The sequence below is a fragment of the Triticum aestivum genome, chromosome 2B (assembly GCF_018294505.1).
Source record: "Triticum aestivum cultivar Chinese Spring chromosome 2B, IWGSC CS RefSeq v2.1, whole genome shotgun sequence".
NCBI lineage: Eukaryota > Viridiplantae > Streptophyta > Magnoliopsida > Poales > Poaceae > Triticum > Triticum aestivum.
Window position 1 is genome coordinate 33,309,110 of NC_057798.1, and position 72,089 is coordinate 33,381,198.

The 72,089-nt window shown below is 46.2% G+C and overlaps 1 protein-coding gene, 1 long non-coding RNA gene and 5 pseudogenes across 2 annotated transcripts; all 7 read right to left on the reverse strand.

The window, feature by feature from the left end:
- Positions 1–17,163: 17,163 nt before the first annotated feature.
- LOC123040195 (cytosolic sulfotransferase 5-like) lies at positions 17,164–17,692 on the reverse strand (annotated as a pseudogene).
- Positions 17,693–18,123: 431 nt separating this feature from the next.
- On the reverse strand, positions 18,124–19,342 carry LOC123040193 (cytosolic sulfotransferase 5-like; annotated as a pseudogene).
- Positions 19,343–20,704: 1,362 nt separating this feature from the next.
- Positions 20,705–21,795, reverse strand: LOC123038862 (cytosolic sulfotransferase 5-like; annotated as a pseudogene).
- An 8,573-nt stretch (positions 21,796–30,368) lies between these two features.
- On the reverse strand, positions 30,369–31,599 carry LOC123043313 (cytosolic sulfotransferase 5-like; annotated as a pseudogene).
- Positions 31,600–41,261: 9,662 nt separating this feature from the next.
- LOC123043315 (uncharacterized) lies at positions 41,262–43,680 on the reverse strand. Its single transcript, XM_044465732.1, has 6 exons — positions 43,390–43,680; positions 42,877–43,257; positions 42,677–42,804; positions 42,304–42,576; positions 42,131–42,211; positions 41,262–41,617 (listed from the first exon to the last, which is right to left on the reverse strand). The coding sequence occupies exons 1-4, from the start codon at positions 43,402–43,404 to the stop codon at positions 42,555–42,557; spliced, it is 546 nt and encodes a 181-aa protein (XP_044321667.1). The 5' UTR covers positions 43,405–43,680; the 3' UTR covers positions 41,262–41,617; positions 42,131–42,211; positions 42,304–42,554.
- Positions 43,681–44,041: 361 nt separating this feature from the next.
- On the reverse strand, positions 44,042–45,282 carry LOC123043316 (uncharacterized). The gene is made up of 3 exons (XR_006419139.1): positions 44,708–45,282; positions 44,377–44,459; positions 44,042–44,153 (listed from the first exon to the last, which is right to left on the reverse strand). It is a non-coding gene; the product is annotated as an uncharacterized lncRNA (long non-coding RNA).
- Positions 45,283–46,180: 898 nt separating this feature from the next.
- Positions 46,181–53,620, reverse strand: LOC123043314 (diphosphomevalonate decarboxylase MVD2, peroxisomal-like; annotated as a pseudogene).
- Positions 53,621–72,089: the final 18,469 nt, after the last annotated feature.

Here is a 72,089-nt window from a genome sequence, read left to right on the forward strand (position 1 = left end):
CCACAAGCGTGTTATTTAGTAGCTGCAGTGGCGTTCTTGGCGGCTCGAATCAACGGCGATCTTATTGGATCTCATATTCATTATACGTGACAAGGAAGGGGCCATATCATTCGACGGCCTTACTTATGTAATAACGCATCTCATCTTCATCTATCTTATTGCATCTAAAAGAAGGGAGGTCGAACAAATGTCCTCTCGGAAGCGATGCCGAGTAATTCATGTGTTGTTGTTTTCTTCACCTTGGTCGCATTCCACAAAATCCTAGAGGCTTGTCATCAATATCGTAGTGCAGAACACACCCATAAAGCTCGATCAGCAACTCATGCTCGTTGAGCAGTAGCAATCACTCTTAGACGTCTCACCTTCAAATCAAGCTGGTGACACCTTCGATGTCTACAAATCATTTCAAGACCTTAAGGCACAAACCTTTGCCTCGTAATCATACATCACAAAAGCATCTACAAAATGATGCCATAAGAACTGCCACACGCCACAAGCGTGTTAATTAGTATCTGCAGTGGCGTCGGGGCGGCTCGAATCGACGACGATCTTATTGCATCTCATCTTCACGAGACGTGACAAGGGAGTGACGAAATAATTCGACGGCCTTAATTATGGAATAACACATCTCATCTTGATCAATTTTATTGCATTTAAAAGCTCAGAGGTCCAACAAATGTCCTCTCGGAAGCGATGCCGAGTAATTCACGTGTTGTTGTTGTCTTCGGCTTGGTCGCATTCCACAAAATCCTAGAGGCTTGTCACAAATATCGTAATGCAAAACACGCCCACAAAGCTCGATCAGCAACTCAAGCTCGTTGAGCAATAGCAATCACTCTTAGAGTTCTCACCTTTAAATCAAGGCTGGTGACTCCTTCGATGTCAAAAAATCAATTCAAGACCTTAAGGCACAAGCCTTTGCCTCATAATCCTACATCACAAAAGCATCTACAAAATGATGCCATAAGAACTGCCAAACGCCACAAGCGTGTTAATTAGTAGCTGCAGTGGTGGTCGGGGCGGCTCGAATCAATGGCTATCTTATTGCATCTCATCTTCAGGATACGTGACAAGGGGGGGGGGCATATCATTCGACGGCCTTGCTTGTGGAATAACTTATCTCATCTTCATCAATCTTATTCCATCTGAAAGAACGGAGGTCGAACAAATGCCCTCTGTGATGCCGAGTAATTCATGTGTTGTTGTTGTCTTCGCCTTGGTCGCATTCCACAAAATCCTAGAGGCTTTTCATCAATATCGTAGTGCAGAACTCGCCCAAAAAGCTCGATCAGCAATGCATGCTCGTTGAGCAATAGCAACCACTCTTAGACGTCTCACCATTAAATCAGGCTGGTGACACCTTCGATGTCTACAAATCAATTCAAGACCTTAAGGCACAAACCTTTGCCTCGTAATCCTACATCACAAAAGCATCTACAAAATGATGCCATAAGAACTGCCACACGCCACAAGCGTGTTAATTAGTATCTGCAGTGGCATCGGGGCGGCTCGAATTGACGACGATCTTATTGCATCTCATCTTCAGGAGACGTGACAAGGGAGTGACCAAATAACTCGACGGCCTTGCTTATGGAATAACACATCTCATCTTCATCAATCTTATTGCATCTAAAAGCTCAGAGGTCCAACAAATGTCCTCTCGGAAGCGATATCGAGTAATTCATGTGTTGTTGTTGTCTTCGGGTTGGTCGCATTCCACAAAATCCTAGAGGCTTGTCACAAATATCGTAATGCAAAAACACGCCCATAAAGCTCGATCAACAACTCACGCTCGTTGAGCAATAGCAATCACTCTTTGACGTCTCACCTTTAAATCAAGTTGGTGACACCTCCGATGTCTACATATCAATTCAAGACCTTAAGGCACAAACCTTTGCCTCGTAATCGTACATCACAAATGCATCTACAAAATGATGCCATAAGAACCGCCACACGCCACAAGCGTGTTAATTAGTAACTGCAGTGCTGGTCAGGGCGGCTCGAATCGACGGCGATCTTAGTGCATCTCATCTTCAGGATACGTGACAAGGGAGGGACCATACCATTCGACGGCCTTGCTTATGGAATATCGCATGTCATATTCATCAATCTTATTGCATCTAAAAGAATGGAGGTCGAACAAATGTCCTCTCGGAACTGATGCCGAGTAATTCACGTGTTGTTATTGTCTTGGCCCTGGCCGCATTCCGCAAAATTCTAGAGGCTTGTCATCAATATCGTAGTGCAGAACACGCCCATAAAGTTCGATCAGCAACTCATGCTTGTTGAGAAATAGCAATCACTCTTAGAAGTCTTACCTTTAAATCAAGCTGGTGATACCTACGATGTCTAAAATCAAGTCAAGACCTTAAGGCACAAACATTTGCCTCGAAATCCTACATCACAAAGCATCTACAAAATGATGCCATAAGAACCGCCACATGCCATAAGCATGCTAACTAGTAGCTGTAGTGGCGGTCGGGGCGGCTCGAATCAACGGCGATCTTATTGTATCTCATCTTCAGGATATGTGACAAAGGATGGACCATATCATTCGACGGCCTTGCTTATGGAATAACGCATATCATCTTCATCAATCTTATTGCATCTAAAAGAACGGAGGTCGAACAAATGTCCTCTGCGATGCCGAGAATTTCACGTGTTGTTGTTGTCTTCGCCTTGGTCGCATTCCACAAAATCCTAAAGGCTTGTCATCAATATCGTAGGGCAGAACTCGCCCATAAAGCTCGATCAACAACTCATGCTCGCTGAGCAATAGCAATCACTCTTAGACGTCTCACCTTTAATTCAAGCTGGTGACACATACGATGTCGACAAATAAATTCAAGTCCTTAAGGCACAAACCTTTGCCTCGTAATCCTACATCACAAAAGCATCTACAAAATGATGCCATAAGAACCACCGCACGCCACAAGCGTGTTAATTAGTAGCTGCAGTGGCGGTCGGGGCGGCTTGAATCGACGGTGATCTTATTGCATCTTATCTTCAGGATACGTGACAAGGGAGAGACCATATCATTCGACGACCTTGGTTATGGGATAACACATATCATCTTCATCAATCTTATTGCATCTAAAAGAACGGAGGTCGAATAAATGTCCTCTCGAAAGCGATGCCGAGTAATTCACCTGTTTTTGTTGTCTTCGCCTTGGCCGCATTCCACAAAATCCAAGAGGCTTGTCATCCATATCGTAGTGCAGAACATGCCAATAAAGCTCGATCAGCAACTCATGGGCATTGAGCAATAGCAATCACTCTTAGACGCCTCACCTTTAAATCAGGCCGGTGACACCTGCGATGTCTACAAATCAATTCAAGACCTTAAGGCACAAACCTTTGCCTCGCAATCCTACATCACAAAAGCATCTACATAATGATGCCATAAGAACCGCCACATGCCACAAGCGTATTAATTAGTAGCTGCAGTGGCGGTCAGGGCGGCTCGAATCGATGGTGATCTTATTGCATCTCATCTTTAGGATACGTGACAAGGGATGGACCATATCATTCGACGGCCTTGCTTATGGAATAACACATCTCATCTTCATCAATCTTATTGCATCTCAATGAATGGAGGTCGAACAAATGTCCTCTCGGAAGCGATGCCGAGTAATTCACGTGTCTTTATTGTCTTTGCCTTGGTTGTATTCCACAAAATCCTAGAGGGCTTTCATCAATATCGTAGTGCTAGAACACGCCCATAAAGCTCGATCAGCAACTCATGCTGGTTGAGCAATAGCAATCACTCATAGACGTCTCACCTTTAAATCAAGGTGGTGACACCTCTGATGCCTACAAAACAATTCAAGACCTTAAGGCACAAACATTTGCCTCCTAATCCTACATGACAAAAGCATCTACAAAATGATGCCATAAGAACCACCACATGCCACGAGCGTGTTAATTAGTAGCTGCAATGGCAGTTGGGTGGCTCGAATCGACGGTGATCTTAATGCGTATCATCTTCAGGATACGTGACAAGGGAGGGACCATATCATTAGACGGCCTTGCTTATGGAATAACGCATCTCATCTTCATCAATCCTATTGCCTCTAAAAGAACGGAGGTCGAACAAATGTCCTCTCGGAAGCGATGCTGAGTAGTTCACGTGTTGTTGTTGTCTTCGCCTTGGTCACATACCACAAAATCCTAGAGGCTTGTCATCAATATCGTAGTGCAGAACACGCCCATAAAGCTTGATAAGCAACTCATGCTCGTTGAGCAATAGCAATCACTCTTTGAAGTCTCACCTTTAAATTAAGTTGGTGACACCCCCGATGTCTGAAAATTAATTCAAGACCTTAAGGTACAAACCTTTGCCTCGTAATCCTACATCACAAAAGCATCTTCAAAATGATGCCATAAGAATCGCCACACGCCACAAGCGTGTTAATTAGTAGCTGGAGTGGCGGACGGGGCGGCTCAAATCGACGGCGATCTTATTGCATCTCATCTTCAGGAGACGTGACAAGGGAGGGACCATATCATTCGACGGCCGTGCTTATGGAATAATGCATCTCATCTTCATCAATCTTATTGTATCTAAAAGAACGGAGGTCGAACAAATGTCGTCTCGGAAGCGATGCCGTGTAATTCACGTTTTATTGTTGTCTTCGCCTTGGTCGCATTCCACAAAATCCTAGAGGCTTGTCATCAATATCGTAGTGCAGAACACGCCCATAAAGCTCGATCAGCAACTCATGCTCGTTGAGCAATAGCAATCACTCTTAGACGGCTCACCTTTAAATCAAGCTGATGACACCTCCGATGTTTACGAATCAATTCAAGACCTTAAGGCACAAACCTTTGCCTCGTAATCCTACATCACAAAAGCATCTACAAAATGATGCCATAAGAACCGCCACACGCCACAAGCATGTTAATTAGTAGCTGCAGTGGCGGTCGGGGCGGCTCGAATCGATGGCGATCTTATTGCATCTCATCTTCAGGATATGTGACAAGGGAGGGACCATATCATTCGATGGCCCTGCCTGTGGAATAACGCATCTCATCTTCATCAATCTTATTGCATCTAAAAGAACGGAGGTCGAACAAATGTCCTCTCGGAAGCGATGCCGAGTAATTCACGTGTTGTTGTTGTCTTCGCCTTGTTCGCATTCCACAAAATCCTAGAGGCTTGTCATCAATATCATAGTGCAGAACACGCCTATAAAGCTCGATCAACAACTCATGCTCGTTGAGCAGGGTTCAACTCCTCTGCAGTCCAGTAATTACTGTATGGGTACTATAGCTGTGAAAATCCGCCGTCCGCTAAAATCCCACGGCTCTCATTCCTTTCCTCACCCTTTGCAGCAGTGGAAGGCTCCTAAAGACAGTGACCACGGCGGCCGGCGGAAGTGCACTGGTAATAAAGTGGCCGCCGGTTGAAATAATTCGGTTGATCATGTGTTGTTTGCACGAACGGTTTGGATGGCTAGTGCGCGCATCAATACAGCAGAGTCTCCGGTGATCGGGTCCGGTCTGCTGCACTATGGGATGTCAACGCCGGAGTACAACCACCCTGCACCATCCTGTCCGGCCTGCGCGGCGCCGCCAAGGGCTTCAGGCAGCTCCAGAGCGTGGCGAGCAGCGCATCGTGCCATTGGTAGGAGCCGTCAAGGATCATGCCTTTGTTGTCTGAGGGCGAGGGCCTGTTTGCTGCCGTCGTCGACGGCGGATTTCGACGGCGTTTAGGTGCTTGGCGAGGAAAACCTTTCTTCATACACCGACACATGAAAACGTTGCCTGAGTACGGGACGCCGACACCGGACTACCCTCCTGATATGTCGGAGTACATGCGGACGCCCGCGCTCATGTACTTCACACCCATTGTGCCCGTGTACGGGACGCCGACGATCGTGTATGTCCGCCCATGGACCATGGTCTATGTTCCGACCGATCATGGTGATGCTCTTCGCCAACATCATCTTTCTTTACATCCGTGCTTGTCTCAAACTGCTACCCATCCGGCAACCCGAGCCATGGCAAGCGCAACAACGCAAATACACCAGCTAGTAAGGCTATGTGGCAGTCGCTTCTTATCGGTGCGCTTCCGCCGTCCGCCGTGGTCGCATTCTTTAGGAGACTCCACTGCTGCAAAGGGTGAGGGGAGGAAGCAAAGCCATCGGATTGAAACGGGCGGTGGGTCTTGACAGCTACAATACCCGTACAGAGGAGCCAAACCCCGTTGAGCAATAGCAATTACTCTTAGACGTCTCACCTTTAAATCAAGCTGGTGACACCTCCGATGTCTACAAATCAATTCAAGACCTTAAGGTACAAACCTTTGCCTCGCAATCCTACATCACAAAAGCATCTACAAAATGATGCCATAAGAACCGCCACACGCCACAAGCGTGTTATCCATCACCACCAGTGATGTCTGAAGATAAAGTAGGGTTGGACAACACATCCATCACAATGAGGAGGCTATCCCACACATCATGGATCATGGAGTTGTGTTTGTCAGGGTCGGGGTCAGGATACCAAAGGACGGGCCAACACAAAAGCTTCTGATGGGCACCACAATTGCAAAGGACAAATAGATGGCGGTTACAGACTTGGACGTGATGCTTTATTAGGTAGATGACTGGGACTATGGGTTCAAAACGGTGTTGTGCAAGTATGAACCCACGGGTTGATGTGGCACACAGTGGCGGCGCCGGGGCCTAGTTTTGAAGTCGGTGAGTAGAGGACCTCTAGTTTCAGATACTTAGTCCTTACGATGCACCCTCTCTGCTACAGTGCTTATATTCGATAATTAGTCCTATATCCGGATGTCTTAATGTACGCAGTAATGTTCACTTGCTACATGCATGTTGTGTTAGAGTGAGAAGGTGGTAGTCGTATACTCCATAAGTGCACAAGTTCTCTCTGGTGGTTGTTTGTCTGACTGACTCCTGCGGCCCTGCTGCACCAGTTTGATTTATCAGTAAAGGAAGTTCAGACTATCTCTGGCCGATGGTAGCCGCTTTGCTTCTTTTGATGTTTAGGCAGCTTTCTTGCCGGTTCTTGAAATTTTTTTTAGGTGAAACAGTTTGGAGCACATACAATTTTGGATTTTCAGTTTTGTCAGACTATATGAATTTAGTTTTGGATTCTTTCATATAATTGCTAATGGAAAGCATCGTAAGAAGAAAAAATTTCAATTAGAACAAGACGAAGGGACAATAGTTGGTCAGGAAAACCTGAAAGTTTACATTACCAACTATTATAAGCAGTTGTTTGGACCTCCGGAAGAGAATTTTGTGTCTTTGGATGAGTCAAGGGTTGAGGATATTCCTCAACTTGAGACGGACGAGAATGAGATTTTGACTGCTCCCTTTACGGACAAAGAGGTGTTTGAGGCCATTGCACAAATGAAAAACAATAAGGCTCTAGGACCGGATGGGTTTCCGGCGGAGTTTTACAAAAAATGCTGGCACTTCATTAAGGGGGACCTGATGCCGATGTTTCATGAGTTTTTCAACGGTCAACTTCATTTGTTCAAGCTGAATTTTGGAACGATAACTCTTCTTCCTAAGAAGACAGAGGCTATTCACATTGAGCAGTTCAGACCGATATGTCTGCTTAATGTCAGTTTCAAAATTTTCACCAAGGTTGGGACGAACAGACCTTCGCAAATTGCGCATTCAGTTGTGCAACCATCCCAGACTGCTTTCATGCCAGATAGAAATATCCTTGAAGGGGTGGTCGTCTTGCATGAAACGCTCCATGAGATTCACTCAAAAAAACTAGATGGTGTGGTTTTTAAAGTGGATCTTGAAAAAGCATACGATAAAGTTAAGTGGCCTTTCCTTCAACAAGCTTTGCGTATGAAAGGATTTGACACGGCCTGGAGAAACCAGATTGAGTCCTTTACGCAAAAAGGGAGTGTAGGGATTAAAGTGAATGATGATATAGGTCACTATTTCCAGACACACAAAGGGTTAAGGCAAGGAGATCTCATGTCACCGATTCTATTCAACATAGTGGTTGATATGCTAACTATTTTAATAGGACGGGCTAAGGATGTGGGGCAGGTAGGTGGCCTGGTTCCGCACCTAGTTGATGGCGGTATTTCCATATTATAGTATGCTGATGATACTATCATCTTTATGGAGCATGACTTGGCGAAAGCGAGAAACATGAAGCTTGTGTTATACTTATTTGAACAATTGTCCGGGCTCAAAATTAACTTCCACAAGAGTGAATTGTTCTGTTTTGGAAGAGCTAATGATGACCAGGAGGCGTATAAGCAATTGTTCGGATGTGAATCGGGTTCGTTACCGTTCACGTACTTAGGTATACCCATTCATCATTGTAAGCTGACTAACAAGGAGTGGAAGTGCATCGAGGATCGTTTTGAAAAGAAACTGAGCTGTTGGAAAGGGAAGCTCATGTCATATGGAGGGCGATTAATTTTGATTAATTCGGTCCTCACCAGTATGTCTATGTTTATCCTATCCTTTTTTGAGGTCCCGGTGGGGGTCAGGAAGAGGTTAGACTTTTATCGATCTCGATTCTTTTGGCAGAATGATGAGCTTAAATGAAAGTATAGGCTTGCAAAATGGGACATCATTTGTAGGCCGAAGGACCAAGGGGGTCTAGGCATTGAAAATCTGGATGTCAAGAATAGATGTCTCCTCAGCAAGTGGCTATTCAAACTTTCGTCCGAGACGGAGGCTACGTGGGCTTCGATTTTGTGAAATAAGTATCTTCAGTCTAAAACCTTGGCACAAGTGACAGTCAGACCGACTGACTCACCATTTTGGAAAGGGTTGATGAGAGTCAAGCCACTCTTTTACAACAGGACAAGGTTCTTAGTCGGAAATGGAGCTAATACGAGGTTCTGGGAGGATACGTGGCTTGGGGAGACGCCCCTTGCACTTCAATATCCTACTCTGTACAATGTTGTTCAACGTCGAGAAGCTTACATTGCAAAAGTTTTACAATCCACTCCCCTCAATATTAGTTTTCGGAGGACGCTAGTTGGCAATCGTTGGGAGGCCTGCCTTCATCTTGTAAGACGGTTGATGGATGTCCAGTTGTCTCAGCAGCCAGATCGGTTGTATTGAAAACTGACTAAGAATGGCGTGTTCTCGGTCAAATCCATGTATCTGGATGTCATAAACTCTAGTGTCATTCCCTCCTAGAAGCACGTTTGGAAAGTAAAGGTACCTTTGCGAATCAAAGTGTTTATGTGGTTCGTCCATAAACAAGTCATTTTGACAAAGGATAATCTGGCAAAACGCAATTGAATGGGTTCTGCTAGGTGTAGTTTTTGTGACCATAACGAAACTATCAAACACCTCTTTCTAGATTGTCTGTTGGCTAAGATTCTTTGGCGTTCGATTCATATTGCTTTTAATATTACTCTGCCCACCTCCATCAACATGTTATTTTGAACGTGGCTTGATGGGGTTGACTCAGATATAGCGAGGCAAATTCGTGTTGGAGTTTGTGCCTTATTATGGGCAGTCTGGAACTGCAGAAATGATTTGGTTTTTAACAGATCAACGAACATTCACTTTTTGCAGGTTATCTTCAGGGCCACAACATTGATCCGTATGTGGTTGCTACTCACTCCGACGGAGGCCAGGGGGCGTTTGGCTACTGCGTCTACCCGATGGGAGATGGTAGCTCGGGTTATTTTCAACCGGTTTGAATGGCGGTCATGTAATAGGATAGGCATGTAGTGCTCCTATTTTATTTGCCAGCCGGTTGTGGTTTTTCGATTAGGCTCTTATGAGCGTCTTGTTTTATTTCTTACTTCGAGATTTTGCTGGATTCTTATTAATAGTATGAGCCGTATGCATCTTTCTGATGCAGAGGCTGGGGTAACACCCCTTTTCGGAAAATATATATATATGAATTTAGTTCAACAAGTGTATTAGTCCATCACAAAACATCACCAGAAGAATATATACCTTGCCGCTGCCACTAGTAATTCAATTTACTATATGGGCAGTGGCCTTTCTCTTCTATGTTTTTCAGCTATGGAGAAAAACAATTCTTCAAGCTCGGGAATTGAATTCCATTTTCTATGTTCCATAACCACATGAACATACAAGAAAATGTCAAATAACGTTGTTGCAACAAATCAAGCGAATTTTAGAATTGCTGGAAATGTGACCTCCTCAGCTCCACCTCTAACCACAGGTGAGATGAGATAATGCTGACAAGATAAGCAATTAGACTATGTGCAGTAGATGCTCTGAAAGCAAGAGATGTGTCTGCTGATTTTTCTCAAATTAATACAATCTGAAGCCCCTTATCTTGAGTTAATTTACCTGCAAAATATATAAGTATTGGAATCCTTCTTGTTCTACAACAGCTGGTGTCAACTTATCCTTCAAATTATTCAGTTTTTCTTTGTTATTCAGGTAAGTTTCTAGTTATTCTTGTTGAAATTAACAACATATTCCAATATGCTTGTAGGATCTAAGAAGGCGAAGAAATGGACAAAATGAAAGAAATTTTGGAATAGTGATTAACTGACATATATTAATTCGAAACCGCAAATTCTTTTAAGATCTTTCATTGTTTACAAATATATGTCCTAGTCGGTTACAACAAGGTCTAATAATTTTGGTAATATACATGTCCCAGTTGTCGGCCAGTTCACGGGGCCACCTTTGTCCTTCATGACTATTACCCGGGTTCCATGTCACCATACAATATTGACATGTTCAAAAAAATATACACATACTTTATAAAGTGTTCATGTATTTAAAAAAACTCATGTATCTATCTGGATAATATTTATATTTCCCATAAAAAAGAAAATGGATGGAAAATAGAAACAAAATCAATGAAAAATTAAAAAAAAATCAAGGAAAAATAAAAGCTAACGAGAAGGCAAAAACAAGAAACAGAACTGTAAAGAAGCAAACATAAAAAACCGTACAACAAAAGATGCTTTTACAGTTTCAAGCCGTGTTTAAAAAAAGTCAAAAATATATATTTTATTTCACAGATTTCTTTCTTAGAAAATATTGTCAACCAGTTAAAAAATGAGATATAAATATAATATTGAGGAAAATGAATATGTTCATGCACGTACATGTAGAAAAATTCAATAGGATATTGTAATTTCACATATTTTAAAAAGTAAAAAGATTGTCAATCAGTTAAAAATGAGAAATAAATACAATATTAAGAAAAACAAATATGTTGATCCGCTTACAGATAAATATTTTTGACAAAATTTTGAAAACAATTGTCAATACAAAGCTTTAAAATTGACAATAATGTGCTATAAAAATATTCGCTATGAATCTGATTTTTGACATGTATTTGAAAATATTAGTTGCGTATTTGAAAAGTCCTAATCATGTTGCATTGTGTATTTAAAAATGTTAGTCACGTATTGTGAAAAGTTCCCATCATACTATAAGGAGTTTATATATAAAAAAACATACAATGCAAAAAATGCAAAAATTATAATAAAATATGCTCGTCACATATTGTAAAAAGTTTATAATGAATTGTAAAAGTTCATCTATGAAATATCATCATAGTCAATCATCTCTTTCTTTATTTAATTTTATGTCATCTCATCTAAACTGCTTAGTTGGCATACATGATACCCCCTCTGTAAAACTGATACTCCTCCCAGTGCGGACAACCATAAACCCTAATGCGTCTGGACAGAGAGAGTAGTCCTCTTGGGCTGAGTGCCGAGGCAGGTCAGGTCTGGTTAAAGCCGGGCAAACATCGTGCCGGGCCTGGTTTCGGGCGGGGCTTGTAAAAGCTCGACCTTCGTTTCTGAAGCCCGAGTCTAGCAAAGCCCGAAATACACTCTATTTTTCAAGCCCGAGCCCAGCCAAAAATCAAGCCTGAAGCCCAAACGCCCGGCCCGAACGTTGTTTTCTAGTGTACATACGTGCAAGCCTGGCCTAAAGCCCGAAAGCCTGGCCCAAAATACAGAAAAAGAGAAGCCCGAGCTCGGCCTGAACTACCTTCTGGGCTATAAAACAAGGCCCGAGCCCGGCCCGTCCCGGGTTTTTCAGGTCAGGTTGTCCATGCCCAGGTAGGTCTGGTCTTGGCATTTCAATATCGGTTCTTGGAAAATCCAGCTTCAAACCCAGCCCGGCCCAGTCCATGCTCATCTAGTCGTTTCCATCTCTGCAGCTCACGTTCTCAATTTTCTTGAAAAAAAAGGCTAAGAGCATCTCTAGTAGATCCGCAAAAAACCCTGAATGGTAAAATAACTGCCGTTTTATAGTACGAGGCGAAAAAAGTCCATACTAGATACCGCAATACTTTCATGTCCTATAAAATTTTTATAGGTCCCGCTAAAATATAGGCTTCGTCACGTCGATATTCCTGGTTCAAGTAACGGTTCAAGCAAACGCGGCAGGGATCACGGGATGACCATGGCGGGATCTGTAAAACAAGAAACGGTTGGTGGGAAGGAACTTTCATCTCCCGCCACGATCATCCCGTGATCCGTGCCGCGTTTGCTCGATCCTCCCCGAGCATCTCCACGCCACCTCACCAGAATACCTCGATGCCGGCGACCACTGGACTCTAGGAGGAGACGACGGAAGTGGCGGCGCTGCTTGATCCTCCCCGCACGAGGAGATGACGGAAGTGGCGTAGCTGCTGCCGCCGCCGCATGCCGCGTGAGGATTCGGTTGCTTTTTCTTTTTATGTGTGAGGGTGTTTTATGCTATTTTATGGGGATCCTTTTGTAAATTCAATTGGTACGGAATCTATTTTGCGGACATACAAATCGTATAGTAAATTCTCACAAATTTATTTTAGGGGATAATCGTACCCATGGGTGAATCGGCCGACAGCTCCCCGAAGAGCTCGTCCTCTGGGAGATCCTGACGCGCTTGCCGGTGAAGTCCCTCCTATTGTGTCGCGCCGTCTGCACATCCTGGCGCCGTAGCCTCACCTCCGACACGGGCCTCCTCCTAGCGCACCACCGCCGCCAGCGGGCGCTCCAGCTCGTCACCACCGGGAATGACTACAAGGGCAGGATCGACGCACTTGTAGTCATCGCAGGCCTTAACCCCTTTCCATTAAAGCATAACGGAAATACAAAGTTCACCGAACACAGACCCAGCACAAACGACTACAGCATAAGGAAGCTAGAAAGGGGTAAGGCGAGATCAAGCACCACTAGGAAACCCACTATGAGCACTCGTCATCGAGCAGCCCATCGCGGGGCGAAAACCCAGTGACACCGAATATCACGCAAACCACTAGACCTAAACAAAACAAGGTAATCTCCAATAGGAACCATCACAGTACAGCACCACCAAGTCCGTAGGCCAACACAAAGGAGGGCAAAAGCACTCGTACAGGAGAGAGACTAAACTAAACTGGCACACATTGACTTGAAGCTTTTGCAATGGTGGAGAAGTCTCAGTTCGTCGTTGATGGAGGCGCACAGATCCTCATCATCGTCGAAGCATTCGACCTCAGCATCTTGGCTCCGCGCTCCATGGACTCCCGTTCCTCACCAGCCATCAGACCTGCCCAGTATGTCAAAAAGCCACAAGCAGCATACACCACATTAAAAGGACTTTTAAGAGATTTGTGTTCAAAGGTAGCCTAATTGCGACTGATCCAAATTGCCCAGCATATAGCTGTCAGTCCAAAAGTATAAAATTTAGCCCCATCAGGAAGGAAGATGTAACACCAGGAGAAGTACTGCCAAAGGTTGTTTGGACACAACAATGTGCCTAACACACCCCCAACCGTTCTCCAAACCACCCGAGCAACAGGACAAGTAAAGAAGAGGTGGTGCGAGGTTTCCACCTCATTGCAGAACGAGCACTTAGGATTTCCTGCCCATCTACGTCTTTTCATGACATCTCGAGTCAAAACCGCATCTTGGAACAATTGCCAAAGAAAGATCTGAATCTTAAGAGGGATTTTTGCTTTCCATATCCATCTGAAGTTACACCCCGCTAGGGTTCTCTCCAAATAGGTATAGACCGATTTGGTCGAGAATTTACCCTTTTCCCCCAACCTCCAGCTAATATGATCCGTCTCATCGGATAAATGCCAAGAGTTAACCACCTTAACAAGATCGTTCCACTGATCTGTAAGGGGAGGATGAAGGTTCCTTCTAAAAAGATCACTATCCTCAAAGTTTTTAAATTCAGCAACAGTAATCTCCTGATAATTACATATGCTGAATAAAGCCGGAAACTTAGTACGCAAGGGAGCATCACCCCTAATGGGGTCATTCCAGATTCTGGCTATATTCCCAGAGTTTAAAATCACTTCTCTACCCTCCATATATATCTCCTTTACTTTTACAATAGCTTTCCATATGGGGGAGTCCCCAAACTTACTCTTCACTGAGGGAATCGTGTCATTTTTAAAGTATTTAGCATGGATTATCTCCTGCCAAAGGCCTTGTTGGGTTTCCAGTTTCCACCACCATTTTGTAAGGAGACTGATGTTTTGCCTGTGCAAGTCTTTAACTCCCAAACCCCCTTTATTCTTAGTGGTGTTGCTTCCTGATGATAACTCTGAGCCAGATTGAGGAAGCAGATCTAGTTGTCCATGCCATCCAAGTTCACTGCACCGTAAACTGAGTGAGTGGCTCTAGGCTCTTAGTTGACGATCCTTATTATTCCTGGTTATCTGTGTTCAGTGTCAAGCAGAATCCACCGAAACTTGGCTATCTGAAATGAGATGTTGATGTTATAAGCAATTGCTAGCGGATAGCAAACTAGATGAAAATATTTATCTTGAGATAATCATATTGTACACCATAGTTTTGGGGCATATTCTCTATCGGTAGGTGTTGTGCCGATTGTCCTTAGTGTCCTATCCATACTTTTGATCGTGTTATTGTGTAGGCTTATTTCTTGTGTAGTTCTCATTTTTTTCCCAAATGCTTATGTTGTAACACATAAGCTTCATGAACTCTTGATTTTTGTGCTCTTGATTAAACTGCCGTATCTGCCCAAATTAAATGCCTCCTAATATCAGTCCTTGCTATATACTTTGTCTGTATTTGTTCTGTACTGGTAACCCTACTCCTACGGTAACAAGTAGCAATGTAGTGTTAATTCATAGTCCCTCCATTCCAAAATATTTGTCTTTCTAGAGATTTCAACAAGTAACTACATACGGAGCAAAATGAGTGAATCTACACTGAAATATTTCTGTATACATCCGTATGTGATAGTCCATTTGGAATCTCTAAAAAGACAAATATTTAGGAACGGAGGGAGTATGATATTTGATAGTCGTCTTCATAGCATGTTTTTCGTTTTGAAAAATATTGATTCCTGCTTTTCACCGTATTTATTGATTGTCTAGAAGTACCTATTCACGCACTTTGGTTAGCTTTTCTTGTAAATCTGTATTATCCTGACATAAGCATTTTTCCATGATATTCTTTCTGGTTGTCTTGAGATATATACCAAATGCAGCCCTAAAAGCAGACCCATGCATGTGTATGCATAGTAACATATTTGACATATGCCTTTCTCAATTTTTCTGTAACAAGTTTTTCTTACGGAAGTTTTATTAGGAATAGGACTATTATTCCCTAAGCCCGGATGAATGGCACCAACCCACCAGGTTCCCTTTGAAACCACTTAGCCCGGCCCGAGTCAAATACAAGGCCACTGTCATCTTTGAAACCACTTAATAACCTCAGAGAAGACCCCCAAGGTAGATGGTTTTAGAATGTTGAAGGACAAGGCTGAGAGGGCCAAATCTAAACAAAACATTTTTATCTAATTTCATCACCCCTACTGGCTGAAAGATCCTGCAAAAGTGTATGGGCAAAAGGTGTTGAGATCAAATGGTTACTTAATTTGTTTTCTGTACAAAGTACTGTGGTTTTCAAATGTCAGCTTGCTTATGGTATACAGTTGACACTGGTATCAGATAAAATGCACACACTCGTAATCTTCTTGCACCACACTGGGATCAGATTTTTGACAACAGGCTGTTTTATTTTTATTTCCAACATTGTACAGTAGACTGACTAAGATATAAGTAGGGAACATTCTGTAACGTGCTTATGGAAATTGAGAGCAGAACGGATAACAAAATTGACTCGAAGCATAAGCCCAGACCCTGAAGCTTCTGTTGGACGATGTGGTCTAACTTCTCGCCCATCTCGCGGCTCATGTGGTTCACCCAGTACCATACTTTTCCTTCTATAAAATGAGGAACTATTAAAGTAAACTTTGTTTCCGTAGCTAACGCCCGCAACCTGGTTAACTTTAGGCTGGTAAGCATCTCAAAACTGGAGAGTCTCACCACCTCTTGAGCAACACCAGAGCTCTCCTCCTCTTCAGTCAGTGGTACGCCGAGGAATTTAGCTAACTTCCTCACAACTTGCACGGGATTTGAGGACGTATTTTATACCGCAACATCTGCAGAACTAGTCCACTCCAGCCAAGTTCGTTATTGCAATGTGACCCGAGTGAGTGGCTGCAGGTTCTTAGTTGATGTTGTTCATTTCTGGTTATCTGTCTTCAATATCAAGCAGAATCCACCAAGTTTCAGATGTTTTTTCTTTTCTTTCATTTCCTTTATTATGAGCTATGTTGGCCATCTGAAACAAAATGTTTACATTGTGCCCTTTTTGATTATACCCCAAATTAGATGATAGTATTTGCCTCGAGATAAACATATCCGACACTTGATATGTAAACATTTTGTCGCTGCAAGTGTATTTTCAGTAAACATTCTGCTTGTTTTCCTCTGTGTCCTATCCGTAATCTCAATCATATTATTTTTTAGCCTCTCGTTTTGTTCTCATTTTCTATCACATTATTGTTTTTACCGAATAATCTTTGGCCTAGCACCTAACAAATTTTTGTTGAAGATTTCAGTATTTTGTGCTAATTTTGTCCCCTCTATGAACAACCTGACAAGTACAATAATAGGATTATGTGGCACATCACTTCATCTCACTGTAAACCTGCTATCCCAGAAGCATTTAGAGTCTGTAAGATATACAGTTTACACTCTTTCAGGTGAAATACAGACCACTAAAATCAGTTACTGAGCAGCTAGTTGTAGCAAATGTATTGGTGAATGAATCAGCGTATCCCACCCTATGAGGCCAGATGCTGTTTTATTATTATTCTCAAAATTAAACCACAATCAACATACCACGCGACACATGTGATAAGCAATCCAAACAATAAAAGAAAAACACAATCAACATAGGGCTCTCCTCTCACCAACCAGAAGCAGCAGAGTGCAAAGGAGCACAGAACACATGACAAATGACTCTTGCTCAAAACACGAGCCCGGAACCATGGAGCTTCTGCTGGACGATGCGGTCGAGCTTCTCCCCCATCTCGCGGCTCATGTGGTTCACCCAGTCCCCTACCTCGCCTTTCCTGTAGAACACAGAGTTATCAAAGTGAACTCTATTCCCGTGACTGACACCACCGACCTGGTTCACCTCCAGTCCGGTGAGCGTCTCGAAGCTGCACATCCTCGCCACCTTGTCCGCGACGCCGAAGCTCTCCTCCTGCTCGGTCAGCGGGACGCCGAGGAAGCTCGCGAGCCTCCTCACGACCCGCGCTGGGTCCAGCTTGATCTCCTCGTACTTGAGGAAGAGGATGGTGTCTGGCCTCGCCACGCTCTCCTCCTAGTACTCGAGGCAGTGCTCCCAGAAGGGGTCGTAGGGCGAGAACCCCTCGCAGAACATGCCGAAGGCGTCGTCCATCTACAGGCCGGCGCCGCCGCGCCGCGCCGCCAGCTTGTTCTCAAAGTGCAGCCTGGAGACTAGGTGCCGGACGCGGCCTTTCTGCTCTTTTTTGCCTTTTGTCGTTTTCTCCCCTGTTTGAATTTAAGTTGGATTTCAGCTTGAGACTTGCGGGTGTTTGGGGAAGGGGTGTTTAGTCTCGTTCGAACAATCTCTCGTGTTCTGGCTGCCGCTTTGTGCCCATCCAGCTTCAGCTGCCTCCCCTCGCGAGCCCCTCGCGAGTCGGGCCAGGCCCAGCGTGCGCGCAGCCCGGACTGCCGCCACCGCGCCTTCTCAGGAGGCTTTCGCTACAGGTTCAATGGATTAGTTCGGAAGGCACTCAGGACACCACGGCCCTCCCACGGGCTTTTGGCAGCAAGCTGTTTTAGTTTTATTTCCAACACTATACCACAGTCAACGCAGGGCTCTAGACATGGAAAAAATATAAGTAGGGAACATGCTGTAACGTGGTTATGGAAATGTGGGATTGAGAGCTCTTGCAGACTTAAAAGAAACAATTCAAGCTCTTACAGAAATGCAAAGGAGAACACAACACATAACAAATGGCTCTTGCTCAAAACACAAGCCCTGACCCCTGGAGCTTCTCCTGGACGATGCCGTCGAGCTTCTCTCCCATCTCGCGGCTCATGTGGTTCACCCAGTCCCCTACCTCGCCTTTCCTATAGAACACGGAGTTATCAATGTGAACCTTATTCCCGAGGCTGCCGCCGCCAACCTGGTTCACCTCCAGCCCGGTGAGCGTCTCGAAGCTGCACATCCTCGCCACCTTGTCCGCGACGCCGGAGCTCTCCTCTTGCTCAGTCAGCGGGACACCGAGGAAGCTCGCGAGCCTCCTCACGACCCGCGCGGGGTTCAGCTTGATCTCCTCGTACTTGAGGAAGAGGATGGTGTCTGGCCTCGCCATGCTCTCCTCCCAGTACTCGAGGCAGTGGTCCCAGAAGGGGCCGTAGGGTGAGAACCCCTCGCAAAACATGCCGAAGGCGTCGTCCATCGACGGGCCGGCGCCGCCGCGCTGCGCAGCCAGTTTGTTCTCGAAGTGCAGCCTGGAGACGAGCGTGTCCTTGGGGTCCCGGCACAGGTACACCACCCGGCAGCCCAGTGACCGCGTCTCTGGCGGGAGCAGCGACATGGGCATGTGCGTGGCGAGGAGCCTCGGGGATGGGAGCGCGCCGAGGTCGACTACATGACCGCCGGCAGCACCAAGGATCTCGATGTACGGCACGAGGTGATGCGGGTGGCAGGTGAGGAGCGGGTGGTCGGCGCCGAGGCCGTGGCAGGACCGCGTGGTGACGGTGAAGGCAAGGGCCTTGAGCCAGGTGGTGCCACACTTAGGCTGGGTGGCGAGGACGACGTCGTCGGCGCGGGGCGTGAACGCCCGGCTGGCGAGCAGGACGCCCTCCAGGATCATCGGCTTGAACCAGAAGCCCTTGTACTGGATCATCGGCTGCGCCCACCCCTTGATGAGAGCGAGGATATGAAGTCTTTCAGGCTCTCATCGGATGGGGCGGCGTCTAACGGTGAGCTCTCAGTGGCGGTGGCGCTCTCTGGTGAACTCATCGGTGGAGGTGGAGTTGCCGGTTGGGCCATGGCTGGTGTGGGATGGGAGGCGAAACTGGCTGTCTTGGGCTCTTGGCTATGAATGGGTGTTGAAGAAGCTGGTTGGTGCGGTCACCACATCGAGCCGTTATAGTTTATGGAGGGAGCAGGATCTCGTGGCGCCTAAACTAATTACAAATTTACAACACGACGCATCCAGAACTTACTTTAATTCTGACGCATGCATGCATGGCTCCAACGACTCACACTAATCAGATCGTGCACTCCAAAGTGACATTGTCCCTTGAGATGATTGGATCGAAAATAAAGCTAATGTATCCCAACCAAAATATATATCCAAGTACATCTACTGGTTACATACATAACACTAGAAGAATGCAACAAACAGGACAAAGATTTCAAGAATATATTACAAGGTAGGAAGCATATCATTCTACGGCCATGCAAACGCAATAACACATCTCATCTTCATCAATCTTATTTCATCTCAAAGAACGGACGTCGAACAAATGTTGTCACGGAAACGATGCCGAGTAATTCACGTGCGGTTGTTGTTTTCGCCCTGGTCGCGTTTCACAAAATCCTAAAAGCTTGTCATCAATATCGTAGTGTAGAACACGCCCATAAAGCTCGATCAGCAACTCACGCTCGTTGAGCATAGCAATCCTCCTTAGACATCTCACCTTTAGATCAAGTTGTGGTTACACCTCCGGTGCCTACAAATCAATCCAAGACCTTAAGGCCAACCTTTACCTCATAATCCCACATCACAAAAGCACCTACAATATGATGCCATCAGAACCGGCACACGTCGCAAGCGCAATGCCTGAAGATAAAGTAGGGTTGGACAACGCATCGATCAGAATGTCTCAGCCACGGTGTTGAATACTATTTTTTTCTTCGAAAAGGGGCGCTTTATTACTTAAAAAATTTAAGCATCACACCCGGCCTCTGCATAAGTAAGATGCACACAGCCAAGCAAAGTCCTCACACAGAAACAAAAAATAAAAAGGCAAAATACAAAGAAACATGTAGAGTCCGTATAACACCTAAAGCACTTGAACTTTCGATTATATTAGTATAATTGAATTTCAAATTCAAATAATTTCAAAATAGACACAGATAGCACTTGAACTTACATTTATCATAAAAGAGCTACTAGCTTAGTGGAACATTGTCTACGCGCATGCTGTGAGGTGCTACCACACTTTACTATACATTGAGCGTTTGTATTCAAAAAATTCAAAAAGATCGAAATTTGTTGCTGGAAATGCCCATTTACCGAGGGGGACTGAAATATGCGGTAACCATGGTAAATCTCAAAATTTCGAGCGGTAACCAAAACCCTGATCAACATACGGTATAGGGCTCTCCCCAACAAGAAGAAGCGGAGTGGAAAGGAAAACAGAACAGATAACAGATGACTCTTGCTCAAAACACAAGCCCAGACCCCTGGAGCTTCTCCTAGACGATGCGGTCGAGCTTCTCCCCCATCTCTCGGATCATGTGGTTCACCCAGTCCCCTACCTCTCCTTTTCGATAAAACATGGAATATAAATATAAACATTATTCCCATGGTCAACCCCACCGACCTGGTTCACATGTAGCCCGGTGAGCTTCTCGAAGCTGCACAGCGTCGCCACTTCCTCCGCGACGCCGGAGCCCTCCTCCTCCTTGGTCAGCGGGACGCATAGGAAGCTTGCTAGCCTCCTCACGACTCGCGTCGGGTCCTGCTTGAACTCCTCGTACTTGAGGAAGAGGACGGTGTCCGGCCTCAACATGCTATCCTTCCAGTACTCGTGGCAATGGTCCCAGAAGGGGCTCTTGGGTGAGAACCCCTCGCAGAACATGCCGAAGGCGTCTTCCATCGATAGGGCCGAGTGATCCTGATCCACCATGTTCTCGAAGTGCAGCCTGGAGACGAGTGTGTCCTTGGGATCGCGGCACAGGTACACAAACCGACAGCCGAGCGACCGCGTCTCCGGCAGGAGCAGCGACATGAGCATGTGCGTCGCAAGAAGCCTCAGGGATGGGAGCACATCGAGGTTGGCGTGGTTTCGGCCAGCAACACCAGGGATCTCGATGAATGGCACGAGGAGTGGGTGGTCGACGGCACTGAGGCCATGGTGGGACCTAGTGGCGATGGCGAAGTCAAGGGCCTTGAGCCAGGTGGTGCCGCACTTTGGCTGCGTGACGAGGATGATGTCTTCTGCTCGGGGCATGAAGGCCCGCCTTGAACGCAAGACCCCCTCCAGCATATTCTGGTTGAACCAGTAGCTCTTGTACCGGATGAGCGGCTGCGACCACCCCTCCCTTGATGGGAGGGAGGATATGAACTCCTTGAGGCTCTCTTTCGATAGGGCGTCGTCCGGCAAGCTCTGGGCAGTGGCGCCCTCAGGTGAGCTCGTCGATGGCGGCAGAGAGGTGGCATCTGATCACCGGCAGAGAGGTGGCTACCATGGTCATCGTGGTGGTCGCGGTGGGAGAAACCGTTACCGCCAGCATCCTCCGCCGCCGGTCATTGTGGAACCGACGGCCTCCTCGGAGGTGGCTGCTTCCGGACAGATGCCGGAATTGTCCGGTCAGGCTATGGAGGTCGTGACGGCGCTGGCTACTGCTGAGATCCCTGTGACAGAGCCAGTGGCGGCGGGTGCTTTAGGTGCTGTTGATGGTGAGAGAGCTTCCAAGTGGGCTTGGAAAAAGGAGAAGATGTTATGTTATCAATGTGGTGAGAGGGGCCACTTTATTGCTGAATGTGTGACCGAGTTATGTGATACTTGCCTCAAACCAGCGCATGACACGGGAGAGTGCCCGATACTGAGAAATCAGATGTCGGGTATTACTATTTGTGGAGTATACTGTGCCGAGGTGATCTTCTCTAAGTCTCCTTGTGCGAGGGAGGTGCCAGAGGAGGCCCAGAGCACGACTACAGGGGTGGTCGAAGTCACGAAAGGTGACGTGTCTAAGGCTTAGATTATGCAGAGGCTTAGGGAGTTAGTTCCAGGTGATTTTTTGTGGGAGCTTATTCGACTCGAGGCCAACATATATAAGGTTGGACTTCCCTACTACATAGGACTTGGAGCATCTTCTCAGCTTTGGGCTATGCCGAGTTCCTGGCACAGAGTGCATTCTTGAGTTTCACGAGTGGAAGAAGGTAGAGCCACAGGGTAAGCCTCTCACTTAGGTCTGGTTGCATTTTTCGGGAGCTCCGTCGAGGCTGATTCGGGACGCTCGGGTCGCTGCAAGCTTGGGGATTCTGGTCGGGAAAACTGAGAGAGTGGACATGGCCTTTACCCGAGCTAACGGCGTGGCCCGACTACTGGTGAGTGTTCTGGACATTGAGCTTGTGCCTGACGTGGTCAAGTGGACACATAAGGGCCTCATTTATAACCTTGACATTGAGTTTTAGGACTCTGAGTTTTTCGCTGAGGCTCTGGCAGGGACTGATGTGGACATGCAAGATAAGAATGATGGTTTGGGTAATTCGGAGGAGCGAGGGGAATGCTGGGCATGAGTTGCCCAATGGCCCGGGTACTGACCCTCAGATGCCCGGGAATGGGGTTGCACCCTCTACGTCGGTGCCTATGAGTACTTTGAGATTTGGTTCTTTTCAGCCAGCTTCCGCGCCTCCCAGGCTATGGAGCGATATGGTGGATTCCGAGGATGTGCTAGAACGCATGCTCCCTCCACTGGACTTTGCTGAGGTAGATGGTTCTCTGGAGGGGAGGGCCGAGCTTGGGCAGGTGGCCCCCTGTTCTCCCACCACTACTGCTGGTTCGCCGCTCGGGAGGACTCCGTCGAGACTTGCCGCAGAGGTGTCGGTGTGCCGAGCGGTGACAGGGCCGGTTTGGGAGGGGGACCTGGGCAGGAGGCCTCGGCTCCCTCTTCTCCCGCGGTGGTCAGGGTGGCCGAGCCTGTGGCATCGATCGACTACCAGCTGACACCGACAGGGTTGGCCCCGATGCTCTCCGGCCTGAGGGCCGGGACAGGTGAGGAGCGGGGGAAGGTGGCCCCAGCCTTCACTTCGCCTCACGGGACTCCAGGTGGGGAGCTTGGGCAGGTGGCCCAGCACTCACTAACCCCGCGCTTGCCAGCGGATCGCGGTCACTCGAAGATTGTAGCGGCTTGGCCGTGCGTTGGGGGTGGGGCAGGAGGCCTTACCCCAAATGGGCCGTCTCGGGAGGAGGTCGTTGCTTTTGGAGGTATTCCGGATCCTTTGTCTGAGGGAAGACGGATGAGCTGTCGCCTCCAGGACCAGCCGGATGTTGATGATATGCAGCTGAGGTGCGCCATGCGGGAGGCCAAGCTTCGTGACATTGAGGTCACTACTGGTATGTCAGTCAACACTTCCAATTCCATTATGCACTTTTCAAATGATGAGATTATTCACAATGCAAATCATTTAGGAGTTTCACTAGGTAGTAATGATAGTGAAATCTCTAAATCCGTTAATGATATCCTCGACCTGGAAACGGAACATGCTTTAGAGTTGATTCGCAACTTAGGTGCGGTCAAACCTATGAACGATTCTGACATAGATGCTTTGGGAGTCAGGGTGCTGGATACTTTCTGTGCGGATCCTGCCACATCCCTCCTTGAGATAGAGGAGGATGATGGTTCTATGACCCTAAGGGATGTTGCCTTGGTCGAGGGGTAGGTTGTTAGATACACGGAGACCGGTTGTGAGGACCGGATAGAGGATCAGACCAAGCCTAAACATAAATGGAGGCGAAAGATTTATCCAGCATCCGCGGTGCGTAGAAGTGCTAGGGTCCGCACTACTAAAAAATTCCATGATGAATTATGAGAGGCATCTTTTGGAATAGCAGAGGTCTGATGGACTTGGCTAAAAGAAGGTTTCTAGCAGATGCTTCCATTGAGCACAGGTTGGATTTTATCGCCATCTCTGAAACAGGAAGAGACAATTTCTCTCCTCGATTTCTTAGAACTTTATCGGGAGGCTTCGATTTTGATTGGCACTGCCTTCCCCCAAGAGGAAGATCAGGGGGGATCTTACTTGGGGTCAGATGCGAGATGTTGGAAGTCCGAAGTGTGGTTATGGGGGATTTCGCCGTCAAATTTCGGGTTGGATCCAAGATCGATGGCTTTAATTGGGAACTCGTAGTGGCATATGGGGCCGCGCAGCCGGAGAAAACCAGACTTTCTGGCTGATCTCGTCCGTATTTGTGGGTCTGAGCAGCTTCCAATCTTGGTTGGGGGTTACTTTAACATTATTAGAAGGAGAGAAGCAAAGAATAATGATAATTTTGGCGCCAGGTGGTCGTTCATGTTTAATACCATTATTGAAAGCTTGGATCTCAGAGAGATAGGGCTTTTGGGTTGAAAATTCACTTGGGCTAATACCTTGCAAAACCCGACATGAGAAGCTAGATCGAGTCCTAGCGAGCGTCGACTAGGAACAGAAATTCCCTCTGGTAACAGTCCAAGCATTATCTCGTGGAATCTCTAACCATACCCCTCTGTTGGTTGACTCTGGCGAGGCAACGCATGTGGGTAATAAAAACACCTTTTCTTTTGAACTAGCGTGATTTGAAAGAGAAGGCTTCCTGGATCTGATAGCCAAGGAATGGGCGAAAGATGCAGGGGGGAGGTCATCTATTGAGAGATGGCAGAATAAGATTAGGAACTTGAGAAGTTCCTTGCTAGGGTTTCCCCCACTCCCCTCGCGCGCCCCTCCTCCCTCTCCCCCCCCCCCCCCCCCCCGATGCGCTCCCGTCCGCCCGCTTCCCCCCCCCCCGGCGGGCGACGGGCGGTCCCCTGCCTCCTCTCCTTTGGCCCCTTCCCCTTCCATCTTCCTCCCCGCCGCCGTCGGCTGGTTCCGCCGGGCCTGGCCCGCACGGCGCTGGCGGCGGCGGGCTGTCCCTTCCCCGCACGCTCATGGGGGCGTGGGGGTCTCCAGATGGCGGCGGTGTAGCTCGGCTAGCTGCGGTGTGGTTCGGCGGCGGGATTCTGGCAAGCTTCATGGTTCTCGGTGCAGCGGCGCGGCTGTTGGCCGCGGGGCGGCATGGCGGTGATGGTGGCCGGCGGAGCCCACACGGCCCAGATCTGTGCCCTTTCGGGCTCCATCTGGGCTAGGGCGGGCCGGTGACCCGGTGGTTGGCGACGCTGCTCCCTGGTTGGTGGTGAAGTGGTGGTGGTCTGCGGGCGGTGGCGGCTTCATCGGCCGACGAGCTGCAGCGTGATGACAAGGGATATCCGGACCCTTTTGGGCCCGACCGGGCCTCGGCGCCTGGCAGGCCCCATGTCCGTGCGTCCGATCGGCTCCGAGGTGGCGGTGGTGGTTGTCCCCTCACGTCGGCGGTGCTGGTTGTCCCCTCACATCGGTGATGTTGCGGATTCCCCCGTGGCCACTCTCCCTTCTCCCCTACTCCAGGTCTCGTGTCGGTGACGTCAGGGAGATCGGTGACCATGGTGGCCCATGTTGGTGGTCGGCATGATGGGTGGTGCACTTTGATTCGTCGGGGGTGGTGGTGGGGGTTTGGGTTGGGAGAAATCTCTGGCGGCTCCTCCGGCCTCGACGCGACGATGTCTGTGGGTGCCACCGGACCTTCCTGAAGGGCGTCGAGCACACCCCTTCCCTTCACTGCCTCCAACGTACCGGGGGAAACCCTAGGACTAGTCCGGGAAGCAGCAGCGTTGTTGTCGCCTCCTTCTTGAAGGTGTTGCTTGGTAAGCGACGCTTCGGGTGCTGGAAACATGGTGGTACTTCTCCAGACGGTGCAGCGGTCGCAGGTCATCTTCGTTCGTTGATCTGCCATTGTTGGCATTTGTTTCTCTCCCATTTTTTTTCTCTCTGTTTTTTGGGCTTGTTTGTGCTGCGGCTCTAGCACCTATCTGGATGTATCGGTGGTTGCTTTGTAATACAAAGCGGGGGGAAACCCTTTTTCTTAGGGTGGGCTAAGCATCTCAATGGGATCTATAAGGTTGAAAAGGAAAGGCTCCTTACACTTATTCAGTCCCTAGATTTGAAAGCCGAGTCCACAATTTTAGAAACCTCGGAGCTCCATGCTAAAGTAGAAGAGGAGATGAGAGTGAAAGAACTTCCGCGAGAATAGGAGTTTAAGTGGGCATTGCGAGCTAAGGTTCGCAAAGTTGCCCAAGGGGATGCTAACACTCAATTCTTTCATATGATCGCCAATGGCAAGCATAGAAAGAAAAGAATCTTTCAGCTTGAGAAAAATGAGGGGACGATTTTAGGACAGGAAAACCTAAAATTATACATAACCAATTACTACAAGTAGCTATTTGGGCCTCCAGAGGATAATTTTGTGTCCTTGGATGAGTCTAGGATTGAGGATGTTCCTCAGCTGGCTGCGGAGGAGAATGATGTTTTAACCGCCCCATTTTCGCCGAAAGAGGTGTTTGAAGCTATTTCACAGATGAAGAATAATAAAGCTCCGGGGCCGGATGGATTTCTGGCGGAGTTTTATAAAAAATGCTGGCACATAATTAAAGGGGATTAGCTACCGATGTCCCATGATCTATTTACCGGACAACTTCACTTGTTTCACCTGAATTTTGGAACAATAACTTTGCTTCCGAAGAAAACAGAGGCTGTGAGAATTGAGCAGTTCAGGCCTTTCTGTCTTCTTAATGTTAGTTTCAAAAATTTTACCAAGGATGGGACTAATAGACTCACACAGATTGCACACTCTGTGGTGCAGCCGACCCAGACTGCTTTCATGCCGGACAGAAACATCCTTGAAGGAGTTGTGGTCCTTCATGAAACACTCCATGAAATCCATACGAAAAAACTAGACGGGGTTGTTTTCAAAATGGATTTCGAAAAAGCGTACAACAAAGTCAAATGGCCTTTCTGCAACATGCATTGCGCATGAAAGGTTTTGATCAGGCCTGGAGACAGCAGGTTGAATCTTTCACGCAAAAAAGGAGTGTTGGAATCAAAGTGAATGACGACATAGGTCATTACTTCCAAACACATAAGGGCCCGAGACAAGGAGATCCAATGTCACCTATTATGTTCAACATTGTAGTTGACATGTTAAACAATTCTAATAGGAAGGGAAAAGGATGCTGGTCAAGTAGGTGGCCTGGTACCTCATCTAGTTGATGGAGGGGTGTCTATCCTACAGTACGCTGATGATACTATTATCTTCATGGAGCATGACTTGGCAAAAGCGAGAAACATGAAGCTGGTGCTATGCTTATTCGAACAATTGACCGGGTTAAAAATAAACTTCCACAAAAGCGAATTGTTCTGCTTCGGAAGAGCCAAAGAGGAACAAGAGGCGTACAAACAATTGTTCGGCTGTGAACTGGGGGCTTTACCTTTCACATATTTGGGTATTTACTAATTTACCATCGTAAGCTAACAAATAGAGAAAGGAAGTGTATTGAGGATCGATTTGAAAAGAAACTGAGTTGCTGGAATACAAGCTGATGTCATATGGGGGGCGATTAATTATCATTAATTCGGTACTCACGAGCATGCCTATGTTTCTCTTGTCTTTTTTCGAGGTACCAGTTGGAGTTCGGAAAAGACTGGATTTCTATGGATCCCGCTTCTTCTGGCAGAGTGATGACCTAAAAAGAAAGTATAGACTCGCTAAATGGGATATTATTTGTCGACCGAAAGACCAAAAGGGTGTAGGTATCGAAAATCTTGAGCTTAAGAACATATGTCTTCTCAGCAAGTGGCTGTATAAGCTATTTGTAGAGTCGGAGGCTACGCGGGCGCAGATTCTGCGTAATAAGTACCTTCATTCAAAAACCTTGTCCCAGGTGACAGTGAGGCCGACGGAGTCACCTTTTTGGAAAGGTCTGAGGAGAGTTAAGTCAGTCTTTTTCAACAGGACAAAGTTTAAAGTCGGAAACAGTACATCTACGAGATTCTGGGAGGATACATGGCTAGGGAAAACACCCCTCTCGCTTCAATATCCTTCACTTTATAGCATTGTTCAATGAAGAGACGCTTTCGTTGCAACCGTGCTTCAGTCCACTCCTCTCAATATTCATTTCAGGAGAACACTTGCCGGTGCCCGTTGGGAAGCCTGGCTCCATCTGGTGAGAAGACTGATGGATGTGCAGCTTTCTCAACTTCCAGACCAGTTGTGCTGGAAGCTAACCAGGAATGGAGAGTTTATAGTTAAATCCATGTATCTGGATGTTATTAAATCTAGCTCTATTTCTAGTTCAAAACATATTTGGAATGTCAAAGTACCTTTGAGAGTTAAAGTGTTTATGTGGTTTGTACACAAACAAGTCATTTTAACTAAGGACAACTTGACAAAATGCAATTGGATTGGTTCTACAAGATGTAGTTTTTGTGACCGGGATGAGACCATCAAACACCTCTTTCTTGACTGTCCGATGGCGAAAATATTATGGCGGACTGTTCACATTGCTTTTAATATTACTCCTTCGAATAATATCAACACGTTATTTGGGACGTGGCTTGATGGGATAGAATCCGAAACAGCGAGACACATTTGTGTAGGAGTATGTGCTCTACTGTGGGCAGTCTGGAACTGCAGGAATGATTTGATTTTTAACAGAACAACGTATACTCATTTTTTGCAGGTTATCTTCCGAGCCACTTCGTTGATCCGTATGTGGTCGCTACTCAATCAGACAGAGGCCAGGGAGTGTTTGGTTACTGGATCTATCCGATGGGAGATGGTAGCTCGAGCTATTTTCAACCGGTTTGGATGGCGGTCATGTAATAGGATAGGCATTTAGTTTTCCTATCTTTCTTTTGCCAGCCGATTGTGGCTTTATTTTTACCATCATGCTCTTTGTGAGCTTTTTTGCTTCGTTCGTTTTGAGACTTCAGGACCTATGTTGAACTTATTTGCTTTTTAATAAAGATGACCGTATGCATCGTTCTGATGCAGAGGCCGAGGATCTCCTCCTTTTCTAAAAAAAAAGATGAGCTCGTCGGTGGAGCTGTTGCTGCCAGTTGGGCCATGGCTGGTGTGGGAGGGGAGGAGAAGCTGGCCATCTTGGCTATGAATGTATGGAGAAGAAGCCGGTTGGTGTGATGACCACATCGAGCCGTTATAGTTAATGGCCGGAGCAGGATCGCATGGCGCCTAAACCCAAAAGTAATTAGAAATTTAGTAGAACACGACGCATCCGAGCACATGGAGAAATGCCTCCCTCCAGACTCCATCTCCCGAGATATTCTGTCTAGTTATCTTGAGATGTACCACATGCATGCAGCCCTAAAAGCATCTCCAAACATGTTTATACACAGTATAATATTTCGCATATGCCATACTCAATTGTACGTTGCTTTAGAAATGTATCCATCGGATCTTTTGTCTACCGACGTTTTCTTAATTGTTGTTGCAGATTTGTTTTTTAGGAATAGAGCTGACTATACCCTTAATTGAGAGTCTCCTTGGGCCATGAGCAGTGATTTGTTCGCAATGCAAACCTAAGTGAGAGCCTATGGTGAATTGGTGACATGGCTGAAATTGTGCCATGGTGTCCGGTCTGATTCAAAACAAGGCCACTGTCATCTTTGAAACCACTTAACCCGGAATGGGAGCCCAAAAGTACATGGTTTTGGAATGTTGAAAGGACAAGGTTGAGGGGTCAAATCTAAACTCAGGCAGCAGTTGGGGGCAGCCAAGTATTTTTTATCTAATTTTGATCACCCTTCCTGGCTGAAAGATCCTGCAAAAGTGTGCGGACAAAAGGTGTCGAGATCAAATGGCTACTTGTTAAAAAAAATTGTAGAAAACCCCGAGGTATTCAAATTAATGGCTGCTTGCTTATGGTATACAGTTGACACTGGTATCACACACCTGTAATTTTCTTGCAGCTTGTAGGCTGGTAAGTGTCTGAAAGCTGCGTAATCTTGTTCTTACCATCTCTTGTGCATAATCTCACACCAGGGGACATGATGAGGGTGGCGAGTGAGACGCTAGTGGTCGCTGAAGAACCCATCTCATCTTCGGAGTTCAGGTAATTCCCAATCTACATGCTTTTGGCAGCAAGCTGTTTTATTCTTATTTCCAGTGGCAAGGGACTGATCGACTATCCAGTGGCAAGGGACTGATCGAGTATCACAGTCTATGAGGCCATCCGGCTGAGTCAAGCTGTTTTATTCTTATTTCCAGCATATATTAAACCACAATCAACATACACAGAGCTCTTGCAGACTTAAAAGAAACAGTTCAAGCTCTTACAGAAATGCCCAGCACCACCAAGCAGAGTGCAAAGGAGAACACAACACATAACAAATGGCTCTTGCTCAAAACACAAGCCCTGACCCCTGGAGCTTCTCCTGGACGATGCCGTCGAGCTTCTCCCCCATCTCACGGCTCATGTGGTTCACCCAGTCCCCTACCTCGCCTTTCCTGTAGAACACAGAGTTATCAACGTGAACTCTATTCCCGAGGCTAACGCCGCCGACCTGGTTCACCTCCAGCCCCGTGAGCGTCTCGAAGCTGCACATCCTCGCCACCTCCTCCGCCACGCCGGACCTCTCCTCCTCCTCAGTCAGCGGGACGCTGAGGAAGCTTGCAAGCCTCCTCACGACCCGCGCCGGGTCCGACTTGATCTCCTCGTACTTGAGGAAGAGGACGGTGTCCGGTCTAGCCACACTCTCCTCCCAGTACTCGAGGCAGTGGTCCCAGAAAGGGCCGTAGGGCGAGAACCCCTCGCAGAACATGCCGTAGGCGTCGTCCATGGACAGGCCGGCGCAGCCGCCCCGCGCCACCAGCTTGTTCTCGAAGTGCAGCCTGGAGACAAGCGTGTCCTTGGGGTCCCGGCACAGGTACACGACCCGGCAACCGAGCTTCCGCGTCTCCGGCAGGAGCAGCGACATGGGCATGTGCGTGGCAAGGAGTCTCGGGGACGGGAGCGTGCCGATGTCACGTGTCCCCCGCCAGCGCCGGGGATCTCGATGAACGGCACGAGGTGCTGCGGGTGGCGGGTGAGGAGCGGGTGGTCGGCGGCGCCGACGACGTGGCGGGACCGGGTGGCGACGGCGAAGGCGAGGGCCTTGAGCCAGGTGGTGCCGCACTTGGGCTGCGTGGCAAGGACAACGTCGTCGGCGCGGGGCGCAAAGGCCCGTCTGGCGTGCAGGACCCCATCCAGGATCCCCGGCTTGAACCAGTAGCCCTTGTACTGGGTGAGCGGCTGTGGCCACCCCTCCCTTGATGGGAGCGAGGATATGAAGCTCTTGAGGCTATCTTCGGATAGGGCGTCTTCCGGTGAACTCTCGGTAGCGGTGGCACGCTCTAGTGAACTCGTCGGTGGAGCTGGTGCTGCCGGTTGGGTCATGGCTGGTCTGGGATGGGAGGCGAAGCTGGCCATCTTGGCTATGATTTGAATTGGTGTTGAAGAAGCTGGTTGGTGCGGTTACCACATCGAGCCGTTATAATTTATGGAGGGAGCAGGATCTCGTGGCGCCTAAACTAATTACAAATTTAGAACACGACACATCCAGGACTTACTTTAATTCTGACGCATGCATGCATGGCTCCAACGACTCGCACTAATCAGATCGTGCACTCCAAAGTGGCATGTCCCTTGAGATGATTGGGTCAAAAATAAAGCTAACTAGTAAAATGTCCGTGCGTTGCTACGGGCCATAATGCGGGTAAATGAATCAAACAGATTATTAAGTGACATAAATAAGTGATGAAAGTAAAATCATGGCTTGCATTCTTCATTTCAGATTGGTGAGCAATATGATCCATCCACCAAAAAGACTTGATTCATGCACAAGCTTTTGCATCACATTCGTAGAGCAATCAAGGTTTTAGCAACTTCATAATTGAACAATTATATGATATCTCAATGTTATAAATTCTCCTTCACCTGAAGGTCCACGGGAATGGTGACCACGGTCTCCATCTTGAGAATTTTTTGGTGGAACAGGGCATGCAGCAGGGTCACGAGGGCTTCGCTGCATGGGGACATTGACTTCGTTGGTTTCATGTTGAAAAATGAAGTGTGAACCTTAATTTAATGGAAGTCACTGGCTTTTCAATGCGCGGTCATTGGCTTTGTTCCTTTTATGTTGGCAAAATAAGTGTAACCCATATCATGACCAGGAGTATAGTACATTTCTAATGCTTCCTAGGCAAGTATTTAGTTGGTTTAGCAAATTCAAATGAATGTCAAAAACAAAAAACAAAATTGAGACATGCTTTATAGCCAATAGTAAAAGTGTACGTGCCAACATAAATAAATAAAAGTAACTGTGTGTGGCAATGCACATATGAACTAACGCACAAAAGTTTGGAGTACATACTAAGTATGCTGCTTGAAACTCAAGCTAACATTAATATATATGTTCATGAAAGTAAACATCTCTTGTGAAAATGTGTTTGCTTCACCCGAGGAATTGCGAACCAATACAAAAGGTGTACTTATCTGCTAACGGAAAATAGTTTCCACTTCTCTTAAAAAAAGCAAGTCATGAAATAACAATAACAACGAACTACAAAAGTTCATATTTCTAACTTGTAATGGTGCAAAGAAGCATCTCATAAAAGTTTTGACCATGCAATTAAATGAAACTTTTTTCACAATCATGCAAATAGTGAACATACCCAGAAAAATATCTCCAATTTTTCTTTCGGCTACATACAACAGTTTGTTTCAAATAATACTAATTTACATAGAGCCCGATGGCAGCAATACCAGGAATAGAAATTGTTCGATGGCAGAAATCCAGGAGACAAAAGAATCGACGAGGGATATAGAAATATCTAGGCTATACATACATACCAGCCATCTGGCTGCACTTTTGGCTTAACATCGCCCAACTCCACTCCGAGTTGCTCCAAAGTCTTCTCTAACTCCAGCAAACATACCAGGCAGGTTCAATCACTCTCATGCCCCTCATGTTAGGCAATAACAGTGAAGAATGGCCTTGTAATGCCATCAATGGAGGTTACCCCTAATGATTCATCTATAATGGCTGTCACAGTAAGAAAAAGAATAGGAATTAAACGCTTCATGTAAAAACCTAGCTAGATCCTACAACATTGCAGGAAGGTGGAATGAAGTTCTGTAGTGTAACACTTGATGGCACACCATCATGCATATTTTCAGTAATCTAGACTGAAGTAGGGCTGTCGGGAACACCGTTGAGGAGAATGCTGAAAGTGGACGTCAGCAACAATGCCGTCATCCACTCTCGAAACCTTGGGGACCCCCCCCCCTTTGGAACAGGTTGAGCAGGTATTCCCATTTAACTGAATCAAAAGCCTTCTTGATGTCCAACTTGAGCAGAAGCGATGGCGTGTTGGTTCGTTGGAGATGGTTAGCATAGTTGCGTACATACATGAAGTTGTCATGAATGCATGCTTCAGGGTGACCCATTATCGCCCCTTATTTTTGTCCTTGCGATTGACCCCCTTCAGCAGATTTTGGACGTGGCTACGGCCAATGGTAGCCTGCACAAATTACGTGGTTGCGGGGCTTGTCTTCACACCTCCATGTGTGCGGATGATGCAGCATTTTTTAAGCCTATTAAGGAGGACATGGACATGCTTGCCTCCATCCTCCAGAGCTTTGGCAATGTCACCGGTCAAGTTAAAAATATCCATAAGAGCTCGTTGGCCCCTATCAGATGCTCCAATGTCGATCTGGACATGATTTTGGGTGACTTCTTGGCAGTCCGAGCTCAATTCCCCTTGAAGTACCTTGGCCTTCCTATTTCTATTCACTGGTTGTGGGCTGTGGACTTCCAGCATTTGCTTGATAAGATTGCCAGAAAAATCATGCCCGTTCGAGGGAAGTTCCTTACGATGGCATTGTAAAGTCGGTTGTCACTTTGCTGGCCATCCACCACCTCACTTCACTTGTCGTACCCAAAGGAACAATGTCTTCCATTGGCAAGTTGCAACAAGCTTTCCTTTGGGGTGGCACAGATAAGGTTTCCGGTGGAAATGTAAGATCAGATGGGCCAACATTTGCAAGCCTAAGGATTTGGGCGGAGGCCAACATTTGCAAGCCTAAGGATTTGGGTGGGTTGGGCATCCTGGACATGGAAAAGTTTGCGCGTGCATTGCGTCTCCAGTGATCTCGGCAGGCTTGGAAGGACCCGAGCAGAGCTTGGGTTGATTTAGGGCACCTGTGCGATGAGGAAGACATGGTGCTCTTTTATGAGTGCACCACCATCACCATTTTCAATGGAAAGGGGACCCCCTTTTGGCACTCCCCGTGGCTTGGGGGGCACAAGCCAAAATACATCGCCCCCTCCATTTTCACAATTCCCAAGCACAAGAATGTCACTGTCCATATGGCTCTCACTACTTGGAGAAATTCCACAACATGGAGTGGTGGCACCACATGGTGGGCGTCAATGCCAACGTGAGAAAGGGCCTTGCATCCCTCGTCATGTTAAGTCTCCCGGGGGATTTGCACAAGCGGAATGCGCGGGTGTTTAGAAATGTGTCATCCTTGCCAACTATAATCACATCTAAGATTAAGACCGATGTTGGGTTATGGGGGTTGGCGGGGGCTAAGCGTCTGTGTTCTTTAATGCCACAGAAGTAGGCTTATTTTTTGGGGTCGTCCTTTCACTACTAGTGAAAACCCTAGTAGTAGCGCGGGTTTTGAGGCTAGCAGCAACGCGGGTGGACGCGCTACTAATAAGGCGCTACGGCTAACTTATAGTAGTAGCGCGGTCCCTACCCGTGCTACTACTGTTGACGTTATCAACAACGCTTTTTATGAACGCGCTACTATTACTTAGCTGTAGCAATTTCGCAGTCCCTCGCTACTGCTATATCTTTCATCATTTTCCTGTACCCTTTTCCCTTTCCCTTTCAGTTTCCCTTTCAGATACTAGATACTAGGTACTTCTAGTAGATATCAAATTCATAAACCATTACTAGGTAGTACTCCCTTCACTCCAAATTACTCGTCGTGGTTTTAGTTCAAACCACGACGAGTAATTTGGAACAAAGGGAGTACTAGATAACAATTTCATGCATAGTCAACATGCATCCTCAAGCAGTACAAGGTCATATCAACGGCGATCATCATATGTAGTTCTAGATGATATCGACGATGATCATCATATGTAGTTCTAGATGATATAGCCACACACACACAAATGTAGTTCTAGATGATATAGCCACACACACATATGTAGTTCTAGATGATATCGAAGACAATCATCATCCTCAAGCCTGGGCGGTTGGTGTTCCTGATAGTAATTAGGATGGCCTGTCCAACACGAAGATTCTTGCCATCGAGGAATTTCTTCCACCCAACCGAGTTTAAGTGTGTGCGATCGTCCGTGTCCACACGGTAAGTACAGGTTGTGACGGAGCCCCTTGCAGTAACGCGTAGTCCAGCTGAGCCTTCTTCATCAGGCTCGATACCATAACTCACAGATATGCTCTTTGCCAATTTCTGAATAAGAAAAACATATCAATTATAAATAGCCTCGCAAATAAGTACATATGGATTATCTACACTATTAATAGTTTCCTTAGATTCTACACTAATAAGCATGTGATCGAACTCTATACTAAAACATATCATCGACTAGATTCCACACAACATACCATATCATTGGACTGTACACTAAGTATTTCATCGGATAATTTGCATTTGTAAGTATAACATACCATATCATGTCGATCAACCATGGTATTTGTCAGGCGGGTCACGGATGGCATCCTGACAAAGTCAGCACATGGCGGAATTATGTCCCACAGGTTAGACACCTCCTCCTCGCTCAGCCTTGTTCTTTGAGCTATGATGGCTTCATGAAGTGTGTCCTCATCATCTTCATCGAGTGGGTCCTCATTATCTTCATCATCTTCATCATCTTTGTCATCTTCATCATCTTCCACCAGGTTGAGATAAATGACAGTCAGATTGGGTCTTTCTGCTCTGAAGGAGAAGCTGATCAACTCACCACCAGTAAGGCGCATGCGAGCAACGAAACGGGCCCATCCATCTCCTCCAATCTGCGACATATTGCGTCCTTTGTCGACCTCCATAGTGTACGCCCCCCCCCCCCCACGAGCCTCAAATGTCACAGTGTCTCCTGTCAGCTTGTTGAATTTCAACCTCACATTGCATGGGACGATCTGTGTAAAAGCAAAATGACACAATGCAGTAATGCCAACACTAAAAATAAAATAGTTATTACATTTCATCTAATTTCTTACCGCCGCATGGCGAAAACTCGGTTGGAAGTAGATGCCGAACAGCTTGCCAGTTCCAAGGCTGCTGGCGCACCTTGACTTGCAAAGTCGACATAGTGGTGGTGGTGGCGCCATTTTTCCTAAAGCAATATGAGCAAAGGATTAATAATCCACTTCACAGGAAAGAAAAACAGTAGCATGTGATATTTTTGGTTCATACTAAATCACCTAAACGGTGCATACTAAATCAACTAAATGAACTAGCCTACTAAATCAACTAAATCAAAATGTTCTAAATCAACTAAATGAAGTAGCCTACTAAATAAACTAAATCAAAATGTTCTAAATCAACTAAATGAACTAGCCTACTAAATCAACTAAATCAAAATGTTCTAAATCAACTAAATGAACTAGCCTACTAAATCAACTAAATCAAAATGTTCTAAATCAACTAAATGAACTAGCCTAGTAAATCGACTAAATCAAAATGTTCTAAATCAACTAAATGAACTAGCCTACTAAATCAACTAAATCAAAATGTTCTAAATCAACTAAATGAATTAGCCTACTAAATCAACTAAATCAAAATGTTCTAATTCAACTAAATGAACTAGCCTACTAAATCAACTAAATCAAAATGTTCTAAACCAACTAAATGAACTAGCCTACTAAATCAACTAAATCAAAATGTTGCATATGAACTAGCCTACTAAATCAAAATATAGCAGGCAGGAGGGAGAAGGAGGGGCGACTCGAGGAGGGAGAAGAGAGTAGGACGGAGGAGGAAGGCGGAGCGAGGAGGGGCCGGCCGGCGGCCAGTGGAGGGAGGACGGAGGAGGAAGGCGGAGCGAGGAGGGGCCGGCCGACGGCCAGTGGAGGGAGGACGGAGGAGGAAGGCGGAGCGAGGATGGGCCGGCCAACGGCGAGTGGAGGGAGGACGGAGGAGGAGGCCGGTACCGAGTTCAGCAAGGAGGAGGAGGTGACGGCGGCGCAGAGGAAGGAGGGGCGACGGGGGAGGACCGACGGGGGGGATTGAGAGGGGATCCAGTGAGTGTGTGACTGTGAGTGGATCGGATAGAGGAGATGGGGGGAGATGAAATGGCTTAGCAGTAGCGCTCTATAGAGAAAGGCGCTACTGCTAAACTACCTAGCAGCAGCGCCTTTTACAAACAAGCCCTACTGCTATGTGTCAGCATGTAAAAATAGACTTAGTTCAATGTATCAAAAATACATTGATCATCAACGATCTTTTTGTGTACAATCTGATTTGTCAATATGAGTCCTCACCGGTTTAGGAACCGATGAAGACTCATATTGCAGCCACAAATTCTATACATAGAGTTCAATGAAGACCACGTGCTTGTCAAAGTTTGAGAAGTAACATATTTAAGGTGGTAGAAACTCTCTTCACGGAGCGAGGTGGGACTAAATTTTTGTAGTAAACTTAGCAGTAGCGCTTATTGGCGAAATGCGCTGCTACTATGCTACGTAGCAGTAGCGCTCGTGGGAATTATAGCAGCAGCGCGTCTTTGAGCGGGCGCGCTACTGCTATATATATTTCAGCAGCGAGTTATGCTTGAGCTCGCTACTGCTAATTAGCAGCAGCGCCTTATTTTAAAGCGCGCTGCTGATAAGATTCTGTGTATAGGGTTTTCCCTAGTAGTGTTTGACGACTGGCTATGTATTTCCAAACTCTTCTTAATTCATGAGATGAGGCAAATCTTTTGCCTCCGCTTCAAAAAACTGACTGAAGTAGATATCAAGTACTTGAGGCATTAAAAAATAACAACGCATGAAAAAAATCTAATAAGATCTATAAGCAAGTTGTTTTTCCTCTATGTTGAATAAGTGAAATATAAGAGTAACAAACTCTCATAACTACGGATATATTTTAGTAAAATGAAGATGTGAAATATAGGAGTAATAAACTCTAATAACTACGGAGATATTTTAGTTAATTTACATATTTCTAAAGCAAAAGTGTTGCCAATTAATTAAATTACAAGTGATGATACAAAGTAAACTGGATCCCATGTATACAATAGTAACAAAATATGCCTTCATTGAAAATAGTATCTTAACAGGACAGTCTTAACTGTTTGTGTTGCACAACCTTGTGGTTTTCCCATGTCTCCGACAGCCTTTACACACAACTTTGACCTTGTTTATCACAGTTCATGACGAATCTCCTGCTAAGGTAGAGATCATAGAAACCTTTATTGCACTTTCCAGTTTTTGGCCCAAAGAAAACATACGACTTAACACATCCAAAAGCCACAATAGTTTGCATATTTCAAAGCTGAAGCAAGACTAACAAGTTTATCCACTCATTTTCTTCCCATGCATCATTGCCTATTAATATTATGCAAGCAATAACATTAGGAATAGCAAAGCCAATGGAGTACTAACTGACACTATTCCTAAATATTCCCTCCGAACTAATGCAGTCAAAATAATTTCAGAAGTTGCTAAATCGAAGATACTTATTTGGGATGAAGGGAATAGATGATCAGGCCATCCTAGAACTAATGCAGTCAAAATTCTGAAATTTGGATAACTAATAAACACAAACAGTTTGATTCTGGCTCAAATATATGGTACAGGTATATTTTTATAGTATCAAGTTAATATCGACAGGAAAAGAGTATTGATATATTTTTACAGTACCTAGTTCACACCAATTAAAAAAAAGTTCTGATCAACAGGTAGGTGAGTTCACTCCGTTCAATCATTTATAGAAAGTCCTCATCGCTGATGTCCATCTAGATCATCTTGTCTTCCTTGTCCTGCTCGTCCCTCAACGGCTTTTACTTTTACAGAATCTTCTACACTCTAGGGAGAGAGAATATATTCCTACATCCAGGGTGTTAGGGTTGGCAGTATCTTGCTATAACTTTAGCAGTCCAAAACATATCTTACTAAACCGCCCTACAACAATGAGGAGATCAGCACTGACACAAAAAAAATTATAGCCAAGCAATAGTACAAAAGTCATCCCCTAATGATACGTCAATAAAATTCTGTGGCCAACCCGTAAATAAGAACCAACTGTGGTTGTCCAATGTGGTCGCATTGACCCATATCCTGCAAAGGATGCTCAAATGCCTGACTTCAACAACGGAGCGACTATGCCATCTAATTTAGGCATTTCTATTTAACCTCAAAAAATCATTTATGATCCGAACCTTTCAAATTCGTTAATTCAACGTCCAGGTCGGCGAAATGCAGTTCCTCTAAGCAAAATTGAATGAGTGACTGTAGGTACAGTAGTGTGACCATAAGTATGGGCGATGAAACTACATGTTACCGTCCATAATCATGTTCTTGGGCTCTACTTTGCCATGTGCATATCAAGGTGCCTGAAACCCCAAACTTATTATCTCCCAAATAATTACCAACCAAATAGGAAGACGACGAAGGATTCCAATAGCTACATTAATGTACAAGCAAGCATTAATAGCAATACTTCAACACGAGAAATTGGAGATTAAAAAGAGGAGTCATAATATGTAGTATAATTTACCTTAGACTGAAGCTTGGTTAAGAAGAGTGCAATCACCAATTAAGCTTGGTTAAGTGCAATCACACTTTTTTTAACACCACTCCACTATGACACTCCTTCAAAGAATTATTATGTCTGGACCACAACGCCAGCGAAACCCATCCTGCCCAGCAACCGTGAGATGAAGTGAGTAGTTAAAGTAAAGATAAATCAAGGGAATGAGAGCATATGCCGACATCTGTGCTCTGTAGCGAGGTCAGTCTCATCGCAGAGGTCGCGCACTCTCTGGAGCCCGTTACCACGTCAAGCACTTAGCATGTGGTGTTGTTGGCCTGTCCGGGCATCCTACGAATGTCGACTCAATGTAGGAAAAACCCAGACCACTAAACCCGCGATACATGGGCAGCAAAGAACACATCAAGATCAAGCGAAAAACAATAAGATCATATCACGATGAGGAGAGCCTGTGCCGCTACCTTGTCAGGTTATATGTCAACGACGGAATCGATTCCTCATCGGCGTCAGAGAATCGATGGCCACCATGTCTCCGGAGCCGGTGAATGCTCCTGGCATAGCAGCACACTAGTAGATAAAGGGGCTTTTGTCCCGGTTGGTAAGGCCCTTTAGTCCCGGTTTTTGAACCGGGACTAAAGGGTTGTTACTAATGCCTCTCCCCTTTAGTCCCGGTTCTTAAACAAACCGGGTCTAAAGGCCGCGGCCACGTGGAGCTCCACCTTTAGTCCCGGTTAGTAAGGAAATTTTACGATTTTTTTTTTGAAATTTTTTTTTGAATTTTTTTTTGATTTTTTTATTTTCAAATCTCTGAATTATTTTAACCTCTAATCTCTAATCACCACCCCTCATCACTGCTCAATTTATCCTCTAATCTCCAATCACACTACCCCAAACGCACTTTTTCCTGACGGCCAAATACTGTCAGGAATGCATCAAAATCGTCAGGAATGAGAGCATACCGTCAGGAATTTCCCGGCAGCAACAGCTTGTCAGGACTAATGCGCGTTCCTGAAGGTAGCCGTCAGGAATGTTATTCCTGACGGTGTTTCCTGACGGGGGCCCTACGATCGACCACCTGTGATACCTAACAGTGGCACCGTCAGGAAATGCCTTCAGGAATCTGTCCGTCAGGAATGCTCTCTGTTTTCCTGAACGTTATTAGGGCACCTTCAGGAATGAGCACCTCCTAATCGTGAAGGCTGGCTACGTCAGGAAAATGAAACATGGTAGCACAGTGACCCTGTCAGGAATGATTATTTAACCCAATAAATCAAAATAATATTGAATTACTAAAATTCACAACCAATTGTGATAGAACTATTAATATTCATACACAAACAAAGGCCACATGGCCCAGTTTAAGATGACATCCCATTCATAGCTCACAATATATATCCATTACACAAACCTCCATGTTCACCAGATTCGCGTAATTACCAAAAGCTCAACTTAACACTAGTTATTAGCCAGACCAAAAGACATACTAGAGTCCTAAATTTCCATCAGTAGTAGCGATTGACAAATAAAAGGGTCCGTGCACATAGTTACCAATACAAGCACTAACTATAACTATGGCATTCCTAAATGATTTTCATGTGTTGGAGCAGAACCATGATCATCCATTTGAGTACCAGCATCAACATGCCTTTCATCATGTGAAGAATCTGTCATTGGAGTACCACCATCCTCTTGGGCTTGGGGTGTTTCATTCATCTGCAAAGTGTTAATGCAACAGATTTCAGCATAGTGAAGTAAAACAACGAACACACACTAAAGCAGAACTTGCACATTCTACAAGTATTAGAACAGTCTATTAATAAAGCAGGAGTAACTGATTGCCATAGATTAATTTTCCTAATCTTCACTACATGCAATTGTATTAGGTGATATATTCTGTCTATCCCATCTGTTTTGTGAAACAGGAAAAAGAAAGAGTATTCTCACTTTATACGCTAGTCAAGTGCATGGTCAGTAGCTAAAAGTACATGAGTAACAGATGTAAACGAGCCAAAAGCCCAAGTTATCTTTCTGAGATCAGATGAAAAATGTGGAAGATATGAAGTGCAGCAACATCTTGTGTAATATGAAAAATGTGGAAATGAAACCGCAAGTATAGTCTAAAATTGAACAAGGCCAGTCAATGGTATTATCATAGAACATGATATTTGTGATTAGAACAGGCTCAAGTTTATTTCATAGAGGGGTTGAGTGTCGTGGCGTACATACCAGATCACCACCATCCATCAGCTCATCTTGGTAGGCAAGAAGATCTTCGGGTACTTCCCATCCCAGCTTGCCATAAAACCCCTACAGTGCAATAAATGGTGAAATCGATGTGCAAAACATCAACAAGATCCATAGTGCAATCAAAGCAAATCTGTGTAAAAGATGAGCAATACCTGTACATGTTTGCTCAGAACAAAATTATTCTTGCACCGCCTTTTAAGTTGAGCATTTTCCTTCAATAAACACTGGTATGATATGGAGTTTGATGGCCTTGTGTCATTCTCTCTAGCTTTTGCAACGACCACTGCTTTCTTTATAGCACCATCACCTATTGCTAGTCGCCCATGGGGCATGCCACCACTGGAGGAGTACATGATTTCTGGATCGAGATCATGGTCCTTCCAATGTAGTGGATCTGCTGCTTTCAGAACTGTGTAATAGGTGTTCTGAAACAATGAACAATAACAATATCTCACTATTAATTTCAGATTAATAAGTTTTGAAGTTTTGAAGTTTTGAAGGCAGAGCAAACATGCATGAACTTACAAGACCCTCGTTGACCTTAGTGTTGTTGATGGGGCCACTTTCTCCACTCTCGGTACAATTTTAACTCCTGCCTTCATGCACTTGTAAGTGTTCATGTTTGTTGCTGCTGCAGGCCCATGCTCTTTTCCCTACATAAGAGAATATGCTCTTTCAACAAACAACCCGTACTCATAAGTCACATGGAACTGAATGCAACTTACCAACATGCTTTCGGTCTGAACAAATGATCGTGAACCACCCCGGTTTTGAGCAATATCCTCTGACTTGAAGCGTGACACTCGGCCAAGGTTCCGCAACCCCTCGAATTTAGAGGAGCACCAGTAGTCACATATGCTTTCCCACACTTCATGATCAGTGCACCAATAAAGCTGAGCTTGCATATATTGGTTTTTGGTAAGCTCTTTTTGACATGCTTCATGATCTTTGATGGGCTCCTTAACAATATCCTTATAGTACAGTTTGACGGCTTCCTTACGGGCTTGGTACCACTTCTGCCTAAATTGTCTCTTTGCAGAATTTTCAAGAATACGATCAGCTTCAATTATTTGGGCAGGAGAATCATCAACTAGTTTGTATATACTCTACACAGACAAAAAACATAGGTTACATCTGTGTTTACTATTGGTTTCGAAAGTATGCAATGATGTACACAAAAAGATGCTACACTCCAGCATATTCAAAAGGGAACTCATTTAGGTAGCATTAGTACTTACCCAAAACTCCCGCATCAAACGATGTGCAGCTGCTTCTCCAATATTTTCACCTTCAGTAACTTTGTTAATGTAATAATCTTCCCAAGATGATGCATGACGCTTGATTTCCACACCTTCCTTATTCTTCTCCTTGATAATGGACGGGTATTCACGTTTGAGAAGTGCAGTAATCTGGCCACCTATCCCCTTATCTCCTTCAAAGTGACTGTCACCTTTTGGTTGAATTGCAATGCGAATGCCATTTGGTGGCCTTTTTAGTTGGGTGCGTGTCCGCCCCCTTCCTTTTCTTAGTTGTTACACCACTATCATTGTTGGAGGTACTCCCATTGTTGCAGGAGGGACCATTCTCATTGTTGTTCCCTTGAGTCTCATCACTTGGTTGATGAGCTTGTGCGATTATTCTTTTAGGTCGGTGGCGATGGCCTGCCATGTCCTGCAACATGTTATCACAAATTATAAGTATTTATAAAGACAACAGGTTAGATCCATAGCAAACTGATCACAACTATATACAAGATTACTAAATAAAGAATAAACCAGCATAATTTATGTACAAAACAAAATGGCAAACTGAAAACAGATTTGAAAACTAAATAAGAGTACAACATAGTCTGTAATTTCAACATGCCCTTCACCATGTGCAGTCCAAACAGTATAATTCCGCTTGAAACCAAAATGAGAGAGATCTAACTCTACATCATCCCTGTTCTTGCTCTCATAGTTTCGACATTTAGCACAAGGACACTTAATCTTTCCATTCTGGACTACACTTGGCGTAGAGAAAGCAAAATCTATGAATTCTTTTGTCTTATTATACCACTCATCAGTTGATTTACTATGAGTCCAACCACTATATATTCACTCACGTTCCGCCATTCAATAATGTTGTTATTGCACAATTTGGAATATATAACAGTTAATGATCTAACACGGCAATGAAGAAATTACATAAACAAGTATAGAGACGTGGAATAGTGGACATTGGACCTGTCAATGGAGAGGGCTGCGGTGCAACACTATCACTCCTCAAACTTGGCCTTCGTAGAAGTACACCGTCCTGATTTTGCCTTCTGTACATAGACATATGGGAACTAAAATATCAATTCCTTTGCACTGGAATCATAAAACAAATTATTTAAAACTGAATCATATACTAATCACAGTCTCCAGTGATGCTGGAGCCAATCTTTTCAAAAGAACAACAAAAAAATAGCATCGTTTGCCTCAAGAAAAGTGTCAAATACTAAACAATGACCACTGCATGCTGTTACTAGTGAACTCTGCTGTTACTAAACATGAAAGGTCTACAAGCTGTTACCTTTTTTGGTCGGTTTGCAGGCGCAGGACTGGAAGGGAAACAGAGGGCGAGGTAGTGAGTCGGATCTGGAAGACGAGGACGCGCCAGTCGATCCGGAGGCGCTGGGGTGGCTGGACAACGAGGGGGACTGCTGGACGTCGATGGGGCGGCGCTGGAAGCGCCGGTCGATGGGGATCGAAGTGGCCCTGTATTGCGAGTCTCCGAGGGGCGTTGTACTACGAGACTCCGAGGGGCGTTGTACTACGAGACTGCGAGGGGCGCCGGTCGTCGGGGATGAAGGCGCCGCTAGAATGGGTGGAGGGCGCACGATGGGTGGCTGGACATCGACGGTGCAGCGTTGGTCGGCGACGGAGGCGATTGGCTGGACGGCGACGGGGCGACAGGGCGGCGGTCGATGGGGGGAGATGGCGCTGGAGGAGTGGGAGCAGCAGCGGTGTGGGGTCAACCGCCGGCTGTGTGGTGCGGCAGCACCGGACGGGAGGCGGCGACCATGGGGGATTGGGAGGAGGGGGCGGCGGCCATGGGGATTTGGAGGAGGGGCGGCGAGATGCAAAACAGGGGATGGGCACGCGTAGGAGTTGCTTTTAGGGATTTTGACGTTGGGCCCATCCACGTCAGCGATGGGGGCACAACCGGCGCGCGCCTTCCTTGCTCATAGCCAAAATTCGCGTAAATCGCGCGCCCTGCTCGCTCCTAGCCACGTTCCTGAAGGCGGTGTACCGTCACGTACGTGCGGAAGATATTATTCCCGACGTGGATTGGCTCCCTTCACGAATATGGGCCACGTTCCTGAAGGCTTCTGGTATTCCTCAAGGTTAATATGCGGCCCTTCAGGATTGACTCGGCCCATTCGCCTCGGTACGCAATTCACGTTCCTGAAGGAGGGCTCGCAACCTTCAGGAATCTTATAAACCGTCACGAAAAAGTCTGTTTAGGGTAGTGTCACCCCTCATCATTCCAAATCATCTAACTTTCTGAACGGTCACCCATCCTCCCACTCCCTCAGCCTGAGCATGCTTAACTTCTGGGTTCTATTCTCCCCCCTCATTTCCAAGTCTGCACTTGTTGTTCTCCTGACAATAGTAAGATGTCAATCCTATTAACCTTCAGGAATTTTGCTTGAGCATAAAGTGACACATTTCACTGTTTGAGTTTGAAACTATTGTTTTAAAAAATAATAATTATTTAGTAACTGTTCGCACACGAACACGTCATCGTGTACCCTCGATGCCGGGTGTGATGCATCGCAGCTCACGTCGAAGGAGACCCGCCGGAAGCGCGGTACGCAGGACAATCCGATGGGCGCTTTTGTAGACCCGAAACCCCACACGCCCGGGAGGGACCCCGTCAGGGCGCGCGGCGGCTATGGGCTGCCCTAGGTCGGCCTGACCGCCCCTAGGGCCTCGTGGATCGCCGCCCTGCAACTAGAAGAACGAACGAAGAATGAGGAAGAAGAAGAACAAGGGAGAGAGATAAAGGTAAATGTAAAAGATGATAGATTAATTGTTCGATTGTGTGTTGTTATTCAATCGGCCGTCACCTCTTACATATATATGAGGCGGCTGGACTTTCCGTACAAGAAAAGGACTCAAATCCCGTCCAAAACATCAAAAGATAACCTAAATCGGACTACGAGGGCCGGAACTTCCGGGCCGGAACTTCCGGTCAGCCCGGAACTTCCGGGCTAAAATTACATCAAATTGCCCTCTTGCACAGCTCCTACAGGTTGCATATGGCTTCGGATCGTGATGGTCCCAAAAGCAAAGTTGTAGATCTTGTAATGTAGCAAAATTCCTTAGTTGATCACTTTTTCATCCGAGGTCATCTTGATGTCGAAACTGGCCCCGCAAATCTGCAAATAATGTTAAAATTCCAGTTTTCAGGGTGCACCGCGTGCAAACTTTCGATTTAGCCCGGAACCTCCCTGGAAGTTTTGCCCGGAACTTCCGGGGCAGATTTATGCAGAACACTGTTTTGGCTCTAACTTTTGCATACGAACTCCGATTTAGACGTTTCTTATATCAAAATCGATCGTTTTGACGAGACGAAGACAATATGTGTAGAAACTTTTCTCATATGAGGCCATCTTGGAGGTATAATCAGCCGAATAGTGTTCTGAATACAAAATCTCAGTGCTTCAAACACAACTTCGGCCTTAGATGCGATCGGATGGCTATGGCCCAAATATCAAAGTTTCTCCTTTTGACGATACAAAACTTTCTCCCTTTGAGCACTTTTCCATTTGTTCCTGACCGTGCCAAAATCTGGTGTCAACAGTAACACTAATATTACTTGAATAATTAGTTTGACCATTGTTTGACCACAGTTTGACCATTGTTTGACCACGGTTTGAACAGATTTGACCGAAATTCAAAATAACTGAAATAATTATTTAGTAACACTAATATTGTAGAATAATTAGTTTGACCATTGTTTGACCACAGTTTGAAATTTTTTCAATTTTTTCCACTCTAGATCTAAAAAGGCCCGTAACTTTTTTCGGTTAGGTTTTTGAGGATTTTCTGTTAGGTTTTTGAGGATTTTCTGTTAAATTTGGATGTAACTTTTCAAGTAGAAGATTTTTCATATAAAAAACTTTTTCATCCGAGTTAGTATGCAAAAGTTATGCCCATTTTTACAAATTCTCGAGAGATTTTGCAAATAAAGTCGAAATTCATATTTGCAAATTTTCCCAACAACTAGACCACATATCACATGAGAAACTTATTTTCTTTTATTTTTTTGACATTTTCATCATTTTCTTTTATTTTTCTAAAACTGAAAAGGCGATCCGAAGAGGGGGGGGGGTAGAGTTTGAAAATGGAACCTTTAGTACCGGTTCGTGCCATGAACCGGTACTAATGCCTCAAACCCCATTAGTACCGGTTCGTGGCATGAACCGGGACTAAAGGTCTAACCCTTTAGTCCCGGTTGGTGCCACGAACCGGGACTAATGGGCATCGCATCCTTTAGTCCCGGTTCGTGGCACCAACCGGGACTAAAAGGTCTAGACGAACCGGGACAAATGGCCCACGTGGCCCCTGGGCGCACGAACCGGGACTAATGCCCCAGAGGAGGATGCGCATGATCTCCTTGGCTACAAGGCAGTGAAGCAAGAGGCATGATCTCCTTGGCTACAAGGCAGTGAAGCAAGAGGAAATAGTGGTCGCCCCTGGCGGCGGAGGTGGGTTTCACGTGGCCTCCGGCCACGACGCATGTGACAACACACAAAACAATCAAGAAGAGGAATAACTACCAGCCTTGATAGGAAAAGGAAACGAAGGATCGACGCAAACTGAACGAGTTATTGCAAAATAGAGGAGGACGAGAACAAATTTCTTTCTTGACTGGACTATCAAATATCGCAGATGCATTTTCCTGTGTGAGGGTCGTGATCAGTGGAAGTGTGTTAACTGACATGAATTCGGCAATGGCAGATTGCTCTGAACTCGCTGTCAGCACAATGAATGGTACATTTATATCGAATTCATAGGCCAAAATCATCTAATATACATAGAAAGGCTGCTGGAAGCTGAACCAAGTTAGTGATGAAAATACCTTATACGTTCAACTTCTCCTCCTCTTTCTTCAGCAAGGCAAGACTGTTAGCTTTGTTAATCTTGATTCACATGTATCTGCATATTAGTTTGCTTGTCCATGCATATAGGTAGTTGTAGCAGGTGGAGCCTCGGAGAACATGCAGGAGGTGAGATGCGAGGAGCCGTGAGATATGGCGCATGGCGAGATATGCCGAACGGTGGCGAGAGGCTGCTGTGTATGCATGTCCGAGGTTGCTAGCTGTTGTTGCATGAGTGGCCGGGTCGTGTGGTTCCTAGAGTGATTCTAGGAGAAGATCAGGTCATTAGTTAGTGGTGTGAGTGGGTGCGTGCATGCAGTTAGTGGGCGAGTGTGTGGCCCGGCTGCGTGGGCTGAGTCTACTTAAGCACTTGTACGCATATTTGCTTTGAGAAAAGTATACAGAGAAGAGAAAAGGGTCGGCTGTGTGATACAGCGGCCACCAAATATTTGTGTTCTTTTGTTCTTGCGTGAGCTTTGAGAGGAAGCTAGACGAAGAAGAAGAGGAGTTGGCAATCAGCTCCAACAAAGACTAGAGAGGTGCACTTGGCTTCAGGGTCAATGTGAAAAAGCTTAGCTACATCAGGACTTGTAGTATGCTAGAAGTTGAATGTCTCTTCCAGCCTTGAAGCAGCATCAAGCTCATTACTTGGAGCACCCTACAACATTTGACATGATTTATTGACCACAACACTACAGTCTGCAATATCTAAACTCCAGGCACTGCTACTCTTAGTGAAGGTACACATATGAGTATATGACTGCTTTCCTTTGTAGTTAGTAGCCATGATTGGTGGTTGGAATATTAATTAATCTGGTCATACGATATTACTGCTACTCTTAGTCATCTTTCAAACACAACAAACTTGAGATGCATATATACAAAGAATATAATGCTAAGTAATGAATGGAAGAAAAGGAATAACATAGATTGTACTCCTTCCGACCCAAAATAAGTGTCTCAACTTTGTACTAACTAATTTAGTACAAAGTACTCCCTCTGTAAACAAATATAAGAGCGTTTAGATCACTAAAGTAGTAATCTAAATGCTCTTATATTAGTTTACGGAGGGAGTACTAACTAAGATAGTACAAAGTTGAGACACTTATTAACTAAGTTAGTACAAAGTTGAGACACTTATTTTGCGACGGAGGAAGTAGAAAATAGGATGACACGAGAGCTCAGCGTTAAAAGATAGCTTGAAGAAATAAGATGGGTATCTATATATGAGTGGAGTTATACCTAAATTCCTTGTTCTGTCCAAGGAAGATCAGTCATGAGCACATCATCAAATTGGTACACTATGCAACATATATAATCAGTAGTGCAAGTGGCAAACTTTGCATTTGATTGTCAGGAAATCCCTCTGCAAGAAGAAACATCTTGTTTTAAAGAAGTACAAGATATGGATTGCATCAATGAATTAAGTCTCCGCAAAAAAATTCAATGAATTAAGTCCCCCAAAAAATTAAATAATGCATGCTCTGTTGGTGTTAACATAGATTTGTCTACATTGCTTAGTTTGTGTGATGCAGTTTAATATACCCACAAAATAAGTTGAATTGTTCGTAATTGGTGCCAAACATAGGACTGAGAAGGGATTAGGGAGAGAGGGGCTATTACATGAATCTGCTACCTGCTGACGGTGGGGGTGTATGAGGTGAAAAGGCTTCTTGCAGGGGGGGAGAAACAAAATAAGATTTTTAATGTAACGAAATGAGGTGTCCTATTCTTCTTCTGCATTCGAACTGAATACACAGTACATTGTCTCCTTGAATGTAGCTAAATACCAAATTACCGGCTGAAGTTATTTTCCATTTCACCTATTTGTTCTGTAGGAAGAGACTGCTCGGTGCTCAAGTGGTCTGAGGTCACGTAAATCAGTGCTATGATCTCTCTGCTTAGATAAGTCATGATGAATCCAAATCTACAAGCAAAAGACAACAATTCTTAAAATTCTCTGACTTGTTATGTTTTCCTAAATGTGGTGACTTTAGGAGCATCTCCTTTTCAGTTTCCTGTGCCAAGACCTGAAGAAAAAATGCAGAGTGTGGGGGGCTGACCTTGCTGCTGCAGGCTAGCGTAGATCGAGGAGGCAGTGGCTGTGGGCTTGTAGTAAGACGTCAGGAGAGGGTGATGCCTGGGTCATTGGATGTCAACCCCAAGCATCGATCTCCCCTTCCTGCTTTTGATTGCCTCCAGATCTCACAAGAGCGGCTGGAAGATGCTCAGAAACAACAGGAGCATCAAGAACAAATGAAGAATTCCACCATTATAGAGTCTAGATCTTGTAATGTTGCAGGTTTCTCAGGGATAAATTATCAGATAATCTATCTGGGGTGTTCGAAGTATATCAATCCCGTATATTAAGATGCATCAACGACACTAATATTTGAAACCCTAGAAAGTAGCCTAAAATTCGAGCATGAAAAAGGGTAGGTCGGAGAGATCTACTCACTTCTCGTCGAACTTCTTGGTCTCCTCATCGATCCGGCCACACATCTCCGCGAGCAGCGCCGCGTCCACCTCCAGCACGCAGCCGGCCGCCGGTGACTCATACAGCGCGGCCATGTCTGGAAAAAACAAGCACATCGGATCGAATCAGAGCCATACACGGACGCGGGCACTGGCCGCCCTACACGTGGGAAGATGGATAGTGCCATGCCCCGACCTTAACTGGTCACTGATGTAGAAGGGCTCAATGGCGGCTCGGATCTGGAGCGGAGGTGAAGAATGGAGCGACGCCGGCTTTGATGTGCGAGGGCGGCGGCGAAGGATGGAGCGGCGGCAGCGACGAACGAGGGCAGAGAGTCGTGCGTGCGAGTGGTTCTCGCTCGAGGGTGGGAGGCCTCCGCGCGCGTGCGATTGGTTTGGGGTTTTTTTCGTTGGTTAATTTACGTAGGTTTTATTTTGTAGATTTTTTTCATCTGTTTTTCTTGGGTGCGACGGGAGGATAGCAACTGGACTGCGTGGGGGGTCGCTACGAGGTTTTTTTGATTCGACGCGGCTCACAGTGAGGTGGGAGGAGGTACGAAAAAAAACAGGTTTGGTGGGACGAAATTTAACCGGTGAGCGGAGAGTACCAACTGAGACATTAGGAGGAGATATCATACCCAGTAGAAATAATAGAAGTATTCAAAAAATTGACTGCTCCAGAACCAATACCAGCAGTAATATGTTTTCATCATGAACTGTTCAAACTGAACTATATGTTCCCTAGGAACCAAAGGATTGGAAGCTTAAACTCGTATTTTCTAGACCTTTTACAGAAAGATGGCAATAATTTTGTTGCTCTTTTAAATTAAGTTAAATTACTTCATTGTGTGATGCTAGTTAAATATGTTATATCCAATGCAGTGAAAACTTATTGTACTGGCATATCATAACAAAGCTTAACCAACCTTATTTTAGAACCCTATATGCAGCACCGACGCGGAGCCTTGGCGCAGTGGTAAAGCTGCTGCCTTGTGACCATGAGGTCACCGGTTCAAGTCCTGGAAACAGCCTCTTGCAGAAATGTAGGGAAAGGCTGCGTACAATAGACCCAAAGTGGTCGGACCCTTCCCCAGACCCTGCGCAAGCGGGAGCTACATGCACTGGGGCTGCCCCTTTTTTTATATGCAGCACCGACGCAGGTCAGAAGAATTTAAAACAAGGTAGCAAGTGTTAAACAGGAACAGAATATACCTGTGGGGTTCCTTCCGAGTGGTTTCACTTCTCCACAAGGCTAATTATCCTGCAGTTGGTTGAAAGAGCGATCCTCAACTCTGGGATTTCAGTACTAACAGAACCTCAAAATCAGGACTGCCAAAAAACTACCTGTGTGACGTATCATTCATGTAGAAGATGGGAGGACTCGTGACCAAACATACAACATGAAACTGGTTGCTATCTGCACAAGTTAACCTGGCAAAGGATTCAAAATCACGATTCTTGATGGCCTCTTCCATTTTCAATATGCGACCTGGCACTACAGTCTGGAATACAAGAAAAAGTAGTGCAGTGCAGAGTGAGAGCAAGAAACAGTAAGCTGCAGCTAAAGAGATAAATGGCCAAAAGACTTGATATAAAATTGAAACAACAAAACTTGAGGGTCCACACAAGAGGAGGGATATTTTGTTTCCTCGATGATTCGTAAAAGAAATTGTACTATATGTGCCAAAAACAAGTTAAAGATGAAAATGCAATCACCTGGGCCCTGTACTGCAAGAGGGGGCTTGTTTCAACAGTGTCCCGCATCCCACTGGTGCTACTGGTTTCCTTCTGCTTTGAACTGACCTAATTCCACAAAGCAACATAATAAGAGAAAGATGTTGGGATAAAAATGGTAAAACGGTGTCACTATATAGTTAAGGATTGGTGTTAATGGAACCATGACTCGATGAGCAATATCTGTTATACAACAGAGATCACATTGACATACCACTGCTATGATTATAACAAGATCATCCCAATGTGATTCGTCAACAAGCTGTACTGCCATACTGTCACTTCCATCATCATTCTACAAGTATAGGGTCAAACTCAATCGTTTTACAATAGAAAAACATGCATTTTAACCAATTCAATTTCTCTGCCTTAACCAAGAGATCACTTACTTTTCCCATACACCATTTCACAAACCCACCATATGTACTGCGGCATGCACTTCCAGACCCCTGCCTGCATTGAAATTTGTCAGCCCGAGAGAAGTATAACTAAAGAGATGAAGTAAAATTGTTGCTATATCATCAAGCAAACATCATGAACAGGATAGTGCACAAACAAAGTGTTGCTACATAATGTATCAGTACAGAGTACAGACCTTGCTATTGAAGAAAGTATTCAAATTACGAGGGTGAAAACTACAAACAGTATTCAAATTACCAATTTGTGCTGTGATATTGGTATGAAAGCAAGACCATGTTTAGCTTCTCCCATGTTTTCTCATGGCGACCCAGACCCCCGATGCGATGGCGAGGACCATGAGATCTGGCGGAGGGGATTCACGCAGCGGCAAGAGGGGATTCACGTAGTGGCGAGGAGTGCGGCATCCGGATCGGACGTGAGGGCAGGAAATGGTGGGGATGCGGACGGTGGAAGGCAGAGGCCTCCAACCTCCTCCTCTGCCTGTGCGTGGCTGTGGAGCTCAAGGATGGCACAGATGCGGAAGCAGCGGTTCTACCGTGGCGGATCTTGTTGCGGCCGGAGCTCGTAGGAGGAGAGAATGGGAGGGGAGGGAAGGGGGCGCCGACAGAGGGGGAAGGTTGGGGAAGACGAGGTGGGCGGTGGGGTTGGAGGCCGGCGGCTGGTTTGGAGGAATCGGGAGAGGAGGAAGATAGCGGCGGCGGGCGGCTGGTTGGGTGGACAGTGGGCGGCTGCCCTGGTTTTTTTCGTGGGTTTATTTTCGTAGATTTTATTTTCTAATCGTTTTTTCCTCGATCGGCCGTGTGGGAGGAGGAAATCGTCACTGGAACCAGCTGGGGGTTCGCTGTTACGTACGAGGTGGGAGTGAGGATGAAAATAAACCAGCTAACCAGACGTGGTGGGACGAAAATTAACCGGTGAATGGAGACTACCAACTGAAACATTAGGAGTAGAGATATATCCCAACCAAAATATATATCCAATCCAAATACATCTACTGGTTACATACATAGCACTAGAAAGATGCAACAAACAGGACAAAGATTTCAAAAATATATTACAAGGTAAAAAGGAAGCATATCATTCTACGTCCATGAAAACGCAATAACACATCTCATCTTCATCAATCTTATTGCATCTCAAAGAACTGACGTCGAACAAATGTTGTCATGGAAACGATACCGAGTAATTCACGTGCTGTTGTTGTTTTCGCCCTGGTCGCATTTCACAAAATCCTAGAAGCTTGTCATCAATATGTAGTGCAAAACACACCCATGAAGCTCGATCAGCAACTCATGCTCGTTGAGCATAGCAATCCTCCTTAGACGTCTCACATTTAGATCAAGTTGTGGTGACACCTCCTGTGTCTACAAATCAATCCAAGACCTTAAGGCCCAAACCTTTACCTCGGATCTCACATCACAAAAGCATCTACAATATGATGCCATCATAACCGGCACACATCACAAGCGCATTACCCATCTCACCGGTGATGCCTGAAGATAATGTAGGGATGGACAAAGCATCGATCAGAATGTTTCAGCCACGGTGTTGAACACTATTTTTTAAAAGGGGCATTTTATTACTTAAAAAAATTAAGCAATACACCTGGCCTCTGCATCAGTAAGATGCACACAGCCAAACAAAGTCCTCACACAGAAATGAAAAATAAAAAGGCGAAATAGAAAGAAACATGTAGAGTCCGTATAACGCTTAAAGCAGAGGGGGGCCAATCCTAAGATCTTGTTGCAACCCATGTTGGATAAAAGTATCCCTCACTGTAGCCGCCAATCGTGTAAACACCTCCGTAAACAGGTCTCGATTCTCCACGCGTTATAGAGGGGACCATAAACGAAGAGTCCCGGTACATCTGTAAATAACCTGCATAAGAGAAATACTTTTGTTGTTAAAAACCTTACCATTTCTACATAGCCACATGTTGAATACTATTGCATTGCCAAAAATATTACAATGTTGCACCAAGCACAAATGTTGCCTGCCACTGTGGGACACATGCGCATTAGAAGAGTAGATGATCCATCTAGTGAATGCTCCATTAGCGGTTGTCCGCCCTGAAAAGAATGTGATCTAGTTGCACCTTCCATTACAACTAACTTGTTACGACTTTACTCCAGTCGCTACCCTAGGCTTAGTGGCATCGGCCTGTCAGGTAAAAATTAACATTGAAAGTATAACCATCATCTTTCATTCTCCATACTAAGCAGAGTACCCGTCATTTTTCAGATGGAGGATGCTGGTAGAAGCTAGTATGCTAGTTCTGAACAATCGCCCATGGTTTGGTTCAAGAAGCAATGGGAGGGGAGCACACTGTCATGTACTGGGGTTGTTGATGTCGAATAGTCCACCACACTCATGGGATAATACGATGTAGGGTTCGTTACGCTCATGGAAGGAGGCGATGAGGAGGCCATCCCACAAATCGTGGATCATGGTGTTGAGTTTGTCAAGGTCGGGGTCAGGATACCAAAGGACGGGCTGACATAGAGCCTGTGATGGGTACCGCAATTGCAAAGGAAAAATAGATGGAGGTTATAGACTTGGTCGTGATGCTTTATTAGGTCGATGACTGGGAGTATGGGTTGGCAGCGGTGCTCTTCAAGTAGGAATTCATGGGTTGAGGTGGCACATAGTGGCGGCGCCAGGGCCTAGCTATGTTGTTAGATGTCTACACATAATTTTGGGAAAACGTACATACGTTAGTAGAGTGAGCTGCAGAGGGGCTAAGCTCACGGAAGAGTGAGTGGGCTCCATTTCGACCGACGGTGCGATCTGGTCCAACCGAGCCCGCGACAACGCGGTGCTACTGGGCGTCTATTCGTCGTCGTCAGCCAGCCTGCTAACATGGCATGTCAGATGAGAGCCCGCCCTGTCATAATCATCCTTAAAATGGTCGAATCGGAAAATAGCTCAAATTGGTAGTGTTTTAAAAAAAAGTGATAGCATTTGGTTAGGTCTATGTAATGTGGTCATTTTTGGGGATGGAAGCCCCAATTGTGATAGCTTTACGCTATTTACTTGCATTTGAGATGGTATTGTCCATCCAGAAACCTTCTAGGCTTCGCTTACATTGGGCATAATTTTGTGTGCTCGCTGGTATTCAACTCATATCAGTTTTGTCATTAGCAACCAGTGCAACATTGGTATGGTTTTTTCTGATCATCGTCAGTTACACTTGCTTTAATTGTAGTTAATATACTGATGAACTCAGAACAAAGATGTTTTCTTGGGAGCACTTGAAATCCACCTATTTACTTTTTGAATGGAGCCTTTTTTTATTGCATAATGGAGCCTATATACATTGTTATAAGTGGATATGCTAGTAATAGTCGCGATACATATGGGAGTGGATATGTCTCTCCCTCAACAAAAGGAACATCCGTCTCGCCTCTCCGCGACACTGTACCGGGTTGGCCCAGTACTTAGTTAGTTCATTTGTTTTGTTTCTTTGGTATTTTTCTTAGTTATTTACTTTTGTTTGTATTCCCCAAAAATATGCATATTTCAAAATTACATTACTTCAATTTTTAGAAGTGTTTTTTTTGCGGGATAATTTTTAAAAGTGTTGATGGCACATTTAAAAAAATGTTCATGCTGTGTGAAAATAATGTTTGTGCAACGTCTAAAAAAGGTTGATAACATTCAATAAGAAATCTTCATGATATTTTTCTAAATGTTCATGTGTTTCAACAAGAAAAAATTAAAATTTTGGAAAAAATATTTACACATTGTAAAAAATGTTCACGTAATTTAAAATAAAGTATTACTTAAAAACTGTTGAAATATTTTAAAAAAGTCTTTTACACTGTAAACAATGTTCACAATTTAAGAGAAGTATTGTACGACTCAATGAATGTAGTATGTAAAATTTTAAAAAATGTTGACTCATTTCAAGAATATGTGGTGGAATTTTTAAGGAATGTTTATACAATATAAAAAAAATGTTCATGTAGATTTAAAACTATATTTTTTACCAGCCAAAAAATGTACAATGCTTAATTCAAAATGTTCAACTTTTATCTAAAAAAATAAATATGTATTTGAATAACTGTTCATCATGTATTTGAGTAATGTTCAGTATGTATCTTAAAAAAATATGCATGTATACGGAAAATGTACACCCTGCATTGTAAAAAGTCAACGTGTACTTGACAAGAAGAAAAGAAAATAAAAATGGAAATAGAAATCAAAGTGAATTAAACTGATAAAAAGACACAGAAAACCTGAAACAAAAAGAAACTCATGAGAGGCTCTAAAACCAAAAATGCCAAAAGGAGACCGAGCTCCATGGAGGCCTTTATTTGAAAACATTAAAATTCAAATTCTGGAACATAAAAAAATTCTCAAAATAAATACGCATATACCTGGATACATAATGTACATGTGTGAAAAAATTCAGGTCCAAATACATTAAAATGTGAGGTACACAAAAAGACAAATCTGGGGTATGGTAACCCAACCAGGGCCATCAATTGAGGCACTTGGAAAATAAATGATTTCGAGAGGCAAGTAGGGAGGCGCACATTCTGCATCGCCTTTATAAAGGGACAAGGATCCTCCGTTTTCACCCACGCCTTCTTCCTCCTTTGCTCATCCATTCTCGTACCCTTGATCTCCAGCGCCCTAGTTCTCACCTTCTCCGTAGGGCCGCAGCATGTCCAGAGCGGGAGGCAAGTGGATGGCCTCCTCTGTCACAGAGGAGGACATTACCAAGCTTCGGGAGGCCGGATACCTGACCGAGAGCATCACGCATAGGCTTCCGGCAGAGGGACAGATTACCCCCACCCCAAAGTCCCGAGAGAGAGTAGTATTTCTCCCTCATTTCGTCCGCGGACTAGGATTTCCACTCCACCCATTTGTCCGCGGGCTCATGTATTACTACGGGATAGATTTTCACGACCTAGCCCCGAATTTCGTCCTCAACATCTCGGCGTTCATCATCGTGTGCGAGGCCTTCCTCCGCATCAAGCCTCACTTCGGCCTGTGGCTGAAAATCTTCTGCGTGAAGCCGAAGATCGTGAGTGGCCAACAGGCGGAGTGCGGAGGTGCCATGGTGGGCAAGATGCCCAACATCACATGGTTGGCAATCAGGGTGGTTCTACATCACCGAGCCGCGCGACGCCAACCGGGTGGCGGCCCCCAAATTCCGATCCGGAATCCCCATGCGGCTCACTTCTTGGGAAAAGAAGGGCCTGGCCTGGGGCAAACCCAAGGAGCTGACCAGACTTGAGACCTGCATCAAAAGTATGAGGGACAAGAAGATCAAGCTCGTCAACGTGGTCCAGGTCATGCTCATTCGCCGGATTCTCCCGTGTCAAAGACGGGCGTTCGATATGTGGGAGTTCGACCCAGCCAAACACCAGATGCTGCTGGAGCTCTTCGACACGACACACAAAGAAATCTGGAAGGTGCTGTTCAAGACCGGTGAAGTTCCTGCTTCCCTTTCCGAGGACTGTGGGCTCAGCGCAAAGCGCCCCGCCAGTCCGGTAAGTCCCCTGACTATTATAGGATGTTCCCTTCCTAGTACATTCGTGGGAGGATTTTTAAGTCACCATGCTGACCAAACAGGAATGGGTGGAGATGGTGGAGCGGATTGACTGTCCGGCTCCGTTGCCAGAGGAACCAGTAGATGCACTCCTGGCGGAGATGCTGGTTCCAGCGCCTTAAAAGGTGACGGAGAAAAAGGCCGAAAAGAAGGCCACGGGGACCCGGAAGGGTCTCCGGCGCGAGGCCGCGCCCGACGCCTCGCCCGCGCACTCCTCCCACGAAGGGGAGGAGAGAAAGAGGAAGGCCGCCTCAACCGAGGGGGGCGAAGGGTCCAAGAAGGCGGCCGCGGGGACCAGAAAAGGTCTCCGGCGCAAGGCCGTGATAGAATCGTCATCCGAAGATGACGAGGAAGATTCCCCCCCGAAGACGGGGGAAAACATGAAGAAATGCCCCCTCCCCGTACCAGGGAGGAGAAGAAAAGGAAGGCCGCCCCATCGGGGGAGGCCGGGACGCCGAAGAAGGGAAAGGCGTCCCTTCCAGATCACTCCTCAACCGCTGCTTATAGTGACGAGGAGTGGCTGCCCAGGGGCAAGCCCCGGGCGAGGTCGTAAGTATACGCATTCTGTAATATTTTTTCTGTGCGGTTTTGACCTTATGGCTTTCCATAATGCCGAACACGTATATGCAGTCCGGCCGGGTCCAATCTTGGGGTGTCCTCTTAGGAGGAGTCTCTGGGCGAGTCGGAGATGAATTCACTCCCGACGGCCACCTTCCCGCGACCCGCGGATGACACCGAGGTGTTGTCCCGAATGATACCAGAGCAGGAGGCGACGGCTCTGGAGACGCCCCAAGGCGAGATCCCAGACGCCGGGCGCATGGGGGTAAAACCCCCATGGATTATGCTGACGGGAGCCACAGCAAGTCTGGCTCCTAGCCGGTTACTGCGCCGGAGCCTCCAAAAGCTCCGGATTCCAGAAGGCAGCCCCTTGCGAAGGAGAGCGAGCCAGCCGTGCCGATGACCTCCGCCCAACCGGAGGCATCTGATAATTTGTTGGAAGTGCTTCGAGGCGCTTCCATTGATGATGAGCACCATACTCTTATAAGTGCGGTGATTGAAAAGGTTTGGTTCGCCAAGAGCGGATTGACCGAAGCATGCACCAGCCTACTAACAGGCTTTGAGGTAAGTAACGAAAAAGTGTGAGGAAATATCACCCGATAGACAGTAGCCCCTGATACTCTGGTTGGTGTTCGGGAGAAAAAGCCAAACGGAGGGTCAACTAAAGAAAACCACAGAAAGCTAATAGTACTTGTCTATGTGAAGAAACAGTCATTGCTGCTGACCGCTGCTGCGTGCACGGCTGAGGTTGCCGGACTCAAGCGCGAACTGGGGCAGGCCGAAGAAGAGCTCGGCCTCGTGAAGAAGAAGCTCGAGGAGAACAAAGGTAAGTGAAACCCCATCCTTGTGTCATATAGAGGAGAAAAATGTGATGATGCTAACAAAAAGCATCATGGTTTTTGATAGGAGCCGCGACCGAAGTGGCGGCCCTGAAGAAAGCGTTGTCCGCAGCCGAAGCCAAGGCGGCTACGGAGTGCACCGAGCGCGAAAAGCAAGATGCTCGAGTGGGTGAGGTACAGCAAGAGCTCCAGGATCTCGGCAAGAAGTTTGAGTCCTTGGAGCATGACTTCAAGACGCAAGAGTCTGAACTTGCGAAGGCCCTCCAGAGTGTGACAGACGCCAAGGCCAAAGCCCGAAAGGCCCTCCAGGAGATCCATGTGGCCAAGAAGATAGCGGAGGGTAAGGCATTCTTATTCAAAGCATCTTATGCCTTCGCAGGGAAGATTCATGGTGACCCATTGAATCCTAATTTTTGCAGGAGCATTTGCGGATCTTCCACGCATCATATCTGATGCTTCCCAATTCTGCCGAGCTGAGAAGAAGGAAACTGCGGAGAAGCTCTTCTGGTCGTAGTATTTGGCGCCGAATTATCCAGTGCCATTTGTTGACCAGCTGAAACAGCTGATCGAACTGCATCAGGCACCCGAACTAGCCATGAAGGATTTAGTTATCCGGCTATGGCCTGCTGAGCCCATTCCGAGCAGTTTCTTTGGGATCGTGAAGCGAATTGTGAGTGCCTGCCCTCGGCTGGACGTCATTAAGCGGTCGGTTTGCATAGAAGGGGCACGAATGGCATTTGCCCGTGCGAAAGTGCACTAGGGGAAGCTTGATGCTGAGAAGCTGATGACCGAGGGGCCGCCGGAGGGGAAGGAGCACCGCAAGCCCGAATTATATTATGATGGTGTCCTGAAGGGAGCCCGCCTTGTGGCAGAGCAATGTGCGAAAGACATTATTTTTCCCTAAGGGCAGTTGTGCCGTCCTTTGTAAGGCGGAACAGAGTCACTTATATGTATGTGCCTGTTATGTGTAAATTTTGTTCCTGCGCGGCCGTTTTACATGTTAGTCTTGAGAGTTGGCCAGTCGTCGGCTTATGCCCCCATGTAGGAACTACGGGGGTGTTCGGGATACACCTGAACACTCTTTATCCCATTCTTGGGTCCATGAAGGAGGTGTTCAGCATAGCGAACCAGGCAATCGGACTATAGGGCTTTATTACTCTCACTTAGCAATAGGAATTCGAGTATGGGAGGCGCAGCCCCTGGTGTTCGGAAAACCACACGAGGGGCTCTAATAGCGCCTGATCGATGGACCGATCCTTCGCAAGCTGCATTTTATTATGGCATTATGCGGAATAAATCCTTAAAGATTTTACAACCTCTCGAATAGCTGACCAACTCTCACCTTATCATGACAGTCAGTTTTCGGCTTTCTCTACTGAGGTGTTCGTCCGGAAGAACCGGGACACAATCGCAGTAGTTCTCCCAGCGCTACCTTAGCCGATATTGCAGAATGTAAGGTACCAAAACATGGAAGCCGGGCAAACCCAACCAATGACCCAAGACATGATTCGGAGCTGATGCATATAATGCTATAAGTTCGGGGTGCCAAACGACCGAGAAGGTGGTCGGACATTTCGTTGCCGTAGTGCTGGTGCAATGAAGCCCCTCGCGTTTTAAGGCATAACACGATGTTCGGATGCCGTTATTACAAAATGTCTTTGATAAATAATAGCAAATAAGCGTCAAATGACTTTACATGTTGTATTTAAGTAATACGTTTATGCGTATTAGTACAGTGAATGTTATAAAAGAGAGGCATGACAGCAGAACATGTTGGGACCGGGCGGTAGGGAGCTGTGCGCGGGTCCGGAGTAATATCCAAATTGTATTCAGGTGGGGTGGAGATTCCCCGTGTGTGCGTCCGAGATGATTCCATGTCACCGGTTAAGTTATTCGCAAAGGTGAACCTGCAAATAATGCTAAAAGGCGTGTGTGAGCAGCGGCTGAGCCATGGGATGTGACCCGTCCAGCTTGTGCCGGAGGATCTGTATGAGCCATGATCAGGCTGGAGTATCATGAAGTAGTTCGGACTCCTTTATCAGTGTCCGGGAGTTCGGCTGTCGAATCAAGGTTCGATTGAAAAAATCGTAACTCGCTGCTTCTGTTAATAAAGTGGCCGAATACTCTTCGGCGCCGAGGCATAGCTCGGTCTTGCCCACGATTGTGACTACATCACGTGGGTGTGTTTTTTTAAGACTGTCATGGGCATTCGGTGATAATGTGTCGAGTCGAAGATGCAACGCCTAGAGATGCTGGTCTATAATGGCGGTGCTGAATAGCTACTGCCTAGAGATGCAATGCCGAAAAGTTAGTTCTTTGATATGGTAATTTTGGGGCGATCCGAAGACCATATCCAGAGTGGCGGGGCCTAAGTGGCCTTCGCGCCTAGTTATGCCACTCTAAAATGAGTTTTTTAGTGGGTCTGATCCTCGAGTGACCGATTCTTAGGCTTGATAATCTGGGCTCCTTGCCCCGGGACCTCTTCATGCTGTTTCTGGCATTGGCCTGCCGATCTGTTTAAAGACCCAACATTTTCTATTGGTATGGCTGGCTGCCGCTCCTGTGGTACCATGAATTTGACATGGGCGGTCAAGTATGCGGTTCAGGCTGGAGGGGCCCGAATTATGATTTTGAATTTTCTTCTCCCGCTGAACGGGTTGAGGACTACGGGCTTCTGTGTCGACTGTCGTTTCCTGGGCGTCATTCTTTGCCTAGGGGCACTTATATTTGTTGCACCAAGGTTTGCGGACTCTGTTTTTGGCTGCTGATGTGCCCGTGGTGCTTGCTATGTTGTTGTTTAGTATGTAATGCTGGTTTTGCCCGTAGCCCCTTGCCGTAGTGTGTTGTCGGCGGGGTGTAGGCCTGCGTTTGATTTTTAGTGCCACCTCCTCGAATTGAGGTATTAGCCTGCGCTTTGAGTAGTATTTTGTTCGGCGCTCGAGTCCGTATTCCTCGGCTGCCCGGGCCGTAGTCTGTCTGTCTGTGAGCAGATTCTAATCAGCTTGAAGCTGCTACTGTTTCTTTTTCAGGCTTCTTGAAGTGGCTATAAGCCGGCGCTTCAAGCGCTCCTGCTCTACGGGATCCTCTGGTACACCGAATTCGTCGTCACCGAGGCTCGCCTCGTCTTCGGAGGGAGGCATATGGTTATTATCCTCCAAGTATCCGTCCGTCGCCTGTTCGTCTAGGCTGACCTGTCCGTGTTTCTGTTCGGCCTGCTCGAGGGTAGGTTGATCAGGATTGTATCCCTCTTCGGCGCCATCTGGATTATTTTCTTTTTCGGTGCCGTCATTGCTGTGGCGGGGCTTGGAGCGGCGCCAGAGACGCTCATGCTTTGACTTCTTCCTTGAGGGGTTATCTCCTGTTGCCTCATCCCCATTGTTTTCTTTGGGAGTATCCACCATATATATGTCATATGAAGAGGTGGCAATCCAGTGCCCTGTGGGCGGTGGTTCCTGTTCTTCTCCCGCATCATCGTCTATACCGTCAATGTCTTTGGAATCGAAGTTAAGCATGTCGGTCAAGTCATCGACCGTGGCTATTAAGTGGGCGGTGGGTGGGTGACGAATTTCTTCGTCGCCTGCTTCCCACTCGAGCCGAACATAGTTCGGCCAGGAATCTCCTGATAGGGAGAGAGACCTTAATGAATTTAGCACATCGCCGAAGGGGGAGTGCTGGAAGATATCCGTGACGGTGAATTCCATTATTGGAGCCCAACCAGATTCGATGGGCATGGATGGACGCGGTCCGGGACCTACGACCGAAGGTGAGTCCGGGGGTCCGGAAACACAGATCTCCTTAGGAGCGGAGTCTGTGTTCGGCTCCAACGCCGAGGAGTGTGCGGCCTACGGGGCGGGGTCCATCCACCCGTCCTCGGAAGGCACGACCTGCTCTGGAACAAAGTCCAGAGCCGTAGCAGGTGCGATGTTCTGAATACTATCCGACGGCAGATCTAAGTCATGCGCGTGGCGATCGTTCGGCGCTCCTGACATGGGCTCGAATCCATCGAAGATCAAGTCTCCGTGGATATCAGTAGTGTAGTTTAGGTTCCCAAACTTGACCTGATGGCCCGGGGCGTAGCTGTCGATCTGCTCTAGATGGCCAAGCGAGTTGGCCCGCAGTGCAAAGCTGCCGAACACAAAAATATGTCCGTGGAGAAAAGTCTCACCCTGGACGGAGTTGTTGAAGGTTGGAGAAGCCATCGAGCCTTACAGCTTTGACACAGAGGAACTCTCAATGAAAGCACCAATGTCGGTGTCAAAACCGGCGGATCACTGGTAGGGGGTCCTGAACTGTGCGTCTAAGGCTAATGGTAACAGGAGGCTGGGGACACGATGTTTACCCAGGTTCAGGCCCTCTCGATGGAGGTAATACCCTACTTCCTGCTTGATTGATCTTGATGATATGAGTATTACAAGAGTTGATCTACCACGAGATCAGAGAGGCTAAACCTTAGAAGGTAGCCTATGGTATGATTGTTGTTGTTGTTGTGTCCTACGGACTAAACCCTCCGGTTTATATAGACACCGGAGGGGGCTAGGGTTACACAGAGTCGGTTTACAGAGAAGGAGATCTACATCCGAATCGCCAAGCTTGCCTTCCACGCCAAGGTGAGTCCCATCTGGACACGGGGCGAAGTCTTCAATCTTGTATCTTCATAGTCCAAAAGTCCGGCCAAAGCATATAGTCCGGCTATCCGGATACCCCCTTATCCAGGACTCCCTCAACCACCCTACGGGTGAAGGGGAGATTCGGCTAGGTTCTTCTCTGAAGACTCCATGCTTATGCCGGAAGGAGCTCATCAACCTTCCGAACTGGAAACCTCCTCCTCCTCCTCCTCCGGCGAGTCAGGGCACTACGCCTCCTCCTCTGCCTCCTCCTCCAGCGAGTGATCAGGGCACTCAGCCTCCTTCTCCGGTGCGTGGCGGCACTCCGCCTCCTTCTCCGCCTGCGTCGACGCGTCCGAGCAGCCAGCCTCCTCCTTCTCTGCCTCGTCAACAAGGGCGGAAGAGACCTACCACCGCTCCGGCTGCTCCGGCGGGTCGTCCTTCTCCTCCGCCTCGTAAGAAAGGAAATACAGGCGCATCCGCTCCGTCTACTCCGGCGTCTAGCAGTACAGGCAAAGGTGGGAGGCAATACAAATACTGTCCTTCTCAGAAGACTCTAGAGAAGTTACCATACGAGAGGGGCCAGGAGGAAAAAACGAAGATCGTGCAAGCCAAAGTGAACAACTTCTTTGATTGGGTGAAAGCAAAGAAACATCCGCCTCCGGAGGAGAAGATGGATCTGGTAAAAGTGAAGCGTACTCTGGCTGCCCTGAAGAAACCACCAAAGTTTCCGGCGAAAGGCAACTATGAGCGCATTATTAAAAAGTTATTTATCGAAGCGGAGCGGTCGGGAAGTACTGTCAGTGATCAAAGGTTAGCAGAACGACAAGCTGGGAAAAAAATTGCCCAGCTCGGCGAACAAGCGAACCAATCGTTCCCCCCGCTCCAGGTGTCTAGCGTCGTCGCTAATGATCCGAGGATGGTGCCCGGTTATAATGATCTTGGAGATTACCTGCCCGACGATGTACATTATGATTTCTTGGAGGTGGACCAACACAAATACGAGTACGGGAAGCCTCTCATCAAAGATGAAAGATCTCTAACAATGATGATGCGAAGATTCCATGATTGGTACACGAAAACCTGTAGAGAGTCTGAGGGGAGGAATATTTTGACGCTGAGAGTTAGAGAGGAGCATGACCTCATTGAATTGAACTGTTGAATGTTCCATTTGAGGAGTTCTTTGCGTTTTTCAATCAAAAGGCCATCGATAAATTAACGGTCACTTGCTACTGTCTGTAAGTAGTACTACTTCTGTCATTAAGTCTCTATATAAAGGTCAGCTCTTTCATTGCATGTATTTTTAATTATCCTCACTATATTATGCAGATTGAAGATTGCCGAATTGAAGAGAAGACAAATCAGTGATATTGGGTTCATTAACACAAATCTCATAGATGCATATATGGTTAAATTTCATGCCAGAGATACCGAGGCCAAGCTGCTACAATCATTTGTATTAAATCAAAACAAAGCTATAATACTCTTTCCTTACAACTTGAAGTGAGTGTTACTGTCTTGTGCATATTCGGTTTCTCTTATTAGTCGAGGTTATAGTAATGTAATTGATGAGTTATGCATGCGTGCACAACTTCCACTATATTCTCCTAAAGATTAAGCTTGAGCAGGGACTAGTAACCATCTTAGACTCGAGACGAAAAGATCACAAGGAGTATGCGGACATGACTGAAATTCTAGAGAAGTAAGTTAAATCGATCATTATTGCACCATATCGGCAACTTCAATTTGTTCATTTCCTGATATCAAGTAATTGTTTTCTTTTTCTTGCAGGGTTTGGAAAAAATTCACCTCAAAAACTCCGGGACTGCCGAAGAAGCTGCAATTTGAACACCCGAAAGTAGGTACTATAGTAGCATGTTCCGCGCATCTCCTAGTGATTCAAGTGCTAATTTCATTAATACCATTTAGCATGATTACTTATCAGTTTGATTGACCTCTATTTGTTGTAAAGTGGTTGTGGCAGGAATCCGGGAATAATTACTGTGGATACTACATTTACGAGTCCATCCGCCATACGACCTGTGAGCGGGGCTACTCTGACAAACAATATGAAGTGCGTAAATAATAATATTCACAATTTTATTTTATTACCATCATTTGTGTTGAGTTTCATTTATTCATATATATGTATTGACCCCCTTCTTCAAATTAGATATTTCGGATGCGGGATGAACTTCTACCACCAGATCGTATCCGAGCAATTCAAGAGGAATTGGTGGCATTCTTTATTGACCACTTGATCGATAAAGACAGAGAATACCATGCGGACCCCGAGTTCATATATAATTAGGAGATTATATTGTAAGAGATAATTATATTGTATTTATGTAGAACTTGTTGTTCGACCAATCTCTCAGAGAAGGACAGGTGGTCGATATCACTTCTCTCTGTATGCATATGTTCATGATGATCTTCTGTTTCCTTCATTTGCTTACTAGATAGTGTGTCTAGTCCTCTCTATACGTATAGTACATAGTGTCGACCAAGCAAGGAGATAAGAGAGGACACTTCTCTCTATTAATTAGCTAGCTAACACAATATATGAAACACCTAAATTAACACCCCAAAACCCCCTTTCAAAAAAACCCCAGCTCGAAATGCTGATGCGTGGATGCCTATTGGTCCCAGTTGGTGCCACCAACCGGGACCAAAGGGCCTCCTGCCTGGGCTCGCCGCACCGGCCACGTGGAGGCCCATCTGTCCCGGTTTATATAAGAATCGGGACTAAAGGCCTTGGGCATTAGTAACGACACTTTAGTCCCGGCTCGAAAACCGGGACAAATGGCCCTTACAAACCGGGACAATAGGCCCTTTTTCTACTAGTGTAATTGGAATGGCAATATTGGTGATTTGGAGGTTGATTTTGTGGATTAAAAACTGTATATCAGGAGAGGGATCATTGGGGATCCTCACAAACCTGTTCTTCCTGCTACTTGCTTGTTCTTTGTTCCTGTCTTTGTGTTACAGGAACCCATGGGTGACCAAGGAGAAAAGATGATGGTGAGCAGCAACAGAGCAGGTGAGGAGGCTCACCTCGCCTCGCTGACCTTGTCGGTGGGTCTCCTTGCCGAGGGTGCCGGCTTTGGTGCCGGCCAAGGGGCGACAACTGCTCCTCCTTTTGTGCCTGAAGCTCAGGATGCACGGGCGGCCCTTGCTCTGCCCCAAGGGAGGTTTGTGGTGGGAGGGCCGTCTGGCATGGCTCTCTCCATCATGCCTTCGGCCTTCGTTGGCTTTGCGTCGACGGGGTGAATCCTCCATCGGTCCGGAGGACTAGCAAGAGCAAGATGGTCGTGGTCCAAAGAGAACCGATCGTCATCGACATGGAGGCTGCCTGCCGGCTGTGGCGAGGAAGCTCGCAATGACTCGGGTTCTGTCGCCATACCTTGTTGACCCCAAGGGGGTCGTCGCCGACCTTCACGGCCCCTGGAAGCTGCAAGGAAGTGCGGTGACTCAGAGGGTCACCTGCAAGGACGGTCGCTTCGTCATCACCTTCTCAGAGGAGGGGGACCTGAAGCGTGTTCTCTGGGCTGGACCATGGCATTTCAGGAACAACGCCATGTTGATCGCGACACTTGACGGGAAGGTCGACCCCATGGATATGTGCCTGGACTCATTCCTGATTTGGCTACAAATCCATGGGCACCCGGTGCTGCTCAAAACCGAAGCTATGGGCTGGATCCTTGGCGACTAAATAGGTGAAGTGAAGGCGGTGGCACACCAACATAACCAGATTGTCGACGAGCATCTACGTGTTCGTGTCATCCACAAGGTGGCTGAGCCGCTAAGGTAGACCGTCGCCTTCATCCCCTTTGGTAGCTCTGAGAAAATAAGTTTCATTGTAAAATATGAGAAGCTGCCTAATTTTTGCTTGTGCTGTGGTTTGGTGGGACATATGATGGCCAAGAGCTGCAGCAATCCGACTGATCAACGCAAGGCGATCTACTCCATCGATCTCAAGGCACCAGCATGGGGTGGGCCGGTTCGGCGGCACCTTGATTTCTGGGGCCTGCCGGGTGCCGGGGAAGATGAAGAGCACACGAAGAACGCCAAGCATCCAGACAAGGTGATCTTTGTGGTTGCTGCTGCGGTCAAGAACTTGTCAGTGGCTGCTGCCATGGTGATGTCTGCGGCTCGTAGCGGGGAGGCGGCAGGAACCTCTTCGATTGTTGACCCAGGGCTGCGGGCGCTTGGCATCTCCCAGGAGAGAAGGCTGGTGCTGGCTTGCTCCGGGTCCAAGGCCCAGCTTCATCAGGAGGCGGTCGAGCTGGCTACACACTTCAGGGGTGCCCCGACCTTAGTTGGGGGGCTGATATGGAGGGCCTGCACTCTGCAGGAGTTGCCCTCACCTCGGTCACGGGAGGTTCAGTGGCGCCAATTGCATTGGCTGCCACTTGATCTGAGCCTGGGGTGCACCCCTCCATCACGCATGGTGCACCCAGGGCGCTCAAGGAGGGTCCAGTTGCTCCTTCTAGACCTGTTGAGGGCGGGCCACTGGCGGCGAAGCGCACGACTCCTACTGAAGGAAATATGCCCTAGAGGCAATAATAAAGTTGTTATTTTATATTTCCTTATTCTATGATAAATGTTTATTATTCATGCTAGAATTGTATTAACCGGAAACTTGATACATGTGTGGATACAGAGACAAAATACTGTGTCCCTAGTAAGCCCCTACTAGACTCGCTCGTTGATCAAAGATGGTTAAGTTTCCTAACCATAGACATGTGTTGTCATTTGATGAACATGATCACATCATTAGTAGAATGATGTGATGGACAATACCCATTCGTTAGCTTAGCATTATGATCGTTCAATTTGATTTCTTTTGCTTTCTTCATGTCAAATACATATTCCTCCCATTATGAGATTATGCAACTCCCGGATACCAGAGGAATACCTTGTGTGCTATCAAACATCACAACGTAACTGGATGATTATACAGATGCTCTACAGGTATCTCCGAAGGTGTTTGTTGGGTTGGCATAGATCGAGATTAGGATTTGTCACTTCGAGTATCAGAGAGGTATCTTTGGGCCCTCTCGGTAATGCACATCATAAGAAGCCTTGCAAGCAAAGTGACTAATGAGTTAGTTGCAGGATAACACATTACGAAATGAGTAAAGAGACTCGTTGGTAACGAGATTGAACTAGGTATGAAGATACCGACGATCGAATCTCGAGCCAGTAACATACCGATGACAAAAAGAATAATGTATGCTGTCATAACGGTTTGACTGATAAAGATCTTCGTGGAATATGTGGGAGCCAATATGAGCATCCAGGTTCCGCTATTGGTTATTGACCGGAGAGGTGTCTCGGTCATGTCTACGTAGTTCTCGAACCCATAGGGCCCGCACGCTTAATGATCGATGACGATTTTGTATTATATGAGTTATGTGATTTGGTGAACGAATGTTGTTAGAAGTCCCGGATGAGATCACGGACATGACGAGGATTCTCGAAATGGTCAAGAGGTAAAGATTGATATATATATATATATGATGATAGTATTCAGACACCAGAAGTGTTCCGGGGGTGTATCGGTTACATATCGGAGTACCCGGGGGGGGGGGGGTTACCGGTACCCCCGGGGGGAATAATGGGCTTTATGGGCCATAGGAGGGGAGCACACCATCCCACAAGGGGTGGTGCCCCCCCTATGAGGAAGGAGGCCGAATAGGAGAAGGAGGAGGGTGTGGCACCCCGGTTCAGAGCGACCAGTTTACCTTGCATTGCCAGCCCAGAGATCAAGTCTTCTGGCAACACACAACAACTTGGTATAGAAAACAACCGCTTTATTGATGCAAGCAGAAACATAGTTTGATATTACATCAGATAGCGAGGCCAAGCGGCGCACATGGTGTGGATGAACAATATGTACATTACTTAATGAACATGAAGGGGGCCTCGATCACGACAACTACGCGGCAGCGGGACAACGACGAAGCGGAACTCCATAGCACAGGGACACCGATGTGGACACGGTCTAGACATGGGAAGCACTCCGATCTGGTATGACTTTCCTGAAATCTGGCATGAAACGCCAGGTCAGTACATTGAATGTACTTGCAAGCTCACAACAAGTAAAAGCATAATGCCAAACGATAACATGATTATTTAGCAGGTTAAATGCAAGTCTACAACAGACTACTCATGAGCGAGCATGCTTGTGCACCGAGTCCCTCGGACTCTCTTACCAAGCGGGTTACCTCGTAACCATCAACATCCATACGGTGATCACAAATGAAACCAACTCTTTAGTTCCCTCGACAGCGACTACCTCATGATCTCAACAATCTCACCACATAACCGGTGCCAACCATATGACTTTAGTGTGCAAGTTTACTTATTCATGTTGATCCATGGTGTGACCTACTTACGAGCTATGTTTGTAACTGTTAACGCGGCTATCGATAGATTTAATAAACGCTCTGCAGAGGTTAGTACACACTAGTAGAAAACATGGCTTTGGTCCAGGCCAGATAAGCCCATTAGTCCCGCTTCAGTCATGAACCGGGACAAATGGGGGCATTGGTCCCGGTTTGTGAGGCCAGGGGGCCGGCCAGGCCTCGTGGGGGCATTGGTCCCGGTTCATCTGGCCCCTTTGGCCCCGGTTGGTGGGACGAACCGGGACCAATGGGCCTCGCTCCTAGCCCACTACCATTGGTCCTGGTTGGTGGCTTGAACCGGGACCAAAGGTTGCCCTTTAGTCCCGGTTCCAGCCATGAACCGGCACCAATGAGATGCCTATATATACCCCTCGCCCCGAGCAGAGAAGTGGAGTGCTCTGTTTTTTCCGGCCGGCGAGGGGAGAGCTTTGTGGTGCTCTAGCTCACCTCCTATGCACATGAGGTGTTCGATGAAATGCCCGAGCCACACTTAAGCTTTCTCCTGTCGAAGCTCCTTGTCCAAGCTCCATTTTCCTCGAGATTTATCTAGGTTTGGCGGTCCGTCCTGTCCAGTCCCCGTCCTCACCGCCGTTGATCGCCTGCGCCGATCTCGTCGCATGCACCACCGTGGTGAGCCTCTTGATCTTATCTTCTTTCTAAAAGAAAAAAGTTCTTACTTTGTATGATTTAGAGAGATACTTGTGTAGTTTTTTTTACTTATTATTATTTTGTTATTATATAGTGCGATGGTTTTGGTATCCACCTCCGCCGGCCCTCGTCCTGTTTATGATTCAGATGTGGTATATATATTTTCTTTTATAACTATTAGTTTCGCTTAGTGTTTATGGCAATTATGCCGAGGAACGTGACATAGATTTTTTATCTAGGAGGTATGTGAACCGGAAATTCCAACCGACCCTATTGTCGAGAGGTTAAATTTAGTTGAAGAAGAAAACAAATACTTGAAGGAAAAATTGAAAAAAAATGAGGAGGAGAAGATGATATTGGAGTTGCATGTTGCAGATGTCATCGATGATCACAAGATCAAGATGGATGCAATGCGCTTGAAGATTAGAAAGATCAGAAAATATGCCATTCATACTGAGACTTGGTATCATTATGCCATTGGATCAATTGTTACCTTGGTTGCGGTTATGATTGCATTTGTTTTTGCATTGAAATGTTTTACATAGTCTCAATGTATG

What these genes read in the sequence shown, in the direction of transcription:
- LOC123043315 (XM_044465732.1), bottom strand. An exon ending in TTCAGACCGAAAGCATGTTG is followed by an intron (nt 42,805 to 42,876) that starts GTAAGTTGCATT and finishes TCTCTTATGTAG; the next exon opens with GGAAAAGAGCATGGGCCTGC. An exon ending in CTAAGGTCAACGAGGGTCTT is followed by an intron (nt 42,577 to 42,676) that starts GTAAGTTCATGC and finishes TCATTGTTTCAG; the next exon opens with AACACCTATTACACAGTTCT.